The 60,948-nt window shown below is 39.4% G+C and overlaps 3 protein-coding genes across 10 annotated transcripts; 2 read left to right on the top strand and 1 right to left on the bottom strand.

Moving 5' to 3' along the window:
* Positions 1–35,723: 35,723 nt before the first annotated feature.
* Positions 35,724–38,227, top strand: LOC109854711 (mitochondrial import inner membrane translocase subunit Tim23). The gene is made up of 5 exons (XM_020428108.1): positions 35,724–35,907; positions 36,431–36,680; positions 36,770–36,939; positions 37,031–37,156; positions 38,005–38,227. Exons 1-4 carry the CDS (start codon positions 35,832–35,834, stop codon positions 37,150–37,152), a joined length of 618 nt encoding a protein of 205 aa, XP_020283697.1. The 5' UTR covers positions 35,724–35,831; the 3' UTR covers positions 37,153–37,156; positions 38,005–38,227.
* A 286-nt stretch (positions 38,228–38,513) lies between these two features.
* On the top strand, positions 38,514–44,658 carry LOC109854709. Of its 4 annotated transcripts, none has more exons than XM_020428105.1 (5): positions 38,514–38,701; positions 40,005–40,366; positions 41,639–42,193; positions 42,410–42,617; positions 42,755–44,658. In XM_020428105.1, exons 3-5 carry the CDS (start codon positions 41,853–41,855, stop codon positions 42,989–42,991), a joined length of 786 nt encoding a protein of 261 aa, XP_020283694.1. In that variant the 5' UTR covers positions 38,514–38,701; positions 40,005–40,366; positions 41,639–41,852; the 3' UTR covers positions 42,992–44,658. The 4 variants fall into 4 exon arrangements, with proteins under 4 accessions (XP_020283694.1, XP_020283695.1, XP_020283693.1 ...); XM_020428106.1 differs by having other exon boundaries at positions 40,187–40,366; XM_020428104.1 differs by lacking the exon at positions 40,005–40,366.
* Positions 44,659–46,310: 1,652 nt separating this feature from the next.
* Positions 46,311–59,851, bottom strand: LOC109854699. 5 transcript variants are annotated; one of them, XM_020428063.1, is made up of 15 exons: positions 59,749–59,851; positions 59,308–59,617; positions 58,170–58,288; positions 57,917–58,050; positions 57,581–57,692; positions 57,274–57,477; positions 57,039–57,142; positions 56,790–56,922; positions 56,421–56,684; positions 56,083–56,302; positions 55,648–55,996; positions 55,293–55,452; positions 54,678–54,927; positions 54,499–54,546; positions 46,311–49,206 (listed from the first exon to the last, which is right to left on the bottom strand). In XM_020428063.1, exons 2-15 carry the CDS (start codon positions 59,420–59,422, stop codon positions 47,039–47,041), a joined length of 4,380 nt encoding a protein of 1,459 aa, XP_020283652.1. In that variant the 5' UTR covers positions 59,423–59,617; positions 59,749–59,851; the 3' UTR covers positions 46,311–47,038. The 5 variants fall into 5 exon arrangements, with proteins under 5 accessions (XP_020283652.1, XP_020283653.1, XP_020283656.1 ...); XM_020428064.1 differs by lacking the exon at positions 59,749–59,851 and having other exon boundaries at positions 55,302–55,452; positions 59,308–59,541; XM_020428067.1 differs by lacking the exon at positions 59,749–59,851 and having other exon boundaries at positions 55,293–55,431; positions 59,308–59,540.
* Between the last annotated feature and the right edge of the window lie 1,097 nt (positions 59,852–60,948).

The following is a 60,948-nucleotide window of genomic DNA, read 5'->3' on the forward strand; positions in this document are numbered from 1 at the left end:
TTTCAAAAAGTTCGCCGGCCAAGAGAGATTATACGCGAGGATCGCAACGCGAGCATCCGATTGACGTTGACTTCATCCCCATTATAATAGCTCGCGCTACAGAGAAATAGCATTAAAAGCGCTTGTCCAAAGCGCACAGCGGGGCGGCGCCCGAGCACACAGGTAGTGACCCGATGTGCAGTGAAAAAAAAAAAAAAAAAAAAAGTGATTATGTACGCGCGGTCGTGCACCCCCGCGCTATATCGCGCGTATCCCCTTCGGAATTCCACCCTATTTCGCTTACTTCCGAACACATCGCCACGTATGCAAATCACGCGCCAACGTTTAAATCGCATCACGGATCTGTGTATTACCTTTGTGAGACAGAGGGGAAAGAGAAAAAAATATACAAGCCGGAAGAGAACGAGAGGAGGAGGAGAGGCAGAGAGAGAGGGTGGGAAGGTGCCCTGGAAGGAAACGAGAGGGAAAAAATTCCGCGGACGTAACTCGATACACCCGCCCCGTCGTCATATTTTTACGGACGCTGAAACGAAACACTTAAAACGCGGACGGCGCGGCGGTATATACGCGTTATTACATCTACGCGATAGATCACACTAATTGCGGTGTACAGCGAGAACGGCGGGTCGCTCGTAACTTACGCAGTCCAGTTACGAGCTTACGAGAGCCGCGCTCGAAAACGGTTCCCCTCTGGGTTCTCTCTCTCTCTCTCTTTCTCTCTCGGATACGCGTCGCGCTAATCTGGCGAAAATTATACGCGAAATTTATTTTTCTTTGAAAAAACACACGTGCGCAAAAATGCCTCCTCTTCCCGCCGTCCCTCGTGATTTATAAACAACGGCGGGCGCAACTATTTTCGGCGAATCGCATCACGAATGAAATTTTATCTGCGATTGTCGTTCACGTTTCAAAAAAGATATTAAGAGTCACGACCTCCGATCCCACCCTTTCTGTGCAATTTTGCACGTTGAAAACGCGGAAATTTTGGCCGACCGATCGACATTCGCAAGCTTCCGCGAGGAGGAAATTTGGCACCGATGGATGGTAATAAAACGGTGCGTATAGCGCAGGACAGACAGCTGGAATGGTTCGCTTCAGCATTGTTGAACGTTGAAGTATGTAAAGAGGGTGGAAAAGGAAGCGCGATGTCGCGAGTTTATGTCCTGGGAGAAATGTCTCTGAACGTTCGCGAAAAGCGATGAAAAAAAAAAAAAACCCAGAAAACTCGCGATTGAGGCGAATTATTGGTGGCACGAATTCTTGTGAGCAAAAATATGTTGTGTAAAAATTTATTACTGTCACGGGGCCGGAATAATATTTGTTTTGAGTATTGAAATCAACGCGGAACATATTGTTCGGCGATAAATTTCCAAAGGAAGAATGTTTTCACGAGAAAACGCGTGTAAATTAGTTTTTGTTTGTTTGTTTGTTTTTTTTTAACAGAAATCACTACCGTGGAATAGAATTACTGTTGTTACATAATCGGTTGAACAAACCGCATTGGTAATGGAAAGCGGTAATGTACGATCGCACGTGTGTTATGAAAGTTTCATGTGCTTATGTGCGCACACGGATTCCGAGCTCTCTCTATGTCTCTCTCTATCTCTCTCTAACAAGGTTAGTAGGTATCTATATACTAAAAGCTTTGTTATGGCAACCCTTGGCACGCACGGTGATTAAACCTCCGTACATCCACCTTCCGTCCTGTCCGCGAGAACGACACAAAAGAACAAACACGCAGCAAAAACAATCGATCATGCAAAGATCAATTCACGTAGAATAGAGTTCGTCGCTTCCTCTTTTCTTCGTCTTTTAATTGATTTCCTCCATTTACGGGGAGAGAAAATAGATTTTTATCAGATTCAATCGGTCTCTCTCTCTCTCTCTCTCTCTCTCTCTCTGAATACTTTTCAGAGCTATCAAACATCTCTTGAAATGCCTGTCTAGAGATAATTGTTGAAATCTTTTGTTAGAAAGGTTTCAAAGTAATAAAGATAAGATCTCTGTAGAAGTTAAAAAACTCCCAATTAGTCGATAAGGAAGGAGATTATTCTTTCATGTTCTACATCGGTAAAGTCAGTCTCCTTCTCCTCTCTTTCAAAAGCTACGTTGATTGACAGCGAGAAAGCGCTGCTATCTTTTCTTCTGCAAAATTCAAAATATAATCAATTTTTTTTTGTTGCACCAGAAAATATTCGATGGCGATCGCTATTTTGACGAATTCGATTTTAAAGCGAGATCGTGACACATTGATTGTAGTTATTTGCGAGACGCGCGAGTCTCTTCCACACAAAAAGAAGCTAAAGAATATCTAAGAAAAACGCTTACGTAACACGAGAATGTGCGTTGCAACAAATAAAACTATATCTACAAACCTAAAAGTAAAGTGTAACAATGATACAATTTGCAATTAATCGAGAAGCGTTGTTAGCCGGGCTTTATGCAAGATTACAGGACAAGTGTGTATAACGCGAGAATCATCTCAATCCGCGCGCGCGCGCGCGCGCCTCTTATGCATAAAATTAACAACATGCAAGAGGATTTCGCTGCCTGAGTATACAAGCGCGAGGCATCAGCGAGCTCTGTTCGCGATGAACCAATTGAAGTTGCACGCGGTTCTACGCGAGATAATATGCATTAACCGACCACGTCAAGATTGCACGTGGATAGTACGAGTAACAAGAGAGCAATGGCGTAAATACGGAAAATCAAACCGCAAACTTTCAAAGGTTTACCAAGTAGTTGAAGATCTCAGTTTTTTGAATTGAGTTATTTTGCTGTAAAATCTACGAGATAAAATCTGCGAATTTACAAAACGCTACTCTTCTTATATAATGGTATTAAATTTTTTTAATTATTTAAAAAAAGAGAGGATGTAATTATTGTTTTTTTAACACACTGAGATACGCGCAAACTACACTTTTTATATTTATCTCCTATCAGGAGAAGATTAAAATTGCAAATATTGTGAAAGTTATATCGCACAAAAAAATTACATTAACCACAGACAATTATTACCAAAAACTTGTGCGATTGTGGTTCCACTCGCAAAAGAGAGAGATATTACAATGTTTTCACAAATGTTTTCCGGAGGACGGACTCGCGTCGACACGCCTATTATTTCCGCGCTATTATAGACCACTGGGATATAATTGATCGAGTGATTGTTACGCGGCGAAGTGACGCGTTTCCGGCACAGCAGCGCGGACCAGAAGTGGGATTTGCAATAATCAACCAGTCGTTGTAATCCGTCGTTAATTACGCGCGGATTCAGTGGAAAATAACGCGACGTCACGCGACAGCGGGAACGATAATTATTCCGTGTTCCATCATGCACGCGTACGGCCGCGTGTCGCGCGCTCGCAGGTACGCATATGGGATGCAATGCGCGCGGGCGATCAATTATCTCGCCTGCCAGTCGCGTCTTACGATCTCTCCCGGCCATATATACTTGCACCGGTTCCCGATCATTATGGCTTATCTCTCTTTCTCTCTCTGTCTCTCTCTCTCTGTCTCTCTCTATTCGCGCAGCAATGTCATCCGCATAGCTGGCAGACACGTGAGATACACGCGGATCGTGACTGTGTTGAGTGGCAGTTGCGAGAAAAAAAAAACACAAGTTTTAACCCTTCAATAAAGTCATGTGACTTTAGTCACGTGTTAGTTTTCCTCTCCTCCCTGTCACGTGATCTTACTTTAATCACGTTTTTCAAGACACGTGACTAAAGTAAAGTCACGAGACTTTAATCACACATGTTGTTTTTTCTCTCCTCCCTGTCACGTGACCTTACTTTACTCACGTTTTTAAAGACACGTGATTAAAGTAAGGTCATTTTTTACGTCTGGCACTGAAGAGTTAATTAAACTTTTATAAAAAAAGGAAAACTGTTTCATAAAGTTTGTAAACTTTTCTCTCTCTCTCTTCCTTTCTCTTTGACACTAGAACAACGAGAGTTCAGATTTTTAATATATTTCACACTTCGTTCTTTTTCGTTATTATTCTAACGGATTTTTGCCTGTCCCCAGTGTTAAACAAATATATTTGAAAAATATTCTTTCCTGTTCTCACCTGGGAGTGTGTGTCTTTTTATTCGTATTGTTTCGAGGGCGTTTCAAACGTCACTTTCTTTACACGCGGAATCTCTTTAAATCCGTCGTTCGCAGCTGTAATGTATTTTCCACGGTACAATCAAGAAGGAGAAGGGGAGAAGGTTGTTTCTCTCGCGAACGCGTTTCTTTAACATTTCCAAGATAATAGAACGGAGGCAATGTAAAAAGTAGAACGTCAATAATGGCGCATGCACGTATGCAATTGTACATGGTGTACATTATGTATAGTATGTAATTGCATACATTCTCTGTAATGTGTACACGCGTTACCATACATAATGCGATACATTATATATACGAGAGAGAGAGAGAAAGAGAGAGAGAGAGAGCCGCTAATTGTTCGACGACCGCAGTTTGTATCGGCATCGTATCGTGCATTTAACGAAGGCCAATAAAAACACGCGCTCTCTCGCGCTCTAACGGGTAATTTTGGTAGCGAACGGAAACACGAGCGCGCGCCCCGCGACGGTGCTTTTAATATAACCGCAATCACGTCGTAGCGAATATTGAAGTTCCTACTCGCGTCGGCAAACAACAACGACGGTACAAGTGAATATTCAGTCTGCCGCGCGAAATCTGAATGTCGCGCATCCCTTTCCTCGCCCCTCGGCTCTCTGAACTTCGAACCGCCCTTCGTTTCCGCTTTTGCAGGCGAACATTTTCGGGCGAAATCGCGAAAGAATCGCGCGTTAATTCAATACCGTAGGGAATGTTATCGGTCGAACTTTCGGCGAACTGCAATTTCCGAGACACTCTCATCCTCGTCCCGTTGTACACGCCAACTTTCGCGTGCCGCGCGCGCGCTCCCTTTTCCTCGGACCTTCATTCCCAAGTTTCGCGCGCGGCTTTTCACAGTCGGCATGGCGGAAAAAGAGCACGAAGGTAGCTGCCATCTTCGAGATTTAGTGGAGAGAACCGCGGCGACGATATCGTCTCGCGACGAACTTATTCGTTCGAACGAGCGCGAGCGAGCGGTGAAGTTGGAAATTTTCTATCTTCTCGTGCGTTCGACGTTTACAGTTTGCCTTCCTCCGAGGGGAAATGCGATCGGGAGAACGGATACTACGCTGGCAATAAAGTTTTAATTGACGATGATAATTTATGATCGCGCGCGTGCGCGCGCGGGAAGAAGATCGAAAGGCGCGGCCGTCCCGCAAGGGTTTGGCTCGGGAGAATTTCACGTGCCGATAATTCACAGTTGGAGTTCGTTAACGAGGAGTCGTCCATTAACCACGAGAATGCTTTTAATGTAAAGCGAGCGAAGTCGTAAAGCTCTCTGCTCGCGAAAACTCACCCCCCCCCATACGTAGATCAGGCCGGGCGTTCTCCTCCCTTTTCCAACGTCGCAACTTCTCGTTTCGCTCCCTTTACGATCGCGCGTTTCTCCGCGCGAACGCGAGCGGTATCGCGTCCCGCGAAATGACCGCACTACCACCACTAGCTGAAGCTGGAAAATCACCGCCGTAATAAATGTCGAGCTCTTTCGTGGTGCACATATTCGCGTCGGTCCCGTCTCTCACTCACTCACTCTTTCTCTCTCTTTCTCTCTCTCTAAGCCGAGAGACCTCGTTTCATTTTAATCGACTTCGCACCGCGATTGAATCTGAGCGAAATTTTTCAGACGGATGAGAAATTCGAACTTGTTGCAGGTGTCAAATACGATATTCCACATCTCGTGACTTTTTTACGTCTCTTGATGCGGTTTTTTATTTTTTTAATACTGACAATGTGGTTTATAAAATGGATATCTCTCATGCGTGTGAAAGCGCGACCGAATGTGAGAAAGATGTAAATATTAAATGTGTCGTGTGTGTGTGTGTGTGTGTGTCAACAATAATATATATACATTTATCTATGAATAATATATTTGCGATTATGCGCGAGAGGTGTATACTCTATGTTTCTCCTGATTAAATTTAATAACAGCTTTTATTTTCCGCTAAAATTCTTTATGCCGGCTCTAATTGCTCTCTATTAAATTCTAATTAAATTAAACGCTAATTATACGCGTGTCTCTCGCGAAAATGCATAATATGGGTATCGCGTAAAAGCTCGCGAGATAGAGATATATATTTTCAGGTCGTTTGCGCGCTACATTCTGTGCGTTTCGACAATTTAATCGCAAGAGGAGGAGCGCGCGCGTTGACCTATATTGTACGTGCGCGCGCGTTTCCCGACTCTCCGAGTGCTGAATACTCTCCAGTTTATGGTATTTCACGCAGTAATTCGTTTAACGCAGATCAAAGTTCTACGGCGAGAGTAAGTTAGCCGGTGTGAATAAATAGTTTAGCACCGAACTGCGAATAGACGGCAGTAAATTGGGAAATCCGGGGAGAGAAAGAGCGGAGCAACAGCTATTGATAACGTTCGTGACACTCCCCATTGTTCAAATAAAATGCCCGCATATATTTTCCACAAGCATTTTCTCAGAGAACAAAAAAAAAAAAAAACGCCAAGATCATGATCGATCGCTAAAATCAATGATAATAAAGTTTGCGCGACAGCCGTTAAGATAAATAACTGAAATTTACATTAAAGAAATAATTATTGAAATAATTATGTAAATATTAACAATAAACAATTCTTAATGTATTTTAAGTCTCTTTTAAGATATTTTAAAATATTGCATTATTAGTTTCTAACTTTTACACATATATAATATGTAATATATTTTGTTATAATTATTTATTAAAATAAATGTTCGACCCCGGTGGTATTTATCAAGTCGTTACACTCACCTGATTGTGACAGTTTCGAAGAGTATGAAAATAATAATAAATTTACAAACTTATAGAAATTTTAGAAAACAAGTTCGAAACTGCAACTGCTTCATACTTTATAAATTTCCTTCTCGCGTTAAAATTAAAGTAAAACAATATAAGTACAACCCCTTTCTTACACTCCTCCCGTCTTTTAATCACACAATATTTCAAATGCAATATCCGGAATAATTGTTTTCCATATTGTATTCATATGCAATATACTGTTTATAGGAGAGATTCCACAACTGCGCGCGGCCATTTGCCGTATCTCGACAATGTGTAATACAACGTCGCACGATCACGTGACGTAAATCGCGAGGCCCGTTTTCGAAGCCCCGGCACAGAAGGCCTTAAGCAAATTTGCCAGTTAATGGATATGAAATTTACTTTCGACTCCCGCTTATATCCTAGAACGCTCGATTAACGTAACGATTATTATAACGAACTCTCGATGCGCCCCGTCGTCCTATCTTGGGGCTTGTACTTCGTTACCCGCGCCCCTTATTCGGCTTACTATCGCACCGAGTATTGTGTTGCAATTACCGAGTCTCGGGATATAACCCAAGCCTTTGGGAAAAAGCTCACGGAAGATTTCAACGAACGAACGAACGTTCTAATCTTCGGCGAAAATATCGCGCAATTTCTTTCGCGTAGATCTTATTATCGTCGATATATATATATATATATATATATGTATATACATATAAGTGCGCGGATATTCGGTTACAATTAGAGACGTAAACGGAGGACACGCGATTCGCTGAGGTTTCTGATAGCAGAATTACGACTGCTCGTAAATAGCCGGAGAGAGCGAGAGACGTTTGAAGGTGAGGGAAAAAAAAAAAAAAGATCTGATTAAATTTGATTTGAGGAAAATGAAGGACGGGAACGATCATCGATACTGTCGCAATTTGTGTTCAAAGTGAAAATTGCGAACAAATATCAGAGGGATTCAAAATCCGATTCGTTCGGATCCGTCGTGCGGAAATTACATAGATATTCAGTTGTACTTTCATTTAAAAAACACACAAGCCCCGGAGCTATCTCTCGCAGAATAATCGCGGATATGAAACTAGAAAATATGGAAAACGACACTTAAGAGAGATAATAAGCAATAGAAAACTGTTTGAAAAAAATAGATATCGATTTATAAGGTAACGTTTTTAATTGCGAACGCTCGAGGGAATCTGGTGATATTGAAATTTCTTTGTTTTATTACGAACGTTGTAATATTGCCGACCGAGTGGCATTTAAAATAAATTTCAATTTCTACTGTTTGATCCCCGCCGCTGCTCGCTCAGCGTCCTCTCTCTCTCTCTCTCTCTCGTTCTCTCTATCTGTCTCTCTCTTTTTCTTATCGGAACACTAGAGCAGTTGACGGCACTCTCATCTCGCTTTTACGTCGTACTGAACTTTTCAGACGGTCTTTTGCGTTTATTTCGGTAGACATTTGGAATTATATTCCGGTGGATATCCGTAATGAACTACGTTATTTTTAGAAGAAGATCGTCCGACTTTCTTTTAAACTCTTAAATGTCCGATCTTAATTTGCTTTTTCTCTTATATCTTAATTTCCTTTTCTTACATTATGTTTTAATTTCATCTCTTTACACGCTCACTTTTATCTCTTCTCTGTTACATTTCGACATTGATTTTTTTCCTATCTCGCGAACGCGGTCTGTAACCTTTGTACCATTGTAAGGAACGCGCGCGTTGTATAAGTGGAGCAAAAGAATGCGCGCGGATGTATTATCCAGGCGAGCGCGAGCTGGAATTATACACACGGACATGCGTAAGAGCGGCGGCGTTGTGAGCGGCAAGTACATTCCGAGGACACGCACCGTAATGAAAGTTCTCGGCGCAAGAAGGAGACAGCTCGAGTGAAGAGCGAGGAAAAGAGAGAAGTAAGGGACGAGAGAGTACGTGACGAAAGGGAGGAAATAGAGAGAGAGAGAGAGAGAGAGAGAGAGAGAGAGAGAGGGAGGAAGGGAGGAAAGGTAGATGGGCGTGAGAGAGAGCCTTAATTTGAATTCCGAGTGAATTGAGTTCGGCCACGCTCGAGAGTCATCCGGTTCTGTCGAATAACATCGACGTCAAGATGCATCTCGCCCAATCGAGCACCTTTACGACGTCATAAATCAATGGGGCGCGTGTCCGTCTGCTGCTCGATAGTGCAATCGCGCGGCAATTCTGTCAGTTCCGCGGCGCAACTTCGAGCCGATCAGCAAAACGTCCCGTTATCTGTAATCGGATCGAATTCGTCGAGTTTCTCTCTTGAAAATGGCCTGATCAACCTAAATTTTCTATCACGTCGCATTTTCATTTCATTCAATTTTTCCTCCCATTTATTCGGACGAACTCGAACGAACTCGCGCGGCGCGGCGCGAGTAAATATGCATTCGTTGAGATGATTGGCAGGCATTCTCAACGGGAATGAGAAAAATTCGATGTTAGACGATAACGGGAGCGAGTGGCAACTGTGAAATTCTTTCCTTCGTTTGAAGGAACTCGTCAGCGCGGCAATTCCTCCGACATTTGTGGCGAAACGGCACGAATTTGCATTTGTTCTATATTCTCGCGGTCGTTGCTATTAAGTGCTTCTCACACACCGCGCTCGCGACCTTATTGATCCGCAAATGCGCAAGCCGAGCTTGTTTTGCTCTGTGAATTCATCATTAATCCTTGCAGTTTGATTATTCTCGCTATAAGCGCGCGCGCTCCTCTCTCTTAACCCCACCTTCCCACCCTTCCTCATTCGCTTTGCTGATCGCTTCGCTTCAATTGCCTGTAATTCCGATATATCCGCGTCATACCTGTAACGGAAGGGTTCACGAAGCGAAACTCTCGCGTTTCTCTCTCTCTCTCTCTTTCTCTCTCTCTCTCTCTCTCTCTCTCTCTTTCTCTCTCTCTCTCTCTCTCTCTTTCTCTCTCGCACTCCTCATCTTCCCAAAGTAATTTGAAATTTCCGAGTAATTAATTGTAATAGAAAATTCAAGATAAATGTTGGAATGACAGGACATTTGTTGGAACAATTATTAGAAAGGAATAATTATTAGATATAAATATTAGTCATATAACGACTCTTAAATGTTTCAAAAGTATTTTTTAAGATATGTTTTTAATTTTTTAATTTATATAAATATTTTGTTGCAATTATTTTCTTAATAAATATCCGGCCAGTGGTAGTTGTTCGATCAGTGGAACGTTTATCTCATATGATGTAAAAAAATTAACACATCGAAAAATATTTCGCGATAATTCTTTCGTTTTGTTATTTGCACCTGTGTACACGCATGTACGAACGAGCGTATGGCTCGGTCCAAGTAGCGCAAACCGGAGTTATGTCAAACAAGTGGTCCGCTGGCTGTTCTTGTTCGTCCTTTTCCCTACGGGCCGCGACGGCGGTGCGACGAAGAACTAAACTACTTCAAAGACATGAGTGCGACACAATGTCGCAAATTAAAGCGGAACGTCGGCCAAGAGGTCGCGTCTTCCTCCTTGTATTCTTGTTCCAAGAAACTGGTAGACCGCCCCACACCATCGCCCTCCCGTGCGTCCCTTCAGGCCGCTGGGATTTTCCGCGTCTCGCCGGATGCAGTAGTAAAGGTCAGACTTGCGTCAGACCGGAGGGAATACCGCGGCTAAGTTGGCCCGTGATTCACGGAAGATCGATGAACGTTCCGGTCCGTGGAGACTAATGCTTTTTTTTTCCGCGAAAACAGCTCCGGGGAAAAGTCCGCGTTAATATCGGTACACTACTATTCGTTCGCAAAGAAATTGCGCGACCTTCTATACGTTTACACCATTTACTTTTGTTGCGACATGAAGTACGTTTATATACGTAAAATATATATATATATATATATACACATATATATCGGAGACGACCAGTCGAGTTTTCTTACGTCTTCTTCCTCTTTTTTTTGCATTAAAAAGAGAAGTTCACGTAAACGGGAGAGAGGATCAGTCTCGAGGCAATGCGGATGCAAGTGGCGGAACGCCGGACAGGGGCTCAACTGATTACTTACACGACAGCGGGCGACTGCTTCAAAGACGAGTAGACACTGTGTCTCAAATTAAAGAGAAACGACCGTGACCCTATATATATATATAATATATACTATATATACATATATTTCTTTACTCTCCCGCTGTTACTACTACTATCTATTCATTGCATCCGTGATGCAACCCTTGGAGGATACCACCAAGCCTTTGCCTCTCTGCTTTGCCTTTAAATATAAGTTGCGGACTTTGCAGGACGGTAAGTGACGTACCTTTGACTACCATAATTCATCGGTGAAATTTGCGGGCACAGGTAAAAGTGAGAAGATGTGTGTGTGTGTGTGTGAGAGATAGAGAGAGAGAAAGAAGAGCAGCAAAGGAATTTAAGGCAAGTATTTAGAAGATACTACAAATTAATACGCTACGCCAACGGATAAACTTTTCTCGGTAGTAACGCACCTTTCTCGGACTTTTCACATAAATGCGTCGTTTGCCCGAGCACGTAGCTTTAGAATAGAAATTCTCTCACAAAGATAATAAAATGGAACAGAGATAACTCTCTCTAACACACAGAAGAAGAGAGATGAGAGAAATATAAAAATGCATGTAGATGTTATCAATATTCATATTGCAACTTCAATCTCCTTTGAATCTCGATAAAAATGAACAATTTTATATTGGCAACGATGTTAATATAGTAATCTGAAACGGAATTTCACATCTGCAAATTAACTTTTATCGAATCTCTCTCAAAACGATGACGTAAATTCTTCAGTATTATTTAAATATAAATGTTTTATTGAGAATGTTTCTCTCTCTCTCTCTCTCTCTCTCTCTCTCTCTCTCTCTCTTCACGACATTTCTTTATTTAAAAATAACTTTTAAATTTTAACATTTGTCCTTTGTTATATTTTAATATTTGCCCAATATAATTACAATATTGTTAATTTGCTAATTTAGTCAAATTAAGAGGTATTTTCATTTTCAAGCGATTTTCATAAACTGTTTATTAAATATTCTGTTCAAACGTGTGTATAAAAATACTACTCGTAAGACAAAATTCACCTCGACTCCAGAGACCCCAATTTGAAACTGTTCAGGTAACGCACGATTCAACTATATCAAGACGCTACGCGATAATAAAAAAATAACCGTTTTAGCGGAACATGTCAAAATTTTTGCAATTAATTACACGTTTATGCGAGGCTGTTGTATCGGCCATTTAGATCAACGATGTGCATGCGACGTAAAGCAAAACCGTTCTACAAAGTAGAGCTAGCGTAACGGCGTTGTTGCGATTATCGTACGGTCACGAAACCCTCTCAAACTGTAAATGTTACGTGCCCGATTTGCTGATAGATAAGTGATATGGTTTAATAATAATTCCGTGCGCTCTGTTATATCTCGAGACGCGAACAGATCACACGAGATAAAAAGATATCTGCTCGCTATCCCCTTATTATTGAGAGAGTACATATTTTAATTTTATCCACATCTCGCAATTTTACAATAAAACATACAATGTGACAATATTGTTGTTATTGTTATTACGCGATGAAGAGATTGTTCCCGCTGCTCTCTGATGAGAAAGTAATTTACAAAACGCAAATAAGAAAAACGAGTTTTCGACGAAAAGAGCGTCTTTTTTTTTCTGTTTGTCATAATTATACAAAATCACTGTGTAACGAGTAGTTATTATACTTCGGCGCATAAAATATTCATAGAAAAATATTTATCATAAACCAAGTCGCGAGCAACTTTCTCATCCTTCTTCTCTTTATGCAAAAAAAAAAAAAAAAAAAAGAAAAATGTTAAAACTCAGCCTCGTTGCGCAAATAATTAACATCTCTTCATCCAAGAATATATATTTATACATGTTCTAAACTGTATCTCGATATTAATATTCGATATCCGTGAAGTTAGTTCATCGACACGTCATCCGTAACTCCCCTCCTCCACCCCCTGCCATCCTGGCTTTCATTACTCCTTATAGCAAAGCGACGACGCGGAACGATCGATCGGGTCGCTCGCTCATTCGGCCGCGCTTCGGTCGCCAGCACAGCTCTAGCCGGGATTTCCGAAAGGGAGAACCGCGCGTCCGACAAAAAAAAAAAAATTATTCACCGTTCGGAAAAGAGGCACGAGACTCACTAATCGACGGCGGGATCCATAAATTCGTCGTTCTCGCGCAAGCACGAAGCGACATAACGATAACGCGGCCAGTAAAACGGCCATCCGCTGCACATTGCGGCGCCATTATCAGCGCCCGGTACACGGTATACGCGATGGCTGACGATTTTCATTTCCCCGTTTTTATTGGCCCGTTAAAAGTTACGTCCGCGCCGTCATTTATGCCTGATTAAAGTTTAACTTGATTCGTTGCGCAACCTTTCGCAAGCTGCCCTTTCCCTTCTCGCTCACTTCCCGTCGTGTGTACACACCGACGTGTACTCCGTCAGGGATCTCTGCTCCCCCGTAAAGAGGTCTGCCTGCGTAAACGCCTTTCCGCTTGTAAACTGCACACACGCAAACGCGACTTTGGACAAAGTTCGCTACGTGTGTCGTTGCGAACAGAATGGAAAACTTCAGTTTGAGTGAAGAAAATATAGCGTAAACAAGTTAGAGAAAAACGAGGTGTGTGCACAGTATTATTTCAATCGCGTAGTTTATTACCTTTTTGTCGGATAAATGACATGTGGTAAGTAAATTACACTCTATAAGAAACTTACGAAATAGTGATCTAAATATAATTGTTTTTTTTGTTTGTTTGTAATTGGGTATTCCTCGCATATTTAAAAACGCTGCTATTTCTCGAGGACACGTCCTTACTTAATAAATTTATCATCGCGTTCATCGATTTCGAAGTTTTTGCGAGGACCGTTGTTCGGAAAACGTATTAACTCGGTTATTTATAGCAAACTTTAAGAGATGATTGGTAGGTTAGTAAAACTTTCAACTTGGTTTTTTTAACACATACACGCGACGAGATATTTCAGGAACTGAGAGAGAACAATTGAGATAAATATTTTTCAAAACTAGGTTTCCGAAATTAGTTTTGTTCTCATTAAAATTCCTCGAAACATTACATTTTGAAAGAAAAAAAGCAACGTGTCGTGCGACGTTAAAGTCGCGTTTAATAAAATCGCGTAAGTAAAAAATGTGAAGTTTTTTCTGACGACGCGCGAACTGACACACATTTCTGTCACACGTCTGTTTTTTTTTTGTTTTTCCAATGCTTTGTTTACAAATATTCCTCGTCAAGCATAATCGACGTGTTGGCGCATTTATGAATGTTTCGAAAAACACGACGTGACGGGAAAACTAACCAGAACTAATCTATGATAGCCTTCATCGCCTTGAATATTTTCCTTCGTTTTAGCGTCAAACTCACGTAACACGATAAGCTGGCATTATCGAGCGAAGATTCTTGCATAGCGGTGTTCGGTTTCGGAAATCTTATATCGAACATCGTTGATGCATTATCCGCTAAATTCAAAATCACGCTTCAACGCGAATTTTTTCGATGCTAGAGGAGAGAGACTATATTTGAACTTTAATTGCATGTAATTGATAAGTGTTTTGACGTTATTTTCAGTCTACAGTGGCATTTATAAATAAAACTACAAACAAAAATAATGGTTCACGGTAATTAAATGTTCTTATTGTTTAATCAATGCTGCGATTAAATTTTTCGATATTCTGATCGAGGTGAAAACAGATATTCATCAATATTTCTATTCATCGATATTTTATATTTTGACGGACAAAGAGGTTTTAAATTTTTACAACACAAACAGCATTAACAAAAACAACTCTCGTGCGATCGAATTGTATGAAAAAAAAAGAAAAAACAATATATATTGCGTAATCGATGCTACAACAAGTTACAACAATCGTGTGTGTCGGTGGAGACGTTGTGTGTCAGTTTGACACGTGTGCGCAGGTCGTTCAATATTTATCATTAGAAAGAGATAACGCGCGAAGGATATTTGAATACGGTTTATATTGGAGCAACAGGTAAAAAGAGCTCTGAAAATTGGTTAGGCAGACACAAACTCAACAGGCACAGCGAGACAGGCACACCACGCTCACGAAGCACGCGGGTCCTATAAATATGTATACGCTCTTGGGGATGTAATTTCTTACACGTGTGTGCGATAATTTTTGAACACAACATGTTGTGTGTGAAGCTTTTTTTCTAATCGCATAAATAATATATAGAAGATCGCACAAATGTATCCTCAATTTACTCGTGTGCGTGTGTGTGTGCGTGTTCGAGAGATAGATTTTACATGCAACGTATAACATAGATATTTATATATTTGTATTATCAAGCGACGATAAATATCTTTGCGCGCGATCGCAATCTGCCCCCGTTAAAAAATAGCGTTTTGCGCAAAAATCAATCGGCCACAAAGCAACATCCGTCTATCTTTCTTTCTCAAGCCGGATGAACCAAGTGGAATCGAAGTGTGTCGCTCAAGGCTTTCTGCAACATTAAAACTCGAAAACGTCGAAGTGATCGAACAGGGAAAAAAGGGATTAGAAACTCTCTCTCTCCGGGAAAACTTCAAAGAGCGTTAAAAGAGCACTCCTCCTTGGGCCTTTTTCCATTGACCCGAATTCTTTCGGGCGAGCCTGTGCGTTTCAATATCGCACATCCCCCCCTCCCCACGACCCCACCCCTTTCCATGAGAAAAGTTTTCACCGCCTATTGTACCTTTTGTGCTCCGCCACCATTTCTGTGTCGCTGTATTTCTTGTTTTTTTTTTTTTTTTTCTTTTCCCTCCCCCCGAGAGAAAGCTCCCGCGTGTATATGCAGTTTCACTCGGATAAGAACACCACCGGGTATCGGCACGCGCATTCTCCACTATCTTTCGTGCAATCTTCCATCGGCCATTTAAGCTGCAGCATCGCTCCCTCCCTCTCCCCCAGCCCCCGATTTCACAATGCGCGCATCGGTTTGTTTTCAATACACAATCTCGCGTATTTCCACGCTCCCGCGATGTCCGTTTTGTGTTCCAATTTGTGGCTCTCTTCCGAGATCGCAAAACCGATGTTTTGCATTGTTACCAAGAGATTTCGGCCGGATACATAAATTTGCGGTACATCGCGATCCTTCGTCAAGATAGATAACAAATTTCCACGACGTAATTCTCCGAATATTCAATTTTCGGAATTTAACATTCAAATAACATTCAAAACGTTCGCGAATGTTAAAACATATTTAATATAATAATCATCATTTGCTCTATTGTTCTCGCGCGTATTTTTCATCCGGAAAGAAAGAAACGAGGTCGATAATATTTAATATCCGCGCGATTTTCAACCGATGCGTTCGTATGATAATTCTCGATCATTAAAACTTTTAAATTCCTTTTCAGTAAAGTACACAAAAAACCATAATGTGTAACATCATTCTGTTTCGTGATATTAAGATTGAATGTTTGACGTTCCGCGTAATTTGAAATATTTTATGATCAATATAATTACGGTCGTAAATCAGATTTTTAATGGCCGCGGGTTGCGCTCCAATTTTTTGTCGCGTTAAAACGAACGTCGCGCCTTCTGTTCGTCGGCTTCTGTGCGTCCGCTTTTTACGTTTCCCCCCGAGTATGCACTCAATGCGGTTCGCCCCAATTTAGAGAGAGATAAAGACGAGTCACGCAGGAAATAATGATGTTCATATATCCTGAATAGAGTTATGTACGTGTGTGTCGGCGGGGGTGTATTTGGCAGGCGTACGGATGTCGGGGAGCGATATAGGATATACATACACATATGTGTGCAATGTGCTGCCACGTTATACCGTGTGACGCATACATTTGCGTCGGAAACGCGTTTCTGGCGTCGCGACGGTAATGAAAAGGACATTCCCGAAGGCAAGCGAAACCGCGCTTCTAATGCAGTTGCTTACTTAAGCTAACATTGTTTATTCGCCTGGTCGAAACGTTAATTAGTCGAAACATTATTCGTTCCGTGTTCGAGCGTGCGAACAATTCTTGTCAATTTATTTTTTAACATATTATATACATATATATATATATATATATATATATTTAACGTATAAAACAATATTTATAAGTGTTATTTAATTCCAGTATTCTTTCTCTCTTTTTCTCTTTTTATTTCCGATATTCAATGACACGTCGTTTGGTGCGTTTTCGCGTACAAGAAAACGCGGAGATAACCGACAAATCCATTGTCTGATAAATTAGTCGTATGCGATTTACTCTCTCTCATATGCCCGATTGACGCATCTCGAGCATCGGGTTTTATCGAGCGGCGCGCGATTTCCGCGCGCGCGGAAACAAATGAAAATGGACGTGCGGGAGGGAGAGGGAAGGGAGAGAAAAAGGGACGCGACGACGGGATTATTCTCACGGCGAAACATCGCATCGGCATCTGAATGCGCCCGTAATCGAGCCGATTGCAATTCGGTTGAAATGGATGGAAAGAGAGAGAGAGAGAGAGAGAGGGAGGGAAAGAGAAAAAAAAACGCGTCGCCGTCGGACGGAATTAACCTGGCGCTATTGTTATCTGCGATACGTTTACGCGAGCGTGCACACTATATCGCCCGTTATTAGGGCACAACAGTCCGTGGCAAATAGTCCGCGTTTTTTTTTTTTTTTTTTGTTTGTTTCGCGCGTCGCGTGTTTTGCGTAGAGCCGAACGATCGAGCTAACGCGCCGATTAAAAATGCCTCCAAGTGGACGAGCCAATTCCCGATCGCCTAATTCGAAATAAGTGTCTGATCCCGTGGCGCGCGATCTGAATTTAAATCGCGCGAAATTCTGGAAAGCTGCGCGTCGAGTTCATCAGTGAAACGTGACCGGTGAAGCTAATGGTGACGTAGTCTGTAATTTTATTGCACTTCCTCGTTCGAAGATAACACAACGCGCATTTCTAAAGTGGGCATTACAGATTTATGTCATTTATTTCTTTCTTCAAGAAGAAAATTTTGTTTTATTCTATTCTTTTGTATTAAAGAATTAGTTTTTGAAAGAAACAAAATTTGTGATACGACGAATTACATGCGAGGCGAGAACAATCGCGGGAGTGAAACAACCCTGTAAGTTGTGTGACACGCCAGGTTTCAACGTTAAACTTTACGACTAAGTAAGACGCGCGCCGCGGCTTTTCATTACTCTCTTTGTCAATTAACTTAATTATCTAATCGTGTAATGAATTTCTCCGTGAAACTCCGTCAAACGATCAAGCAACGGTGGTTGGTAATCCTTTGGTTACGTATATACGACGTGCACAGAATGGCCTCGGCAATCATGATTCTCGCAATTAAAAGCCTTTATCGCCGTTTAGTTGGCGCGTCGCGACGCTTCGTCTTCCGAAGCCATAATTGCGGTTACAAATCTATCATATAAACAAAATTTGCTCTCGTTGCTCCTCGATCAATACCACCGCACTGATTGTCCATTATTTTTGATTGTCCCGTTTGCCATTCGGAATCTGTTTAGATTTCTCATTTAGAATTTCTCTGTTTACACTTTCGTTTTGAAATCTGATGAATCTCGGGCGATTTTCCAACCGGAAAATCTAAGAATTGTTTGTGAAAAATCGGATTAGATTCCAGACTAAGACGTCGGTGATCAAATAAAAGTTCGCTCCGTGTTTGTTTCATTTTTATAAAAATCCGAAGTTACACATATATTTCTTTTTATCCACATTTACTTAAAAGTCAAATTGTGCGCGAAAATTATTGCGAACTCGAAATTTTCGACGTAGAACGTGCGGACGTGAAATTGTCGAGAAGTGCGAAAATATATATCAATAAAAACAGTAGTTTTTGAAGAAACGAGAGACTGTACGTACGTGTATGTACATTTTGTATCTCGCGGTTTTCTTTATGTCACATGAAACACGGTTGAAAAATAGAGAGAGACTTTGCGCTTGTACACTTCTTTCTTTTCTCTTCCCGCACAGGATATGTAAGAATTCAGCGCGGCAAGAATATCTTGCACGTGAATATTCTTATTCTTCCGTATTTCGCGATTTTCATTCTTTTCACGTCTTTTTTTTTTTCAAGCTTTCAACTTCAAGAGGACAGATCATCGCGCGCGTGTGTGTGTAAAAGGCGGCGCCACATTTCAGCGGTAACGTATGACATACATTATGCAAAAGAGGTCACCCGTAATGTGATTCGTGAAAATCACACACGCGAGGTCACACTCCATTTTGGCTACTTTCGCACGGGACATATTACGGTTTCGCGTGCTTTGACAATTTTCAAAAGCTCTTTCGAATTTCCGGGATTTTTAACTCTCGCGCGCGCGTACGTATGTACGTCTGTATCTTCCCTTCACACTGTGGCGATGAAATAATTTATCAAATCCTTCTCTTTTTTTTTTTCAAAAATAATTCTACAAATCTTGTAGTTTCTCTTTCGCGTGCGAAAGTGAGAAATGATTTTTTTTTTCAGAAGAGACTTTTAAAAAGAGACTTTAAAGTGAATAATGGTTCGTTGCGGTTCTCTTCTGTTCTGAGAACTCTGAACTTTCACACGTTTTAAAATATCTGTTAAGAGATATGTGCGTTATCGGTCTTAAATTTAATATCTACATGTTATAATAATTCAACCACTCACCGAAATTGTCGTGGACTTCCGTCTGAAGCTGAATACAATGGCGGCGATGTTTATGCGACGATAAAATCAGTTATTTCCTTGTTACATCGCAATTAATGAAATTAATATTACAGATATATCAACTTGATTGCAAAAATACGATCCGTCGTGTCTGTGTGTCACACTAAAAGTCTCTCTACTACTGTCAGTTCACTGCTCGTTAAATGACGTCCGTAAATCACGTCCGTAAAAATTGGCAGTAATGGACAATTAAAAGTCGGTAGAAATAAATCGTAAAAAAAATAAAAATTGCAACATATATATATATAAGCGATGAAATCAAATATTCGAAAACAATTTCACGCGCGCGTAATATTATATCCTCGCGTATGGAGTGTGTGGCGTTGCAAGATAAAGTTAAACCGGAGAGAGCCTGGCATTGGAAACTTTATACCGCAACTCAATTTATCTTTGTTGTGTAAACAATAATCGGCGCAACATCGCTAGCGTTATTCGAGTTCGCCGATGGAGTTCGCCGGATGAATATCCAACAACATTTGCGAAGCTACCGGTTTGGATCTGAACGCACAAACTGAATCTTGTACGAAGATTGACGCGGAAAGCGCAGTCTGCAGTGAGCGTCTGCTTAGATCTGTCAATTTCTACGGTGCAACAGGTAGAGAGCGAGAAATCGCGAGTTCGAAGAAAAATTGTTTAAATGTTCGACCGAGATACAATGCAATTCTTCTTTTTTTTTCTCTTTCATTCTCTCCCTATCCCTTTCTCTCTCTCTCTTCCTACTCCTCTCTTTCTCTCTTCTCTTATCTTGAATTAACGTGCAACAGGTGCGCCAGTATGCGTCTCCGTCACGTAAGTCAGACAGAGTAAGTCATCCCTTCGAAGTTTGTCACCCGACGTTTCTTGACGCGTATATTTGAAAGCTGCCGGGATGTGTGTATTTACGAGACGCAGCGAGCAAACAGACATCCGTTTTTCACGGATATTACAAAGTGCGATCGAACGAACGAGTCAAAAGTAATCGAACAGCAAGCGAGTTCGAGATCACATCCGCGAAGGCAACTCGAGTCTTTACGGATGTTTCTCGACTCTTTCACGTTTATTGAAACCTCTCACGTGTTATTGCGTGTGTCTTTTTTCCGGCGCTCCATCCAAATTCGAGATCTCGCTTCGAGGTTTCACGTTCGCTGCGTCATTCGTTTACGTTCGATCGATTTTTATTTAAAAAAAAATGCAAAACTTCGAGACAACAAGATCGCGAAGCCGAGATCGCGCGTTAAAACCTGTAGGTGCGCGTTCTGCGAACGTATGTATAAGAGCGTAAAAATTTTTATTTGCGCACCGACGCCATTTTTTCTCATCTCGCGTGGAGATGTGCTCAAAACGCGATTGTCCTATCACACGCTGTGCAACAGGTAGGCACTTAGTATCCGTCTACAATATAGAATTAATTTTGCCGACATGTCATACTTGCGTCACCGCGGCAACTCATATAGACTAAATATTAAATGACGTGCGCAAGAAAATGACACGAATTCTCTCTCCGTGAGTGCGCGCGCGGGCGCGACGAAATTAATTAAATTGTAACAGCAAATAGAGTCGGTTTGTCGATTGTCATTATTTGTCGATTTTACACGCAGGTGCGTATCTCTGTTTTTCGCTAACAATTCAAATCGAAAACAGATTTTAATCTTCTCTCACATGTTGATTTTCAAATATATTTTACTCTCCTGGTTTTGATTAATTTTATTGCGTTACAATTGAAGTGAATAAAATTACAAACGTAATTACTGAGCGAGCTTATTATTACGTGCAAGTAATGTGTTACATCAACCGTGAGAGAGAAAAAATTCGGACTAAGGTTAAAAAGCTGGAATAAAAAAAAATCATTCGTGTAAAGAGAAAACAACTGTGTATGGAAAAAAAAAAAAAGAAGAAGTGACTGCCTGATCAATACCAGTCTTCTTTCTAAAAGGAAAGTAACGCGCAACAGGTAGCGACGCGATGTAACTTACGAGATGGATTTCTAATTAGCAGGCTGGCGCAGAGTCACCGAGAGAATTCATTTTCTCTCTCCCGACTGGATTGTAAGGATTATGCGCAAATCGGACCCGATAACCGGGTGACAAAACGCGGAGTCTTGAATTTTAACGCGACGAGCGGAGATATTTGCACGGCTCCGAAAATCCTGCTATGATGTCGCTATCGTCGCGCTTTGAAAAATCGATATTACAACCGCGCGCACTATCGCCGACAAATGCATTATACATGCCGTTTTATTTTTCGCGATGTTTTAACGTTAGATGAAACGCGATATCGTATAAGCACGACGCCGAACAGAAAAAAAAAACGCCTCGCTCAACGTTCCGCGTTATTTTTATCTCTCTTGCAAATTCTTCTTTTTTATTTTTTCATTAAAAAAAAAAAAACAAAAAGAGCAATATGCAACAGGTACGCGTGACTTCGCGTGCGTGTGCGCGAACACATTAACGATTCGGAAAAAGACTTCATTATAGCGCGTTGGTACACTTGTGTTGCATAAATAATTATCAGTTTGCCGACGAGAGCGCAAAAACAAGGACGAGCGTTGCCGTTCACCTCGCGCGCGCGTGAGTACGTAATTATATCATATTGTAATATCGACCGCTTGAGAGGCTGACATGACCCAATTTGCGGCAACATCCTTGACGCCTCGCAACAAATAATACACGTTACGCACTCTCGCAAACACCCAGTGAGGGTGTTGCGTTCCTTTCAAGTTTCCGAGGTGTTATATACGCGATTTTCTCTGAAAACTCTGAGATATTTTAATACAACCAACGTGACGTCTCCAACTTGAGCAGATTTTCAACGCGGATCTGCTGCCGAGAAAAGACGGCACTTTGAGAAGCGCAAAAAAAAAGAAAGAAAGACGCAAAAATAAAATAAAAAAAAAGAGAAAGAGAGAGAAACATAAATACCGTGTGCGAGCCAGACACGTCTCATCTCTGATAGCTACGACGACACGCGTGATAAGACTGTCCGTGTCAAGTCCGTGTGATAGTCGAGCGTGGACCGTGTGATATGATAAAATAAAGATACGGGAAAATCGCGCAGAGAGGAGCAGCTCGGTCGTGTGACGTCGTAGGTCTGTCTCTGTCTCGGTAAGTACTGAAGCGCTGTTCGATACCAGGAATGGTTATATTATCTCCCCTCACCGCCCCGCGCACCACCGCATACCCATTACAAGATGGCCGTCGGTGTGTTTGCGAAATGGCGCCTGCGCCGCACGAGTAATTCGGTTCGCCTCTCACCTCTGTCACCCTTGCCGCTCCACCGTCGCCGTTCATCCCCTTCTATCCCCGACGTCTCTCCCTTCCGGAAAGGGAGAGACCGTTCGCCCTCTTCACCCTTTCCTACATCCCGTTCGAAGATTTTTCTGCCTCCGCGCCCGGTTCTCTCTTTCCCTCTCTTACACACACACAGACACACACACACGCGCAAACACACACCAGAGACCATCTTCGTCGTCCACCTTTCTCTCCGGTGCCTTCGTTAGATCATCCCGATCTCCCATTCCTTTCGCTCGACCACTCAGACCGTTCTCGGAACAAGTGCTATCCACACCTTTCTCGTTTCCCCTTTCCTCGAGCGTTACGTCTATGATTATTTTGCGGTCCGCTATCAACCGCGAGAGATAGGGGACGGACTATTGGTTGTCGCTTCGATCCAACGTTTATGGACGTTCTATCTGTCTGTTAGATCTGGATCTCACTTTTATTATATCAGATAAGAGACGGAAAAAGAAGTTCTGTTGTTTCTCACAATAAAAAAGATAAGACAGTACGAGTGCAAATCCTTCTTTGTTTTTTTGCGCTTAATAAAGAACCAATTTTTGAAGCACAACTTGACTTGACTTTGGTAGAGTTTCGGGTAATTAAATTTTTTTTTCTGTTTTTTTGCAAGAAAGCAAAATTTTTGAGAGACAACTAACGTTGTCGTGGGAAAATCACACAAAATCTAGGTCGAACATGTCGATTTGCTTTTTGAGCAAACAAACGTTTGTACATCGATAATATAATTCTTGTTTCATCTAGTGGCATAGAAAATCTCTCAACATCAATAAACGGAATATTCCACGCATAAACTGACCTACATCTTCATGGCAGAATATTCCGCGCAAGCGAACGCCACCTATTCTGCTATGGCGATATGAACCCATTGTCATTCATGGCTCAACGATGCAAATGTTTAATGCCGTAACTATTGTAAAATGCTCTCGAGCCGGGGGATTATGTATGTTATCTAACGAACGTCTTTTTTTTTTTTTTTTTTTTTTTTTTGTTTAATACGCGCTGCTGCAGCACAATTACAACCACCCGAGGCAAACACGATATTCTTGCAACTTGCCTTTTGTTACATCAAACAACATTTAATTAGTGGAAGAGTTCGAACTTTTTAATTAGACTTTAATGCAAGAAAATGGAGATTTTCCGGTAAAATTTGCACAACTAGATCAACAAGATTCTGAAATACGTGCAACGTGATGTCAATATTCGGAACTATTTGTCACGAGAGCTATCTCCTAATTTGTTATCCCGTAACTGAAATAGAACAAAATCTTGTCGCGTCGTAAATAAAATTGGACCGAAGATTAAACCGAAAGAAGTTTATCGATCCGCTTGCGCTAACAAACACAGCCGCGTTTCCGCTCGCGAGCGCGCGCTTTCCTCTCTGTGTGTGTGTGTGTGTATGCGAATGCGCACGTTTGCATGCAGATAAACCGCAGGAATACTCTGTGGACAAGAGGATTTGTCAAGGGTGCAGGAGGCTGCGTGCGTATGCGCCTCGATAGTTTGTCGTGGCGGATGGTCGTGACATTATGATTAACGTCGTTGAATTTCGCGGAAGTTTTATGCATCGCGGGGATGTCAGTATTTGCAATACATCTTGCGACTGAGTCGTGGGATTCGAAAGCTTCACTAGCCAAACTAAACAGAAGCGGGAGACACTGACAGTTTCGTAAGTCCTGTTCTCTCGTTGTAATTTTATCGTTTGCAAACGAGTTTCTCAGCTGTTCGCTACCCGAGAGAAATTTGATGCAAATATAGCTCGCGTTGTTCTTCGTTCCTTATGAAATCAGGATTAGATCAATTTAAGACAAAAATGTCATTACAGGTAATAAAAATTGTTCTTCTCTCTCTCTCTCTCTCTCTCTCTCTCTCTTTCTTTCTTTCTTTAATTTGTCTGAAACATTGATAAAATAACGTGTTTTATTTGGTGATTTTTCCTTAATAGTATGATTTATGTTTATAGCCCGGTCGATTATTTGCGTGGAACGTGAAACATAATTTATTCCGTTCCATCCACTATTATATCTCATGTCACATAATTTATTTCTATACCATAAATCAATACAGAGACGATAATTCATCGTCAATCGTATATCGCATAATCAACTTGCATCTATTCGGTGTTATTTCGATGTTATGTATAATAAAATATTGCCGAGACTGATCAATATAACCAACTAATTCAATTCAAGCCGACATAAGAGAGAAAGAAAGAGATAGATGTTGAGATTTGGAAGAAAGAAAAAGTTGTCGAGAAAATTTCGTTATTTTCGAAACGGTATCTTCGCACAATTGTGTTGCCACCTGATGATCACGTGATAATCTCAGACGAGGTTATCAGTCCAAAACCGCAGTCGCTGCTGCCACCCGTCGTCGTTTCTTTTCTTTTTTTCTCTCTTTCTCTCTTTCTTCGAGCCATTACACTAGACCGGATATCCACTCGGAGAGGATCTCGGCGGAGCTCTTTCCGGAACACAATTAAAGCCCGGAAACGCGAGAGAGATCCATCCCCTACGACGTGGCGCTGCAACGCTGGAACGCGGGGCAGTAGAAGGGAGCGGGATGGGGGGCTGATGGTGCGGCGCTTGGGGGAGGGAGAATGAGGGAGTAATGGTACAACGCCAGGGGTGGCTGACCCGAGTTTTCTCGACCCCTTAAATTTCGGCTGATACCACTTGTTGGCGGTCTAACACGGAGCAACAGATGACACTACATTTTCATTCGCCGGAAAACCGAATGCGTTCGCTCGCTTATCTCTTTCTCCCGCTGCTAAATCGCCGCTTCATCCGCGCATCGGATATACATCGGAAAAATTTCAAACACGTCGACCGTGCACCACACCATCACCGCCAACCGTTTCGCGCGCGACCGAATAAAGAAGAAAGATTAACCGGATGTACCGGAGAACGTATGAGAACAAAGCGGCGGGAGCAAATATATACGTACGCTCGTCTGTTTCAGGCGCGCTATCGTATCTCTCAGCCGCCTGGATGTCATGCTTTATTTCAGAGGGCTAATTAAAGAAGCCCTCTCTCACCCTTCCCCCCCGCGCGAAAGTCATAGAGCTCGCCGCTTTACCGGTGACTGTTCATACCTTCTGAATATTCAGAGTCAAAGTTCCCGGCAGCACAGCGGTAATTATAACGATGTTACCGTTACTTGCCGTTGAGACACAACGAGCTGAATTAATATCTACAAATTACCGCAACATTTCGTAATTACGATCGCGTTATGCGCTCAATCGATTAAGAACGTTGCAAAATGCCACGTTCTCGTCTGTAATTTGAATACGTGCGAATAGTTATCTGAAAAAAAAACCGCGCACGTCTTCTTCCATTAGAAAAAAAAAACATGAACTCGTTGAAAAAACTAGAAACTAATTACAAGGAACGATTGATAAGTATCCGAAAACACAAGCTGTTACATAAACGCTACGTGCGATACCGAGCCAGCGCGTTTGACGCGCGTTTGTTCTTTCAATGGATAAAACTTGTCAACAACAAACGGCAATACGATATCTCTGTCCGCTATCTACGCGCCGTTTCGGATATCAATCGCCCCCTCGTGTAATTTGTTAGAATTGTGAAATTGTTTAGAAGTTAAAAAAAAAAAAAATAAAAAAAAATAAAAATAAAACCAGTTTCCTGGTTTCATTCAATTAACACAATCTTCGCGTTGCGCGCGCGCAACAATTGTGAGAGAAAAGACAGTTGTTGAATTGGAACAATTTTGTCGCGTAAACGTCATCATTGTCGTAAAAGATCGAGCGAACCGAAGTGGCGAACGTAGTTCGCGCAAATTCTCCAATTCGAATTCACCGAACTAATTATCATGCGTGTGGTCGTTATTATCACATTCAGGAGTAATTTACTGATGTGTATTGCTATTATACGTTTCGTTAGCACTGAATTAATAATCGCCTGGCAATCCGTCCGGGCGCGGAGATTAACGCGCGGTTCGAGATGCGAGATAAGCAAACGATAATCTCGCAAGACATTAGATATCTTTATCTGCGTGACGTGTTTACCGAACGATCGCGTTTTGTCGGGGACAATTGCCAACAACGGACTGCTCTGTTCTCCAACCGCTGAGATCGCTAAAAACGATCTCGAGAAGAAAGTTACGAAGGAAGTAGGCGAGCGTAGCGTCACGTTTCGATTTTTGTGTGATCAAACGTTTAGTTGATTAACAACTGAGAGCAAATTGAACGTAGTGTAAAAAAAAAAAAAAAAAAAAAAAACAAAACACTTCTTTTGTCTGTGTGCGAAATAATAACGCAAACATTGTTTTGCCAACATTTCAACTAGATGAAATGGTGTTTACATTGTTCACTTTGCTTTCGGTTGTCGATCAATCAGCGGTTGATCAACGAAAACGCGCAAACACGCTCCTGGAGTCGCAAAGCTGAACAACAGCAATATTGTGTGTATTTTTTTTTTAAGGAAAGTTTCACGGGATTTTGAGAGACAAAATAATTAATGAGAAGTCTGCGAGAAGTAAAAAATCACGTACGGATAAAATCAAATAGAAAATTAGTTAATTTTTTGAAAACAAAAATTTACAAAATAACACACAAACAATCTCACCGTTATTACGACCGTCGTAAGTTCATCTTCACTGTGTAAGTTCATACATAGCATATTGAGATTTATGGATATGCCAATTTAGCTTAATAGCAGACGTATTACGGCACAGTCAATAGAACCAGAGCTATTACAACCGTAGGATGTTCAGCTCCGTAGATCGCTCCTGCGTGTGCATACATGAACATCCGTTGAACTCAATGTCCGTTAAACTCAATAGAATATCACGTGGAGAGATGATAGTACACCACACACAGCGGGTGTTAGATTGAACCAAAATTTGCAAACCAATACCAGATTCCCAGTGGGATTATGCATTACACAACTACCCATTTGCGCGACCAACCGTCTTGCGAGGAAAACATCACGCGTGATAATCATTAATATAGATGTGATTTCGAAAAAAAATAGACAGCACACAGAGATATGCGCGTAAAAAATTTTGATTAGGTGCACCTCCTACGAAACTAATGGTGTTTCAAAATTAACGCGCAGATAGAATATTTACAAAAAGAAGATTTCTCACAAAATAATTCTGATCTTCTAACTTATGCAAAACTATAAATTGATTATTAACTATCACGTATAATGGTTTTCAAAAACCCTGTCAAAAATATCGCATCTCGAGTAATTATTTTTATATCAAGCGCAACGCATTTAAACAAAGAGACCGAGAGAGACAAAGAGAGAGAGAGAGAGAGAGAGAGAGGGGAAGGGAGAGAGGAAGAGAGGAGAGAAACGAAGGGCACTAAAGAGGATCGAAAGCTTGAAGTAGGTCAGTAACGTTCAACGTGTGTGACTGCCTGTTGGGCTTTTCCCTCCACGGTGTCTATTCCTGCGGACGTGCTCGTCCTTGATCCCGTCGCGCACCCCCGTGCGCTAGAACGGGGATGAGAATAACGTTCGTCCGGCCGTACGTGAGATGTGCGTGTATGGGAGTGACATGCGTGCATCGTCAATCACTGACGTTTCATGACCTCCGAGCACGGAACATCAGCCCTACTGCACATCCTACATCCCTGTCCCTATCGCCTTACCGCGCTGTTTCTCCTCTCTCCTCATACACACACACATATACACACACACACACACCGACGATATGCACCTTGCGCGCGCGTATGTGCAGTACATCCCTCTGCGCTGCCGCACGACATGCGTACACCGGGGGGTGGCGATGTCGATGTGAGAGAACGTCTGCCCCCGGCGCTGCTGCAATCAATACCAACTGATGTATTTGTGCCTGTAGAGCTTTCGTGCCTGGCCGTGCACAGTGCCCGTCGATTACTTTTCGCGATACTTCTTATAATAAGAGAGTGCGAGCAACACACAAAGAACCATCGCGCAATGGGGTTTTTACCGAATCTCGTAAAAAAATCTTTTTCAAAGTGATCAAAAGAAATGTAGTTTAGAAAGTATCTGAATTTAACTGTGAAATTTAATTTCACAATTCAGTAATTTGCTTGAAATAATTGTATAAGATTGTTAAATATACACAACGGAGAATAGATATTTACAAAAGATAAAACTCGTGAATTACATTCGGTTAATCGATATATTTTTGAAAACTAAAAGCAATAGTTAAAAATATCGCTCGGAATCAAATTTTATTTATTTAATTTGTATTTATTTAAATAAACGATTGGAATTCAAGAATATAAAAATTCTCCGTTTTGGATGAAAGCAAGTAGTTGTTATCTCTTGCATGTAAAAACAATTCAGTTGTTGCACAAATAACAAAACACCGTAGATGTTAAAATCATATCTCGTTCTGCGAATAATTAAAATTTGATTAAAAAGAAAATTTAGAATGCTAACAATTTAAATTTATCCAGAAGAAAATTACAGAAGAAAACTATAGAAGAGAAGAAACTATAATTCTATGTCAAGCTACTGTAATATTGTCCCGCGGCTTTAATACTTTGCGGTGAGATGTTAACTGTATGTTGTTCTCACCGCGGCGACGCGGATACATCGACACCCCGCTTGTGACACAAACTCGTGTATACGCGCCATTTTCCTTTCTGTCTAAAAGAATCCATTGTCCTGCGCGCCGCATTTGCGAGACACCCCGGGGGTCGCTTCCTGACCCGGAAGGAGCGCCCAGAGGGAGAGCCGATAACGTCAATGCGTGCGCCACGCGGGCTTTTCTCGCGTGTTTCGGTCTCCCTCTCAGATCACACGCTGCGCGCTGAGTGCCTCTAAATGCAACCTATTTTACTCGTCGCACCGCCTACAGGATATCTCGGGGAGAAATGACTAGCACTCGAACACGGCGTAATGTATAACGTTTTCAGAAAATTGTTCTTTCCGTTCGAGTTGCCTTTAGCGCTCGGCCTCCTTCGTTCGGCGCTTTTATTGTTCGTGTTTATTGGCGCACTCGACGATTGTCGAGTTGCCAAAATGCGTTAAAATAAAGCGCAAGCAAACAAAACTACGATTCTTTTAAAGTAAATATTATTAAAAATTCTGCGTTTAAATAAAAATTGAATTTCAAAAGACGCCGAGATAATAAAAGCAAAGTTTTAATAAACGAGAGTGTCTCGAACAAGATATTTTTTAAGATATTAATTAAAAAAAGAATGACGCAAATATCACGTATAAATGATAATGCGCAATTATCAGAGAGATTAATGCGAGACGAGAGTCACCATTTCCGATCATTTATCGCAATATTTATAACGCTGGGAGTTGCATTTCCTACTAGTGGCCTATCGCTATTCTCGCGGGTACCGTTGTTTCTCTTTTGCCGTGCCGTATAATCCATAAATTCAATGATTGCGAAAGAGATAAACGAAATTTATCTGTGATAAATTAAAAGCGCTCGTCACATATTCGAACGAACATAGGCTTTCCGCCTATATTTTTCGAAGAAAACTCTAATTCACGAATGACATTGAAGTTTTAGCTTCAATCAGGAAAAAAATATAAAAATATAAAACCACGTTCTTTGAAAAATCAAATCCCGATAACATTAAAAAAATTCCATTTTCGCGCGCTGATTAATATTGTTCATTTTTTTTAATATAAAAAAATATCCGACTCTTTTCGTCGAAAGTGTAACGAACAAATTCCAAACAAGGATTTCGCGAGTACGTTCTTGTCGGAGCTCATCGCTCTAAGACGCTGATAGAGAAGTCGATCAATTACGGTATATTCAGGAAACGAAGCTTTGTCAGGTCTTCTGTAATCTTATCAACGACGAGAGACGAATCCGTACACAGAAAAGATCTAAGATTATCAGACGTAAAGTCACGGAATGTAGCGCAAATTGACGCGTCGTCAATCGGTAGCGGGGGCATGTAAAACACATTGCCACAGTTATTCGAATGAAAAGCACCGGGGCGCGAGTGTGCGTTGAATCGCGCCGGGACGATAACGGGATGAAGGGACAGAAACGGGACGCGGACACAGAAAGGGAACACGGGGGTGGGGGAAAGAAGAGCGCGATGAAGAGAAGAGGTAAGAAAAATTACAGACGAGAGGGTGCATACTATCGTTCAGTTTCACCACCGGCGCTATTTCTTTTCCTTTCTATTGCCCCGGCTCCTTCTTGCTCCTCTCGCTCTCTCTTGTTCTTATCCCTCTTCACGAGCTCGTATAATCCGCAAATTACTAACCTAACCTCCGAGCGCCTCGGAGATCAAGCCTTGTTCGAGGTAGATTCAAAGAAGGTAATACTCCGGCCAGGACTTGGCAAGAATCCGCGGCAAAAAACCGACGAAAGAACGATGAAATACTCTTCTCTCCTACGGAGAGAGAGAGAGAGAGAGAGAGAGAGAGAGAGAGAGTTTTCGTCTTCCTCTTTCTTGCCGTCTGAAGAAGCTGTCTGTGCCCTTTTGGCCAGTCGTGTTTCTTTCTTCTACGTCCTCCGTAAGTAACGTCGCGCGCGCTTGATATATTCCCACAGTTTACCAGATCGCGCGTGTTCTCGATGTTTGATACGTGGAAGTTACTTTTTTTTCTTTTTGTTTTTTTATATATCCTATGTTTTTGGACGCGCTTCCAAAATTGCAGTCAAATACGCGAAAACGAGGGAGATATATGTTCCCGGCGGCGAGATGTTAATGTTCCGCCCGAGTGACCGAGATATATCGCGTGTAAGAGAAAACTCGCTTTATTGATTTTGGAGCTTCCCACCGTGTACGGGTGTTTGACACAATTTATTTTTCTCAAGCGAGCACCGAGAAATGAATATTGAGAGAGACATCTGTATATCAAAAATCATATTAAATTGAAATAAAATATGTTTTTTATTACGCAAATTATCCTAAGAATATCGACAGTTTTTTAATCAACGATCAGCGTGTAACAAAATATTATTCCATCGTAAATAACGTAAATGGTCGTCCGGTCAATCAACCAAATGTGTATACACCTATTGTTTCCCCTAATCTCTTTTTAATTTTAAACCCGTCGTTGTCTCCGTCCCCCCTCTCTTCTCTATGTACCATTTTCCAAAAAGCACCCAATAAAGGTTGAGTTTCACGATCGATCGTTAACTTAAATAAACGAGGTGAACACGCTGTAGAACTCGCGAGTACACGTGTGAGGAGAATGAAACGGTGAAGAACGGTGAACGACAGGCGACAATGTCGCCATCGTTCACGATAATGAGAGCGTCCGATGCCTGTCGGTGCGATATCGATGATTTGCCCGTTATTGACGCGTCTATCGATGTGTACGTCATGTATCCTTTCGTATGGCTATAACCATAATCGTACATCATCACGCACGGATATACAAGCTGATACAATACCATCGATATTATTTCTATAAAAAAAATATATATACAACGCATATATATATATCATAAATACATTTTACTATTACATCATCGCGACGATAGAAGATTTTTCATCAAATTGTCACGTCGCATCACCAAGACGTTTTCAATTCAAAGTTTTGTTAATCGAAAACTGAGAAAAGCGAAAGAGAGAGAGAGAGAGAGAGAGAGAGCTCATGAAAGAGAAAAGAGGATGCATTTATGTGATCGTTCGATAAAGGACGTTCGTTCATCGAACCTCTCTCGTCGCTGCCAATATAACCGATTTTAGTGCCTCGTGAAACCGAGATCCTTTTCATTAAAGCTTTTACTGCTGACTAAATACGGTGAACTGCGGCGAAGGGTCGGGGATAAAGCGGGCCCGGAGTATGTACGCGAATGAGAGCGAGTGGGAGGAAGTTCTAATCTCCCGAATGTTAACTTGGATTACGTGCAAACCGACCGACCTTCTCTAGCGGATAATAAAGAGCGCGAGAATTGTGCATATACTATTTACCCGCTCAATTGAAAACACGGAAATATCGATAGCTTAGTTCATATATATATACGCGAGATGAAAATTGAAACACAAATCCGAAAAATGTGTCGTCGATGATGCTCGCAATTCTCGCAAACGTGTCGCTAGTTAGAAAAAGTGTCCGAGATTTAACACGGCAAATCAACCCGGTCTGTTGCAAACTTCAGCATTAAATTGTGTTCTTTAGCGGTGACCCGAGGTCGGTGCGTTATTATTGTCAGCTTTTCTAAGAATTTTCATCGTTGCATCGATACGCGGCCTCGCGTCATCCGAACGCCAAGTTACTCTATTTCGTATCATTGGCTCTCGCTGTTTAAAGAAGCGTCGTTTCTGCGCGTCAGTGTGTGCTTTAAAAGACGAGGTCGTCGGTGCAGAACGTTGAGAAGAGAGACTATACGCGTCCAGACGGCGACGTTGTCGACGGCGCCAAGCGCCGTGCTAACTAGCACCCCTAGCACACACATACACGCCCACAGACCTTTATTAAACGTCGCCACCCCCGTCGGCATTCCCTCCCCACACACTCAGCCTTCATCAAATTGAACACGACGTGTACGCACCGACGACGACGACGCGCGCACGTGCACTTATAAAGCGGAAAAAAAAAACGGAAAGATTTTTTTTGGCAAAAATTAGCGAGATAAGAGTTCAAAGAATCGCGGCGATTACAGGACTCGCGGATTCTTCATCCCGATGGAAAACGGGCGTGTGTTGCGTCAACGCGCAAGCGAACCAAAGTGTGTCATTCAATCGACTCGTTATGATTGTTCATTACAAGTGTATCTCGAGAAATAAAACATATAAACTAAATCTATAGAGAAGAAAGCCGAGAGTGTTCGTGAGAGTGATGGATTATTATTATTATTTTTTTTTTTTCATTGTTTTATCTTTTTTCCTCAATTCCAAAACGATTATTTGCATAAAATACAATAGCGATTAATTGCTCGTCTCAATTGAGACACTGTTATTCCATTACGTGGCAACTTCTCGAAAACAAATGCTTGACTTGTAACCAGAACCGAGCACTTGCGCTCCATCTCGAATGACTAACGATCTGATAAGATGGAGAATGATTGATAGGATTACACATGTACGCTCTTGACTATTAATTAACTTCCTAATACAAACACATTTACAGAAACACACATAAGTTTGTCGCGCAATTTACTTAATGAAATAATATTCGATATCGTTAATTTACACAATTTTCTCCGTCTCGCGATTATGATTGATTATGATTGAGAAATTTTACATAAAAATTTGCGAGAGAATTTTCAAAGAAAATTGTCACGTAATTCTTTTTGTCACAAAAATTAATTAACTAACAGTGTCTGAGTAATAATTTGGTAATAACAAGTCTCTTGGTTTTATAAAAAAAATTTAATAAGAAATAAAACACTACTACGAATGTCTCACTTTTTTACGTGAAACCTTTTTATTATAATTCTTACTTTATTTCTATCTTTAAGAGTCGGCGACTTTCTTTTTTTTTTTTTTTTTTTTTGAGATTCTCTGGTGCAGCCTTTAAGAAGGAGGTTCAACCGACTAAATTATCGACCCTCTCCTTCAATTCAGCGCTTTTACCCCCGGCTTTCTAAATTTAGTCAACTCGTTCGATGCCATTTTTTTTTACTTACCACCGAGCGAGCTCACCGCCGGCCTAATCGCGTTAATTTTGTAGCCGCTGGTTCCTTTGACACGGCTCATGTGGATGGGACAACCCCGCTACCGTCGTGTGTGTTGCCTTTGATTCCCGCGTCGTCAGTGATTAACCTGACAAGAAAAGAAAGGCATGTTGAATAAACTCGGCGCGGTCTTATTTCTGTGTTTGTTGCTATATATGCCGAAAAACCGCGAATTTGAGGCGCAAATTCTTTGACGTTGCAAAAATTACCATCTCTCCTTTCGTCGGGGAAAAAATTTACAAAGAACAACTTTATAATTAAATGCGTTCGCGGCGAAGAGCAAAAGAAAACACACAGGAAGAGAAGTCCGCGATCGGCACCGCGAGATCAACATGGCGGCGGCGCGACTAATCGAAGACGAAAATCGATATTTGAAACTCGATTGCTATAATATCCGTCGTGCGGTGTGCGTGTACACGTAATAATAAAAAAGAACGAGCAGTAATTTATCGTCACGTCACTTTATATATCGAATCGTATTTCTTCCGATAAAAAACGAATGGCAATTTGTAAAAAAAAAAAAAAAAAAAAAGTCAATAACAGAGTGTTTTATTATTTATCGTAGAAGCTATAAGCGAAATGAGTGAGTAAAACTCGGAAACACATAATTCCGCGGTATAAGCGAAACAAGCGACAATTGTACGAGATACAAATGCTCCCGCAGATTGGCGCAATACAAGCGTAATGTCAAATAATTGGAATTAACGCAGATTGAGAAACTTTACAGTTTCCGGGCTATTATGTAATTATGGATCTTGGTGTTGTAACGGCTCATTTGAACATGCACGTGTATTCCATTCTGTCTACGCCGTCTGAGATAATTTGGCCGCTGTGCGGTCACAGACAACTTGTGTGGATAATGATTTTGCTTGTATTGCCTTGGGTTTCTGCGCTTTACGCGAGTTCGCCCTCCGGTCGACGAATCGATTCGAAATTGTTTTTGAAAAAATTCGAGAGCAGAGAATTGAGACTCGAATATATATACAGAATTGTCTGAAAAATACCTTTAATTCGTCATTTTCGGCACGGCTCTTATCCGCGGTGCTTTTATCGCTCATTATCGCGGATGATTGATTTGGCGCAGGTACGAGCTCTTTCATTGCCGCGGAAACTCTGCGGTCATGACGTACGAATATTCGACAGACGCGCCACTTGCTGAAATCCCAGTGACCCCCAGATCCGATGCGAAGTTGGGCTTCGTTTAGGCCTCGTTCGCAACGACCTCTCGTCGTTATAGTCGCATACGCGATTGGTCGATTTTGCGAGTTGGATGCGCGTCCATTGGAAACCCGACGTTTTTGCAGTGGTCGTCGCGCATGCGCATTATACACGGCTCATCTCGCAATCGCAACATTCCATTGCAATAGCCCTCCGTGATTTTCCGCGACTATTTCCGATCCCCGTGCTCCAACCAAAAAAAAAAAAAAAAGAGATAGTTCAAATTATTTTTACACGATGAATTTAGATCTTCGTAGTAATTCCGGAAATAATGACAGTGACAGCGGACAATACAGTAACACTAATATACCAGGTAATCGAAAGACGATTTTCAACATTTCGTTGAATGTGCTTCTTGCTACCGCTGCTGCAAACTTTTCGATCGCGGTTTTTTTGATTTTCTGAATGTGACGCGCGCAAAAAGCTCTTGAATTGTTCACAAAATGTCGATTGTCGTGTTATTCACTTATTCATGTAAAAGTCTTGTCAATCGATAATTTATTGATTTAATTCAGACTCGTGACACAACACGCTTCCTAACCTCTTTTATTGCGCGAGTGAGAAAACTTGGTATCTTTTTTCTTTTTTAATACAGAGAGGTGTACAATTGCGCGCAATTGTGTACTAAAATAAATCTACGTTATTTTTAAAACGTCTACATGTATGTTAACAAAATCTATACATTTTATTTCCACGTAAAGTTTAAAAGATGTTTGAAAGAATTATATAAAAAAACAGATACATAATAACCACAATCGTTAAGTTGCAAATATATTACGAATATATTTGTTATCTCTAATGTATTCTATTGTTTGAACTACTTTAATCTTTTTCAGTTACTTCACAACTAGGTTTAGCTCCACTTAGTCCATATTTAAATTTTGACCCGTCGTATCTACCCATTAGCCAGCCCGAATTTATATTTCCCGACGGAGCTGTAAAACAAAGAGGCCGCTTTGAGTTAGCTTTTAGTCAAATTGGAGCAGCATGTATAGCAGGAGCTGGAATCGGTGGAGCTTCGGGTTTATACAGAGGCATCAAAGCCACATCCATTGCTGGTGAAACAGGCAAACTCAGGAGAACACAGTAAGTATATTTTTTTTTTTTTTTGCCATTAAAATTCTAAAGAAGAATATCAACTTCTTAGTGTATTCATATTTTTATTTTGTTCCTAGATTGATTAATTATGTTACGAAGGGTGGCGCAAGTATGGCAAATTCGCTCGGTGTGATAACAATAATGTACACTTGTGCCGGAATAGGATTGACCTGGTTGAGAGGCACTGATGACAGTTTCAACACAGTAGCCGCAGCTGCCACTAGTGCGGCGGTATTCAGATCTCCTGGTACAAAAAAAAGAAAATAATTTGTACACATGTACATATCGAGTTTGTTAGATCTGTTTTGTAATAAATCAAAAACAATGTCACATTTCAGCTGGAATCAGAAAAGCCGGTATCGCGGGCGCTATTGCCGCGGGAGTTGCAGTAATGTATACTTTATGGAACAACGGAGGATTGTCGTTGCCGCATATGAATGGCTATAAACATCCGGCATAAGAGTGTGTGTATATACATATACGTTTTAGTAAAGACTTTTAGTTAAATATAACATAATTTTCTTGTTACATGTTTTTTTTTCACGTTAAAATTGTTATAAAAATCCCATTATAAAATTGCGACAAAGCTACCAATATTGTGATGTTAAAACAAAAGACAAAGAGTAATAACAAAGATTATTTACAGAAATGTATTTATATACAAGCAATTTTAGTATTGGAAGAGATAAACAATTTATATAACTAAATATATGACGAAAAATAAAATATAAAATATAAAATATATTTTATATTTTATATTTGTATTAATATATGAAGAAAACTATACGCATATCTCAAATATATTATTTAGCAAACAAAATAAATAATAAAGTTTATTTATTAGAATCTGATAACGACATTCTAAGCTACAAAGTGTGTATGTAATTTATGTAAAATATTTAATTTTTTAAGATTTTTTAATAGAGAGAGAGTGAGAGAGAGAGAAAAGCGATGTTACATTTTTTGTAAAGAAACTTTATTTACTTGAAACGAATATCTTCTCTAAGTATAAAGTTTTAGAATTTTTAAACTTACACGCTCTCTTACTCTTTCTCTCTTTTGCCTTAACTTTATTACGCGAAATCTATACTTTTAGTTAATATATATTGTATAAATATTCGTCTTTTTATACATTATACAACCAAAAAACGCACATGTGATGAAGAATTACTAGTAGTTTAGAAAAAAATATAAGTTAAATCTACTTTCCTGAATGCATAAACTTAGTAATTATATAATTGCAATATTAACTTCTAACTAATTACTTAAAATTTATCGATATTCTAATATATTTTCTTGTTTTTGTTTGCAGATTGATATAATTTGACTTCTCTTCTGTAAAAAACCAAAAAATTTCCAAAACAATTAACGTTCTCTCTCTCTCTTTGTGTATTATCTTGTATATACAAAATCTCATTACACACAAAGAAAAACACATGAATTATCGAAGAGACGTTAGAACACACAAATTATTTATTGAAATTAGCAGTGTAAATACTTTCGAATAAATAAATCGAAAACGTTGCACATGTGTATGTATTTGCAGTTTATTATTGCAAAACACGTAAACGCGCTTCTCAATTACTTATTCAGTCGGTATTTACTTATCTCTATTTTTGTTTGTTAATTGAACAACAACCCTTTAATTGCAAGTAAAGATTTACTCAGAAATGTACATATGTGCGTGTGTGCGTTACACGCTTTTATATGAGAATAAAAACAATAATTTAATTTTCCGTGTAGACAACGAGTGCCAGAAGTCGCGATAATCTTATCTAGTTTTATCTCGCTATCGGGTTTCGTGTACGTTATAGGAATAAAGATTTGTCATTGATCAGAGTGTATCTGGCCGCGTACATGTATGCGCGTGTGCCGAGAGTTTTTAACATAATCGCTAGTGGTTGATGTGTATAAAAAAAAGCGCGCAAGAGATACGCTTTTTGACGTTATCCGATTAACATGAGCGCAAGCCGCGCGATACCCACGTCGAACGCTCGTTTTCTCGAAAAGTAAGTGCGTGTTGCATCATGTATCGTAATTGATAACCGAAATACCTAGCATGACACATTTACAAGCTTAGTGTGGATGGACTTCTATTCGTTGCGTGAGTCCGACTTTTTCATTGCGCACACGTGTATCTAAGCAGTTAGAGAAAATTACCGTAATGTTGTGGCCTGATATTCGCCTGAGAACGCACGATGTTTCTTATCTGTCGCACTATAAATGTTGATAAACGCACTTATCAATATAAAGTCGACAGTCGTTCAGATTTTCCAAAGAAGTGCGACAGATGCAAATCACACGTGGTTTATTATTGGACGTACCTAGTTTCATCTTACGTGTGACATATTCAGAGTACGTGTAAGGTGAAAAAAAAATTTATATAAAATGAATATATAATATTATAATTAATATCTCGAAATATATTTAAAATTTATATTATTTGTATGTATAAAATTTATAATTAAATCACACCGAGAGATAAGCTGAATGAAAAAAATGTCTCAAGCGAAAGGTGAATGAGGAAAACTTAAATGAAAATTTTCACGATAACTATTTTGTATAATTAGAGAATTAATTATTAAAAAGTGCGCTTTGATATTGTTGCGTACGGCAGATGAGATGACTCGTAGACTCAAGCGAGAATATCGAGTCAATATTTGACGATCAAATATCTGCGAGATCTCCGTGCCGTCCGTTGTCGAACGTCCGTAGAACACCACGACGATAGACGAGGGAACGTACACGAAAATGTGTATGGCTTATTTAAATAAGACATGCGTGTATGTGAGGATCGACGTGGTGTGTTGTTGCACGAAGCGCAAAAAGCCCAGCGGAAGCGCGAAAGTAGTTTCTTCGCATCTTCCGGCGCTGTCGGACGTGAATCCGCGAAAAGACGTGCAGCAACACGCGCACACACTTGAGTTTCAGATTATTAAAGTTAAGTGATATAGATAGATCACGATCTTGTATATCCAAACGAACGTTTTCTCTGAACAATTCAGACTCGCTATCGTCGCGTTGCGACGCATTCTGTAAAAACAAAAGCGGGCGAAAGAAAGTCGGAAGTGGAAGAAAAATTCGAGCTGAAATTGAAAAAAAAAAAAAGAAGAGTAAAAAAATGACAAAGTTTGGAAATTTCTAACGCACTTTCTAATCTTTGTTTTTTTTATTTGAGAAATGTCAATTTTGAATCGCTTTTGTTGATTGTTTTTCCGCAAAGGAAAGACAAAACCGAAAAAAAAAAAAAAATTGGATGAAACGCGGATGGAAATTATTATTCTTCGTTTTCTGTTTCTTTTCTTTCGTCAGCTTGAAAGTCCGCGCGGTGTGGAAAAATTTATTTGTCTTGTATATTTACGACGAAATCACACACTTCGCGCCTAAAAGGAGAGGATTTTTTTTATTGAACGTCGGTCTCGAACACGATTGGATGTGCATCGCGTCGTCCACATACAAAAGAAAAACATGTGGTGCTAATTAATTCTTATTAGCACATCGTCCGAGTTTCCTCCTCCTCCAACAACCCCCCACAGCTAATATTTGGCTAGATAAAGAAGAACGACGAGTTTTATTATCCCCGGCTCTAATCAACGTAAGTGCAGTCGACCTTTTAGTCAGTCCGTCATCTCGCGCAGGTGCGCGTGCAAGGTGCACGCGGGGGGTTATAAATTGTAAGTTCTCTCTTTCTCTCTCTCTATATCTATATATATATATATGTATCTCACCTACACGTCATACTTCAACACTTATTTGCATTTGCAACGCTCAAATCTGATTAATGATCTGTACAAACACACTTTCCGCGCGTTTTCGTCACCCGCTTATCATAACAACTCACGCCGAGAACCAGGCCAACACATGAGCTCGCCAAGTAAACATTTTTTTTTGTACTTCTTTGACCATTAGAATTTTGCAGATCGTTTTGTTCAGATCATGTTTCTTACGTTCATAAACAAGCTTGGGAGATTGTTCTAACGTCGAGTTTTAAGACTCTCACCGTTTATTTTTTTTTTTTTTTTGCGTTTCTATGTGTTTCTAGAGAATTTGCAATACTCGTTGTGGATAGTAAAAATTAGTGGATGTAGCGGATGGATTACTCGATGAATCGATGAAATTGATATTGATAAAAGATCCACATTATCTCCGATCTGACGTAATGTAGTCATCGTACACACACCCATTGCGAAACAAAATTAGTCACATGCTTTGCGCGAAGTAAATTTGATATTTTTTCATATATGTATATATGAATCATCATATCAGTCAAATGAAAGAGCCGACGATATCGTAGAAAAAAAAAAAAAAAACAAGGAACTTATTACAAATACGCAACGCACTGATTCAACACATATCGGACGTAAATTAATTGCTCAGAGAGTGCAATCAGTTCAAGACGAACATTGTCTTGTATCGTGTTTGCGTTATCTTTAACGCTATCGTACTGCGGGAATTTTTGTGAGAAACATATTATCGAGTTCGCGGCGAGGAACGGAAATCTCTCGAGCGTGCGCAGAGAGATTCGGTCGAAATTCGGAAAATCGGCGGCCAATTCGTCTGAAAATAGATCCGTTCGCGATAGCGCGCGTCGAACATAAAGAAATAATAGCTTTACAAAAATATTTATGTATTCGGAATTATTCCGCATATACGTGTTTTACAATCCGCCCGTAAATCCTCGCGCTTTTCGTATTCTTGCGCGCATTTTATTACATGTATACTCGTACGTTCGATAGAGACGCAAATAATTTAATTAGACAGATTTGTAAACAAAAAAAAACTATTTGTATACGTGAAATTAATATAAATGTTACAAAACAAACATTTGCACCGGGATTGAGACGAGAGTAAGGGAAAAATTTTTCGATCACTTTTTTAACGTATCCACAACGCGAATAAAAACCGTCTGGCGAAACTCATAAAATCTGTTGTTTTAATTTTTTCAGGTAAACTCACCTTGTGTCGCACACGGTCATTAAAGCATAAACGGCAGATCATTTCCTTCGCGAGAGATGAAAGCTGTTTCGCATAGGTTCTGCCTGCTGTCGATGCCGCCGTCTCGCGACGAGACGCAAACAGACGCGCGTTGTAAACTCTTGTAATTTTTTTAAACTGAAAAAAAAAAAAAAAAAAGAACAAGAACGCAGATTTTGCACGATAATGAGACCGAGGAAAGCGGAAGTTCTGTTAGCGACGTTGTATATAGGATCCACGTTGCTGTCCATCACGTCCATCATTTCGCTGGTGACTGCATGGCAGCATTGGACATGGACGTTGGACACTTGCATCAGCGTGGATTGCGGCTGCATACTGTACGGGATCAACGCGTTCCGCACATTCGTGGGTGGCGACGTGAGGCTTTGCCAATTCGGCTCGTACGCCCTCATACCCGGCATTCTGATCGCTTTGTGTCTAGGCGGTTATCACGGGTACAGATGTTGCATAAATAAGAATTTGGACAATCCCAGACGAATGACCCGTGAGGAGTACAGCAACGACAGGTGCTTAAAAAAAAAAAAAAAAAAAAAACCATCTTTTCGATTTTTTCCTCTGACAATCCGGTGATTGTCATCTCACGATAAATCTTAAATATCAAATTTCAATGCGCAAAATGAGATTCCGTTGTATCCAATGTGTCCCAAAGCGAGACATTTAAATAGATGTAATAAGCTTTTCCACATTCCCTCTTCCTTGTTCATCGGTTAATCCTCTTTCAGAAATAATCTCAATGGGCAAATCGTCATGGTTCGGATGAAAAGAAGGGCCGTTTTCAAACACTGGATGCCCATCGCTTTCCTCACAGCGCTGATCTCTTGCCTGTCCCTCGCTCATATGGTCGTAATAACCGATGGCTACTACAGAACTTGCGACCAGTACAGACGGAATCTCGTTGAGGTCTTGGGCTCGAGAGGTCGCGAAATTCAAGTAAAAAAAAGCATCTTTTTTTTTTCTTAAATAACATGCGAATTTTATATTATTTATACAACATATGAGATGTTTCAATATTTCTTGAAAACCTAGAAACAACCTAGTAATAATTCCATTAATTTTATATCGAACAGGTGATTCACAATAGACTTGCGTGCGGCGCGATTTTCGATTTTATGGACTATCTCCACCCGGACACCAACAACTGGGTTCGCGGCAGCGAGATCAATACGGGGATCGCGCTTCAGCTCGCGATCACCACGAGTTGGTTCAACTTCTTCGCCTGGCTTTGCGCGTGCACGATAAACTTTATCATGGCGAGAAAGAGGCTGCACAATTTAGGAGAGAAATTCTGCTGTTGCTGCTGCTGAGTGACTGATTCTCTCCCGCGTGTGTTTGTTTTTTCTGTAAGAGGTTTTTTATAAAATAAAATTGTGACGATACTTCTTAGAAACAAAAACAAAAAAAGAAACGTGACGCGGTGCTGACGCGTGTGATTTAATACTTATTAATAATATATATTTTATTTATGTAATTTTTATATATATATATATATGTATGTATATATATACAGAGATAGTGTCTTCTTTCAGTAACTATATATCCTCCTCGTATTCCTACTGTCGAAAAAAAGCAAACTAACTCACCCGCTACCATGGAAAATAATCGCATTCCTCTCTCGCGTTCTATCTAATCGCATTCTTTTTACACAGTTCTGTTTGTTTGTTTTTTTTTTTTTGAATAGTGTTCGCAAGTACCATATTACACATACACATTGCGTGTGAAACACATTTCCATGATCGTTCTAAAGAACAGATGATCGTAAATGTAATAACTTGTGATGTGTGTAAACAAACGCACGATTTTTTTTTACATTTATTAATTGTCGAAATCACGACAGTTGCACTTCACGTGTGTGTGTGTGTGTGTGTGTGTGTTAACAATCGTTCGTAGATAACAGAAGTAATGAAAACAATTGATGAAGAGAAAAATACTGTAACACCTATTACTGCAGGCAGTGATGACACTTAAGTATGAGCTATAGCGAAGCATCAGTAAAACTGTTCGTGGTATTGTTATTATTATTTGTTTTTTTTTTTTTTTTTTTTTTTTAATTCTTCTATGTATACATAAAAGAGAAAACAAGAAACATTTTAAACCAACAATAATAAATAAGAAAATACATATAAAGATTCGAAAAAGGAATGTTTCAACGCATCCTTAAGACGTTAAATTAAAAAAAAATGCTCGACATTTCTCAGGATTTCGCTCTATTTTATACAAGATGCACCGGGGGGTGGTAGAGAGAGTATTTTTACACTTAGAGTAAACGACGATTCTCTTTGTTTTTTTATGTTCAAATAAATTATGTCCAAGTCGTATTTATCATTTCGTCGGATCTTGACGGACAGATGAAATTTCACGTCACATTTTCGTTCGCAAATTGCCTCAACTTTTTGCGGGTAAACGGCGTCGAAAAAAAGATCACTTTTCACAAATTACATACTTCTCACCGTTAAAATATAGGAACTAAAACTGAAAACAACTTTCAGATACACTAAAATCCCTTACATGTACAAATACAATTGACTCTGTTTATCATGTACTAATACTAGTTTTTTTTTGTTTTTTTTTGTTTTTTGTTTTTAGCTTTTATACTACACGATATATAATAAAGACTTGCAAGCTTGAACGCTATAAAGGAAGGCACCTAAAACATACGAGCTAGTATCTACACATTATGTTACATTTTTATATTATATGTATATATATATAATATGCGTGTGCATAAAAACACGTAGATTACAAACAGTTTTATAATATATTGTCACATCTGTTTTTTTTGTTTTTTGTTTTTTTTTTGTTTTTTTTACATTGAACTAGATCCTGCCCTGTAGACTGTCGATACAAAAGACGCAGCATAATAGCAGAGTACACGGTGATTAATAACAAAATACCTAAAATTTTTTAAATTATTCGCTCAAGTGATTGAATAATTTCTTTGTTGCTTTTTTTTTTAAATACATTAGACTGATAATACAAATGAATACTATCAAGTAAAAAGTTATTTCTACACTAATGATGTTTTACATGCGTAGTATATCGTTTTTCGTACTGTTCGTACGTGTTTTTTTTTTTGTTTAACAGTCTCGATCGCAATAGACAAGCATCACATCGTTAATTTCGATCTAATTTAAATATACAAATCATAAATCGTTGAAGAATATATAAACAATCGTTTACAAACGAGACACTTGGTCATCTTACACACATAATTTAGTCGAGACTGTTAAACAACAAGTCAGTCTTACATTATAAGGCTAATTATTTAGACAAACACTGTTTTTCCTTGCTCTCGCTTCTTCGCAAAAATTATTGTTATATAAATCACGTTTTGCTATTACCTGCGCCCTTGTGATCTCTCGATTACCGTCAAAGCTACACTTTGATCTTTGCAAAGAATACCTTTTCACCAAGAGACAGCACAAATACAAAAGTGCCTCTCTTCAATACTAAAACTTACAATAATAAATTGTGTTTGTTTACAAGTACAGTTTTTTTTATATATATATACATGTATGATGTTTATATACATATATATATATATATATATATGTATATATATATGTATATATAAACATCATACATGATGTTTATATACGTGTATATATATATATGTATATATATATATATATATATACATATATAGATAGAGAACTTTTTCTTAGAAAAATTGCTTTGTATAAGAACTGGTATAGATTGTACTAATAGAAATCTACAAATTTTTTTGTAAAGTACAAACGTAGTGAAAAGATTTAGCTGCAAAAATAGATGCACGAGCTTTCTCTACTTATTTCTTTAATCATTTTTGGTATCAAGCTGCCAAGTTTCACAACCTGGTTTTTTTCTCACGTGTGTTAAAACATTGTTGTTGAAAAAAACGTTTCCATTTTAACTTTTCCTTTTTTTTGTTTTTTTTGCCTCTCCTCTGTCTTTTCTCTCTCCGCAAACATCAGATTTTTTTTTTTAACGTAGTGTCTTTTTTGTTTGTTTTTTTCTTTTTCATCAATTTCTTATCGCTACTTGTCTGGTGTCTGGTGTAAATCTTCTAAAAATGCAAAAAAGTAATTAAAAAATGGTAGTACATGAATTAATACTTTCCAACTGTGGTGTAAATCACGCTTTATACACGACCCACGCGTCTCATCAGAATAAGACATATATACACATATAAATATATTTGCTGTATGCCTTCTGATATAAACGTACGCAGCTAATTGCTGCTATCACATCACATTATCAACGTTTGTAAAAAAATATACAAGTATACGAAAACACAACAAGTATTCCTCTGGTGCTCATTTCTGTATGTTTTATAAATGCACGGATTCATATAGTTTTATAATATGTTCAAATAAAGAAATACTGATGTATAATACAAATCAGTTTTCATATGATGTTTGTTTAAATTTAAAAGCAAGTAGTTTATATATTACCTGAAAAGCACAGCAAACTTCTGATTATCTAATGTAATACGATAATAATTGCAATATAATTACAATAATTTATGGAAGAATGGAATAGTATTCGTTACATGTATACACATGAGTATGTATGTGTATATACATATAACTTAAGGTTATATATATATATATACATATATATATATATATATAATCTTTGAAAAACTTATTTTAAATAAATTATGCATCTCTTTATATTACATTTTTTTACAAACGCGTATTTCATAAAGAAAACAAGTAATGCAAAACGGACTATCACTCGGAATTTCACTCTGTTGACAAACTGATAATCAAAATCGAAAGGCAAATCGTAACATGTTACGGCACAACCTGTATCATTAGATTTCCGGTTGAGAGATTTTACTTGTTTTTTGAACGAGATTAATATTTTGTATGATATTAACACATGTGCGTATTTTCATACAATAAAATTCTAATCGTTCAGAAAAACTGCGGATGTTTCGCCGGGTAATTAGTGTGTGTCCACAATCACGAGATTTTCTCTTATTGTTAGTCGTCGTTCGTGGCTCACTAGTCGCTGAAACGAATCTTCTTCGTCAGCTATCGTCAAGCATCATAAAAGAAGTAATAAAGAGAGTGGAAAAATAGCCCAAGCCAATGTCCAGCAGCAAGGCTGCTGTGTTTCCTTCGACATTAGCGGGCTCATACAGTGTATAAAGAGGTATTTGCAGAGGAGTATGTTAACTTGATACTGGGGGCTTGTTTTTTGTCCCCACTATTCTAGCTGTGTGTTATCTCCATCAGCTCATTGAACTTCATTTCATTGAGAGACATATCTAATACATCTCTCTGTGTACGATTTGCGAGTGAGTCGGCTATTCCTGCATGTTCATAACTTTGTGTTACCTAATGCTTAACAAAAACCACCTTGTTTCAAGTGAAGAGATTGCTTCGCCTCTTCAACGATCCAAATCGCTTCTCCGACACTTCGCGTATTACCTCAAACGGTGCCGCCTTCGTCCGTCCCGCTTGTCTCTCCTCGTTCTCGTCGCTCGGAAAGTCCTCGAAGCTCATGTTGCTGAAACCAGCGGTCGCGGCGCTGCTCTTCTTTCCTTTCGGTGTCTTCTTGTGAATCACCGATTTGGTCTTGTGAGACGTCTTCACGTTGACGATGTCGCCGTGATTCTCGTTGATCAGGTGATACTTGGACTTGTCCGATTTGGACTTATCCTTCTTGTTGTGTTTCGGCGTGTCGTCGTCCGCGACCAGAGGCTCGGGCGACATGGGTGATATTATGTCAGACGTGATATCCACCTTGGAGACGCTGTTGACCGCGTGCACGGTGATCCTGGCGGTGTGCGCCGTTGGTTGAATCGTGTAGGTGGGCTGCGGTTGCGATTGCAACGTCGATGGTGTGGGTGTCAGGTGTACGACGGTATTTTTTGGAGACTGCACGACGCTGCTACTAACGGGCAACGTTGTCGCCAAAGCGATATTATTTATGTAATTTGGCGACTGCGACAGGGACAGAGACGTCGGACGCTGTTGTTGCTCACTGATCTTCAACGACGCGAATTCTTCGAACGGAATGGATCCGAAGAGATCCTTCGAAGGTTCGTGACTGACTGCCGGATCGGAGTTTACCGTCACCATGCCGTACTTCGAGGTAGACGCGACTATATTCGAATGCCTAGCGTAATAATTGTCCGGCATCACGTTATGGGATTGCAGATTAACGTAGTCGATGTACGAGGTAGAAGCTGCTGGACTCAGAATCGTCGATATCGGCTGAGTCGGCGCGTCCATGCTCGCGTAACCGGACTGAATGCTGTTGAAGGGATTGGTAAATCCGCTGGGACTGAACGGAGAAGAGCCGAAAAGATCCTTCTCAGTGTTCTCGTCTTCCTCCTCTTCCTCTTCCTCCTCCTCTACGATACTCACGTGCGGACTGCTTTTGATTGGTGAGACCTGCATATTCGATTGATGACAAAACGACGATGGTTCTTCGTAAATAATCTTGTTGTTGTTCACAATACCTTTGGAATACTTGTTAGACACGGCAGGTTTAATCGGTGGCTGCGGTGTCGCTTTACTTTCCGCAACGTCTACGAACACTTCCGCTGGTATGGGCGAGCTGGAGATCGGCGTCACCAGATTCGAAGCGTGAGGCGAATTTCTCGTGCTGCTCGGATCGATGTTCTTGGTCTCACTCTCACGACTGTCGCTGCTCTTTCTCGAACTACTGGATCTCGGAAAGGGTGCCATAGCGAACACGTCGTCTTCCACCTTCCAGATACCATTCAGTGATTTGGACTTGTCGTTGTCATCAGACGAGCTGTCACCGTTGTTGAATAGCAACGGCTTCGAGCTGTACTGAAGTCGGACGAAGGGATCTCCGTGTGACTGTTCTGGCTTGGATTCGGGATCAAGTTCGTCGTCCAGTAGTAGCGGTTTCTCGCCGTACTGATGGCCGACAATCGGATCTGCATCGATAGTCGGCAACTGCTGCTCCTGCTGGCGATAGTGGTGTCTCCTTGGCCTCTTCGTCCTGTAATCGTCCTCGTGCGTCGCCACGGATTCGCATTCCGCATGATACGCCGAACTACCGCACGTGCGCACATCCGAAATAGTCTCGCTGTGCTTCCTGTGGTCGTCGCCGTCATCGTCATCGTTTTCCTCGCCGTCGTTGCCCTCTTCCTCGTCGTTCATCGCGCGCAGATCGCTTGCCGAGCCGATCGAGTCGTCCGACTCGTACTCCACGTTTGTGGTGTTAGTGCTATCTGCATTCTCATGTTGCGCTGCCGCAACTCGCCTCTTGCGACTCAACACGTTCTTCACACGCCTTCTTTTCACTTTCTTCGCACGTTCTTTAGCCTCTTTTGCGCCTTTGTCACTGTCACTGGACACTTCGTCGGCGTTGAACGCCAGCTTTTCGTACTTGGAACGATCTTCGGCCGGTGCGCGAACGAACGGCGGCGAAACCGGACTGGATTCCGTGATCAGGGACGCTTCATCGTCAATCCCACAACCATTACTACCGTGTTCAACTCCGGAATTCCACTGTGCCAAAGGCGCTCTCGCTTTACCGTTCGTTGATTTTCCTGCAAAGCAGAGCATTACATTATGTTAATAATGATAATATTAGTCTACACAAGTGTTTCTTATATTTATCAAAGTAGTTCTCTCTATAGAACTTCAAAACTAAATCAACACGAGAACTTCAGTTATTATTGAAGCATATTATACTTACCTATAATTCTTTTATCTTTAAAAATATGCAATATAAAAGTTTTTGACAGAATACATATTTGTTGTTATCGAACGAAAAAAACTTAAACAATAGCTTAATATATATTTTCTGTAGTCGAAACTTAAACAATAGCTTTTTCACATATAACCCTTTACACTCTACTGGCGCCGTTACGGCGTTACACGCGTAATTTGCAATCCAGTCAAAGTGCAAAAAGTTAAACATTGGTAATATGTTTAAGTAAATATCTACTTATTTTTTATATTAGAAAGAAACAGAATATATTTTAGTGTATAAAAAATTATTTTTAAATTTAAAATTATTGATCCTCTTGTTTTCTTTAACTTTCTCTCAATAGACGAACGTGTTACGCAAAATACTTATAAATTTCAAATTTTACTGCTATTGATTCAAACTTTAATATATATAATAGCTCCATTTATAGACATAAGCAATTGTGTCTCAATGTGCACGGAGGAGCTTTGGTATATTACAGAAGAGAAAGAAAAGACAGGAAATATCTGATTAGGTCTGCTAACAGACAGTGCACTTTGCCAAGTGTAATGTGCATTTAAACGTACAATCTCACTGATGTAAAATGAGCTTTTAGAAAAATGTAATGTTAGAATTTTTTCGACACATGAAGAACAAGAGAATGTACAGATATACATTTTAAGCTAATGTTAGTACCACCACCAATTGGTCTGGAACAGTCCTAATCAGATTCAGAGGATTGAGGATAAGTAATCAAAAAACGCAGTAATGCTCTGAGCTCGAGTCATCGAGAGAAAACTCACACAAATGTAATTCTTTTGTTTTAAATTAAACGAAAAATCCGTACCGAAGTGACAAAGTATTGCTGCGTTTTATGTATCAGTAGCATTCAGAAAAAAAACAAATACTCCGTTATGCTAATTTACATTTTTATTGCTGCAACATTATTTACCTTAGTACAGCAAGAAAGATACTGTCCGAGATATTTGTCAGCCCCCTATAGTGCTCTCAAATTCGCAAAATAAAATCTTTTTTTTTTTTTTTTTTACATAAGAGATCTTTCACCGCAGAGATCACACGAGGAGATACGTGCGTATGCCTGTATCCGGCGACGATAAAAAATTAAAGATTAAAGATAACAAGTTTTTTTTACGATACATCATATAACTGACTCACCATATTATAAGAGAGATATATCTCAGAGATAGTGCGTATTATTCGAGACACTAGGGGAGGCAAACAAAGTGGGACAAGATAAAAAAAATGATCTTCACAAACAAACGATAAAAATTTATTCGAAATAAGAAGAAAAGTTTGTGCCTCCCAAACTCATTAGGTTGTTCCAGACATTGGACAGATGTGTGTAATAGTGTAATATATAATTTCCAAAAAGTTTTTCTCTCATGGAGAAAAAACAAGCACGTTTATCAATCGTCATTGTTTCCACCTTGCCCTCAAGGACTTTTACGATACTTACACACGCTCAGGATAGAATCAACATTAACAGCGGTTCTGGTAATACTACTAGTGCAAAAAAAAAAAAATAAATAAATAAAAAACAATATCTTGAACTGCTTACTTTGCACGATATTTCACAACGCAATTTAAAGACATATTGTTATTGATATTTTCTACTCCTTGCTGTACACTATTGTATAGAAAAGAAAAAGTTACTCCGTTGAGAATTATTCTATTAAACGGAGTAACAAGTATATACATACAAATGATTCATTACTATACATGTACGTTTCGTTACATTGTAGAGACAGGAGAGAGTTGTCACGTTTATGAAAAAGTACAAATACCAATTGTTTCTGCGCTTTTTGAAATACGACAATTTGGTGATATTATTTTTTTTTAATATAATTTCTTCTGTAAAAGGAGAGAAAGAGACAGAGGAAAACGGAAAAAACAATTACAGATATGTGCATATAAATACCAAGTTACATTGTTTTATCTAAAATTTTATACGAGCCAAATACATATGTATAAGTGCGCACAGAAAAATAATAGTTACACCAAAGAAAATCCCAAATTAGTAAGTGTAAAAGCAATATGTAACAATGAAATCCTTTTACAGGAGACAATGAGGGAAACGTAAGAAAAAAGAAACAGGTGAAGTCGAAAGAAATGAACGAGAAGGAAACAAGCAAGAAAAACAAAAAATTGCTTGCAAAAATACCATTTTGCCAAGTCACTGTAGTATTACCATTGCGCGAGTGGAAGATACAATCTTAGCAGTTTTAATGAACCTTATGTGTGTATGTTTCTGTATGTATATATGTATATGTTCACGCATCGCGCAGAGAGTCATCGTTTTGTGAGAAGGAAAGGTTTATACTGATAAAAATAAACCGTCGCGTATCCCCCATGTAAGTTTACCCCCCTTTAAACACACCGCAACATTCAATTTCATTCCTTATATTGCCTTGTGTTAATCACATTTGTGTTATTTTTGTGAAAATTCTTGCATCGAAACCTATTCTTCCCACATTCTTTTTTTTGTAACGTTGTATAATACAATTGTAACATACAATACGTTTGCACGTATATACGAGTAGGACAAAATAGTGTGTATATACCTAAACTTTTGTATATCACATAATATATACCATAACGTTTTTATATATATATATATATAATTGTATTGTATACATATATATATTTTCATTTTTTTATATTTATATATATATTTATATATATATACGTGTAATTTGCTCCTTTTATCGATATATCAACTAACTCGTAAGGAAACGCTAAAAATAAAAGCTAATCCTGCTTTTGTGCACTACGTACCATAGGAACGTCTAAAGTTAAAGACAAAATTTCCTATCATATATAGTTCATGATATTATCAGATGTTTCAACAATATATCCAGTACAATTACACTTTGTTACAACATAATCAGTATGCACCATTTATTTCGAACCTAAATGTGTATTCGATGTATTATTCTTACGCTCCGTAATTCTTTTACTATTTTTGAGATAAGTAGAAGTCAATATATATGCAAGTCACTGGTTAATGCTTTGTCATCTCTTTCGCACAATTGAGCACAACTGAGCAGATTTGCATCACAATTGCTTTTTTCTTCGCAGAGACGTACTAACAAATAAGGTTTATTCTGCTCGTCTTCATCGAGTCACAGTAACAGAGTATTCTGAAGCAGGTCTTAACAAAAGTATATTTACGTAAAAAATATTTTATCATATTTGTGAACATTTCGTTAAACATATTGTTTAAGCACGAAGAAATTTAGATGAATCACGTATCATATGTATACATATGTACATATCATTAATTAACAACAAAGATATGATTGAATTATCACTTTTGTAAATGATATTATATTAGACGATATATAAAAAGAAAGAGATCTACTTCGATAAGTAGTTGTGCAACTATATCTACTCTATATATTATATATTTAATATAATATAAATTTGTTCAAAAATAACGAGCGCGCACTACATTTCTGAAACTCATTGGTCAAAGACGTTTCATTTTTTGTTCGTGTACATCGACATTTGTTCGGTGAACAAACAATTATCACATATCTTTGGCAAAAAAATTAAATGACAGTAAATACCCAGGATTTGAAATTATTTACACATATATGTAATTTTTACATTATTTACACCGTATATGCGCATTGAAAACAGGAGAATCATGTTTGTTGTAAATCAAATATTCAATACAGCAGAATGCAACACATCCAGTATGACCAATATTTATACATATCACCGGTAATTATTTTATATATCACAAAGCAAGTTTCATAAATATCACTAATTATATCAAGACAGCACAACGTTACCATTTTAGTTTTATGAACTTTTGTTTTTTTTTTCACATTTTACGTTGTTTTTTTCGTTAACTTGCCTATCAATAAAACTTGAAATTTATGAATTATGGAAGTGCAAAAAATATAATAATATGCTGATATGTAATTATTGTTTCAGCATATTTTTGTCTATATCTATATTGTCCACAAACATGTACAAATATATTGCTATTTATAAATATATTTATAAATAACTATATTCGTTAAAGAATTTGTGATACTAATCAGAAGTAGTCAATATAACAGAGAAAATAAGCAAATCCAATAAAATTAGAAACAATCGTATTATAATCTTCAATTCAAAACATAAAATTTTCAAAATTTAAAATAAAAATATTTAATTCTGACCTGTATGTTCAAGCATACAGATCAGATACACAAAGATGTAATTCATCTTTGCTTGATAACTTGTACATCTCGCGATTCGAGATGTAGTCTTTCTTTTTATATTAACTCCCTTTTTATACTAAATTATTTTTTGTCAAATATAAAAAAAGCAAGTGTCATGTAGAACAATAGAATAAAAACAACTACCTAGTTAAAGTTTTGTTACCCTAAGCAAAACAAAATGTGATGTTCCGTATATAGTTATTAAAAAAAAAGTCAAAAGTATCTTTTACATATGAAAATATTTACGTTCTTACGTAAAGCTCGAGTAAGATATAATTTCAGAAATAAAAAAAGTCTCTTAGTATACCAAAGTCACTTCTATCGTTTTAATCTTTATAAGATTATCAAGAGGCACTCCGTATTTTCTCATTACGAGTTTTAACACACGTGGGACTAAGTTAACTAGCAATAAACTGCTCGCAAATCAAACAATTGAGTTGCAATAATATCTATACATCAGTCTATACAACTTTACATATATATATATTCACCGATATATATAAAGAAGTTCAACAATATACGCATCTTAATATTTCTATAAAAAATCTACATGTAACTATACACACGTATTAAAGAAAATAAATATCTTTCTTTTTTTTTTTTTTTTTTTTTTTTTGTTTAATTAAGCGAACTGCTTTGCACTCTTAACAACTTATCGTTCGGTGAATTAAGTACCGAATTTACGGGTGGGCGAAGTTCTTTGGTATACCTGAGACTCGTTAATGGCAAAAGACAACGGTTTGTTAAAAATCTCGTGTGTAGCGACAATTTGGCAAAAGTGAGAAAATTAAGTTTTAAAGACAGCAAGCGAATAGCTTGTAAACAAGTACAGATTAATATAGATCAATATAAGAGCAAGTGGAATAGAGATGATGAAGGACAGTGTGATGTGTAAGAAGGAGTTTATGCATTACCTCCAGCAATAGCAGCAGTCTTTGATCCAATTTTATTCTTTTTCCCTGCTGAGAAAGAAATAAGAAACGATCAATCAAGATATTTATAAATGTTATAACGTTTCGACTACATAAAAACGATTATTTTAGTCACCACACACATTACGAAACCAACATGAAATCTCAATATGAAGACTTACTTGGCAGGCTAAATGGTGCAGATTCAAAGGGATCTTCCGGTAACTCTGTATATGTCATAACAAGGCTTTCGCGGCTCTTCACTCCGCTGATACTGGTATTGCTTCCTCTTCTTATCTTGTCGAATTCAGCACCGAAGATATGATCTTCCGTCAACTGATTGAAAGGCTGTACATCCTCGAACGGATTCCACGCGGCTACGTCCGAACTCAATGATTTTCCCTCTGATCCCATTAGGCTTGAAAGTTCGCCCTGATAAAACAAATCTTTAAGTATTAAGTGTTTCTGAACAAAACTCGCAATATCCTAACAATTGCTAAAAGTAATGTGCAGTGCATAAAATAATATACAATCGTACAAAGACATGAAGAAATCAAATTGTAAACATAAAACATAAAAATCTTAGTTTTTTCTATGATTATAAAAAAAAAGTTCTGTTGGGTTTTTGTTATTTCTTTTGTTTTGTGATGTATATAAATAAAGACATGATTTTAATCAATAACGTATAAGAATGAAAAAATAAAGGTCATAAAACATGATTTGAATAGTAAAGAAAAAAAAATTAAATGTTAACAAAAAATAAAAATAAATAATAATTGTGCGCTTCGTCTACTTACAACACGTACATGCGAGGCACTAGTTGCTATACAAGGCCTTATATCTGGTAGTTCCGGAGGTGTGGTTGTGTCGTCGACACGTGGTTTGACTGAAGCCTCGTATGGCGCTAAAAACTGGGTGGTTTCGGTCGCAAACGCTCTGTGAACATCGAAATGGCCACTGTAATATAAATAAAAACATATTTTGACAAAAAAGATTTGCGTGCGTAGATTTAAATCTTTTTTTAACTTTCCTGTATGTCGACAATTGTGAAAAGAAAGAGCAAATATTTAAATATTACGAGAGTGTAAACAACTTCACATGTACAAATACAATAGAAACGGGCACATAAATTTGAATAGCAAACAGGCTTACTTATTGAAAGCACTCGTGTCACTGACGTTCCTCCGGTGTCGCGAGGATGACAATGTCGGACTGTCGGGAGGAGATATGCTTGAACTTATGTTTTGACTTAAACTCTCAGTTTTGTTAACCGGTTTCGGTAGAGCTGGTGGTGTCACGGTCGATGGAGTCGCTTTGTTAGGCCCCGACGGAATTGATAATTTTGATGGTAAAGAAGCAACTGGTGGATATTTCGATGACGGTGTGTAACTAGGATTAGATAACTTCGAAAGGATTTTGCCGGGTTTAGGAGCAACGGGAGGTGGTATCTTGGCAGGTGGCGGCATCGCTCTTGCATCATCCTTAAATGGATCTGGATATCCTGTAAAAACACAAAAAACTTAATTACGTTTTATTACGTGTTGCATTTATTTTTTTTAAGTTTGGACAAAGTGCTGTTTACATTACCTGATGGCGGGAACAAGGCCTCCAAATTTTGTTCGTTCACGTTTGTCGTTGCTCTTGCATCATGTTGCCTCGAGTCGAAATAAAACGCGCTTTTGTCTTGCACAGTCACGGGAGACTGTTGAGTTAGAGGAGAGTGACTGATCATCGGGCTTTGCGACGGTTGTCCTTGTGGCTGGCTGAAGGGAACATTCTGACTGGGAGTGCAAATCTGCGGCGATACCTGACAAAACGAAAAATTATTATATTACCAGAATGTTAATGAGAAATTTGCTAGAAAAAAGTTCATATATTTTTTCTAAAACAAACTGCAATTATGATTATTTATTTATTAGCTTTACTTGAGTGTAAGGAATAGAATTTCCTGGCGTAGTTTGCGTCTGATTTCCTTGGCCTGATATTTGACCGACGATTTGACCGCTCAAACTGATCGGTCCTGTGCTGACAGCTTGTCCTTTCGGTCTCTGCCTAGGCGTCACCGATGTGCCTTCAACTGGCGTCGCTAAAGGCGCCGGCTTTGGAGTTTTCACAGATGTCGATCTTTTAACATTCTCGGATTCCATGAGCGGACACGGTAAGGATTCGATTGTTGGTGTCGGGACTTTCTGTTAAAATATAAATCCAATGCGAAACAAATTATAAGAAATCTCAGATATGTAACTATCATACACGTTTCATAGAGAACCGAAGATTTATAGTAAATCACATACATGTAGGTTTTGCACAGGACACTCTTTGCCTTGAATTTGAAAAGCCACAGCGGAAACTTGATAGATATCAGGACGTAGATCGGGATCTGGCTCAAGCATGTATCGAATTAAGCAATGGAGAGCTTTGCTATATCTGCAACATCAGACCGTTTTACTGACCAATATTATCCCGTAATATTATTCCTTATTTGTTAAATGATTAACAATTAAAAAATATATATTTACATAAACCGTATATTTTTTATATACCTTGAATTATCTGGTATTGTAAAATTTCCCGACTGTATAGCAAGCGTGCTCTCGCCGAACGGTAATGTAAAAAAGCAAAGTTTATACAGAAGACATCCCAAAGCCTGAAAAGCAGAAATTCAATATAAAAAAAAAAAAAAATATACCTGCATAATTCCGTTGAGATTTATCTTAGCTTGATTCATGATTGTGTTAAGTTCAAACTGTTAAATATAATATAACGCTATATACGTACCCATATGTCCGCTTTCGTGGTGATAGGTTTTCCGCAATACATATCGACCATTTCGGGCGCTCTGTAACTTAACGTGGTGTATTTCTTTATTTCCTCCTCGACTATCGTGGCGCCGTGAACGCTGGGATTGAGAATTTTTCCCGTCGCAGATCCGAAGTCGCACAGAACATAATGACCGTTGTCGGCGAGCAGTATATTTTCAACCTATGATAAGACAATTAAATGATGATTAAATATAGTTCACTCCAGGCGTGTGTATTTGCACGCGCGACGACGTATATTACATAACAGTCATTAGACAGCTCACCTTGAGATCTCTGTGAATTATAGGAGTTTGACAATGATGCAATCGAGACACTGCTTCGCATACATCACAAAAAATTTGCAGAACTTCTGCCTCAGTGAAACCTGTTTGCAACCTATAAACAAAAACAAAGCTAATAAATGCTATAAATTCAAAGATTTCGCAATCATTGAACATTGAGAATATTAATTGTGCATAAATTAACATACATAAACGTATCTAAATATAAATACACATGTGTGAGTATATATAAACACGGATGAATATAAAAATAAATAAATAAATAATACATATATGTAACAAAAAAGAAAGAAGCGTATAAACACAACTATTATTTACCTGTTATTCATCATTTGAAGAACTTGGGATTTACAATAAGGCATCAGAAGTAGAAGTTCGTGTACTCCTCCACCAGTATGAGTTATGCTACTATCTACATAGCCTATGATATTTTTATGACCGCTCAAGTTGCTCTACAAACAGAAGTATTTCATTCGAGTTTACACAAGAAATATCATGTGGATTCACATAATATAAAGAAACACATTATTGTGTGTGTGTGATTGCTTTAATATTTAATTAGATTACTAACAGCAATTTGGATTTCTCTCTTGCACACGTTGAGATCATGTTCATTGTTGACGTACATCCGTTTGAGCGCATATCGCCCACCACCCGAACCCTTGACCAAAAATACAATGGCAAATCCTCCTGTAAAACAATTGTAGTATGAGAAATTTATATATAATCCAGAAAAAAATTCAAATTTATTCACTCAGAGAGATTAATATCCATTAGAGCGATATTAATCATGTACGTAATTGAGTCAAACAAGTGTGTTAAAAATCAAAACTTAACAAGTTCCAAAATTACCGCACAACACATGCCACACACCGATAATCTGACATAGATACAATTACAATATGAATCACGATTATCGCACTTGGTGATGTAGAAAATAACACTCAGTTTTTCTTTCTCCGCTATATTGCTGTATTCAAAAAAAAAACAATTTATCATTATTTCGGTGTCTCAAAGTGCGCCAATTAAGCAAGCTATCAGCTCTAATACGTGTAATAACACTTGATAATCGGATATCCTGTGTGTATGTGTGAAGCGATTATGAATCACATTTGGAAGTACGTGTATAATATGATTAGTCGCAAAAATTGCAGTTAAAAATGAAAAAAAAAAAAAAAAACATCTTATTGTTTAAGAATATCAACAAATTTCTCGGCTACGCGTATGTGGGACATGCACAACAATATACCTCACAATCAATAGATAAAGCTTCCGAGGGAGAGTTAATGAGCCTGTTTACAAATATCGCACGAGTGCAGACAGAATTGCACACGGACTGGTACTCGTCGGCACCAGCAAATCTTGCGTGTACGTACACTCGACCGAGTTAAACGGCGCACGACGAGATGATCTCGCGAAGAACGATAATTTCACGTACAAGAAACGCGCGGGCGGTCGTTCGAACGGAAAAGAAAAAAAGCGGAATAGACAGGTGGGGGCGGGAGGACTGCGCGGCAAGGTTGGAGCGGAATAAGACGGAGAAGGAGAAGGAGAAAAAGAGAGAGAGAGAGAGAGAGAGAGAGAGAAGAAGAGAGAGCGAGACATTTATTGCTACGCTCCTAAACAGGCCCTTCGCAAAGTAGAGGAGAAAATGACACGCAGATGTTAGTAAAAAAATAAAATAAAAACAAATAACAATCATTACGCACCTTCCGCCAAAACCTCTTCGACGGTGACCGAGTGACGGCCCACCAGGAACACCTTGCCCAGATAACTGTTGGGCTCCTTCGACGTGTTGTCGATCTTAGAAAACAACTTCTTCATGTTGACGCGCTTCGTCCTCGTCGTCGTCGCCGACTTGACATAAGGCCCCTCGCGCTCCGCTCCGCTCCGGCTGCTCCTTCGCTGATCACCGCCGATCACCGCCGATCACCGCCTCCTCCGGAACGGCACGGCACGGTACGATAACGGTGGCACGGCGCGATCTGGCGCGGCGCTCTCTCGATCGGATCTCCTCTCCTTCTCCAGAGAAGAGAGAAAGATAGAGATAGAGAGATAGAGAGAGAACGCACCGTTCCCCCGATTCCCGGTAGCAACGGACTACGTTGCGCGGCGCGATCTCGTCACGCGTTAAATCGACCCCGACGTACCTAACCGAGGGAAATCGCCACGGTGGTGGTCATGATAACAGTCGTCAACGCGTATCATACATCATTCCGCCGCTCCTCTCTCGGCAGCTCCTCGGGTCGACACATTCAGGCCGTGGACAACTGCGCAGTCGCGCCTCCGCAGCGGCGACGTCGGAAACATATGTGCACTACTTCCGGCCGAATGTCAAATCGTCCGTTGGTTGGTGTTCTCGTCCGACTGTTGTGGCGCCGCGTCACGGGGATTTTTTTCCAGAAGGCAACCGACGCGTCTTATCAACCGACGGCAAAACATCCAAACGAAATCGGTTCGCGTAGTTCACGTTAGCGACACGTGGATCATCGTGAAACGTTTTGCGACTTTTCTATTTTGATTACAAACACACAGTTTGTGATGTCACGCGACGTAAAACGATTTGTAACAACATCCACAAGTGCAGGGGATATTTTAGATTTGCTTTGATTTGCTTTGTCTGGTGGATACGCCACAAGGTAAGCTGCCAAATTTATATTATTCGAATATTTTATTAAACAGTTTGTTGGTAAGGAGACAAAGGGTAGTGTTTTTTTTTTTTTTTTTTTTTAAACTAAAATGCTAGTCGCTCTTGGAGCAGTAAACGAACGTGTTACTTCACTTGTTTGTTTTCTTCAAATGTCCCCAATTTTCAGAAAAGAGAAACTGTGCGAAACAGAGTTCTGGGACACACTTGATGAGAAAATTAGGCGCATATGTGTGTTTTACAAAGAAATAACTCGTTTAGCGATAACAACAGCTGACGGTCAATAAATACCGATGAGTCTATTGATAAACGCGCACTATTTGGCAGCGAAAACACACAAGTTCTCAACTTTGTGAATCATGCGTACGGATCGCTTTAACCGTCCCCGTTCCGAAAACCAAGTAAAACAGCACGGAAAACTCGGGACGGGCGCCAAAAACGTTCTTCTGCGAAGAAAGCGGTGATAAACGACGTACGTCTCTCCGTCGCGCGAAAACCTTGCTTCTGAGGAGACCGCCGCCGGAGTCGAGTTCAACGACCAGATGCAAAGATTAGAAACGCGCAACGGTGCGATAAGACGGCGAAAAAAAAATTAAAATCCGTTATTAATTCGCGTTTGTTGGCTACCTGTCGAAAACGTTTCACTCGAGTTTTCGAAATTGCATTTGTTTTTTTTTGTAATGCAAACGCGATATAAAGTGTA

This window comes from Pseudomyrmex gracilis, unplaced genomic scaffold, assembly GCF_002006095.1.
Source record: "Pseudomyrmex gracilis isolate BER0280 unplaced genomic scaffold, ASM200609v1 scaffold_72, whole genome shotgun sequence".
Classification (NCBI taxonomy): domain Eukaryota; kingdom Metazoa; phylum Arthropoda; class Insecta; order Hymenoptera; family Formicidae; genus Pseudomyrmex; species Pseudomyrmex gracilis.

What these genes read in the sequence shown, in the direction of transcription:
- LOC109854711 (XM_020428108.1), top strand. Translation starts at nt 35,832, where the DNA reads ATGAATTTAGATCTTCGTAGTAATTCCGGAAATAATGACAGTGACAGC. An exon ending in CAGTAACACTAATATACCAG is followed by an intron (nt 35,908 to 36,430) that starts GTAATCGAAAGA and finishes AATCTTTTTCAG; the next exon opens with TTACTTCACAACTAGGTTTA. An exon ending in GGCGGTATTCAGATCTCCTG is followed by an intron (nt 36,940 to 37,030) that starts GTACAAAAAAAA and finishes GTCACATTTCAG; the next exon opens with CTGGAATCAGAAAAGCCGGT.
- LOC109854709 (XM_020428105.1), top strand. Translation starts at nt 41,853, where the DNA reads ATGAGACCGAGGAAAGCGGAAGTTCTGTTAGCGACGTTGTATATAGGA. An exon ending in GAGGAGTACAGCAACGACAG is followed by an intron (nt 42,194 to 42,409) that starts GTGCTTAAAAAA and finishes ATCCTCTTTCAG; the next exon opens with AAATAATCTCAATGGGCAAA. An exon ending in CGAGAGGTCGCGAAATTCAA is followed by an intron (nt 42,618 to 42,754) that starts GTAAAAAAAAGC and finishes TATATCGAACAG; the next exon opens with GTGATTCACAATAGACTTGC.
- LOC109854699 (XM_020428063.1), bottom strand. Translation starts at nt 59,422, where the DNA reads ATGAAGAAGTTGTTTTCTAAGATCGACAACACGTCGAAGGAGCCCAAC. An exon ending in ACAATACCAGATAATTCAAG is followed by an intron (nt 56,923 to 57,038) that starts GTATATAAAAAA and finishes CTGATGTTGCAG; the next exon opens with ATATAGCAAAGCTCTCCATT. An exon ending in GACTGCTGCTATTGCTGGAG is followed by an intron (nt 49,207 to 54,498) that starts GTAATGCATAAA and finishes TCTGCTTTGCAG; the next exon opens with GAAAATCAACGAACGGTAAA.